At 50.4% G+C, this 67780-nt stretch overlaps 5 protein-coding genes and 1 pseudogene across 5 annotated transcripts; all 6 read right to left on the bottom strand.

Annotated features, from left to right (window-relative positions):
* Nucleotides 1–8930: 8930 nt before the first annotated feature.
* LOC138081226 (dentin sialophosphoprotein-like) lies at nt 8931–12579 on the bottom strand. The gene is made up of 4 exons (XM_068974346.1): nt 12451–12579; nt 11430–11576; nt 11090–11318; nt 8931–9127 (listed from the first exon to the last, which is right to left on the bottom strand). The coding sequence occupies exons 1-4, from the start codon at nt 12577–12579 to the stop codon at nt 8931–8933; spliced, it is 702 nt and encodes a 233-aa protein (XP_068830447.1).
* A 24870-nt stretch (nt 12580–37449) lies between these two features.
* LOC138081593 (5S ribosomal RNA) lies at nt 37450–37568 on the bottom strand (annotated as a pseudogene).
* A 14922-nt stretch (nt 37569–52490) lies between these two features.
* Nucleotides 52491–53666, bottom strand: LOC138081224 (dentin sialophosphoprotein-like). Its single transcript, XM_068974344.1, has 3 exons — nt 53435–53666; nt 52799–53238; nt 52491–52577 (listed from the first exon to the last, which is right to left on the bottom strand). Exons 1-3 carry the CDS (start codon nt 53664–53666, stop codon nt 52491–52493), a joined length of 759 nt encoding a protein of 252 aa, XP_068830445.1.
* A 570-nt stretch (nt 53667–54236) lies between these two features.
* On the bottom strand, nt 54237–55061 carry LOC138081223 (dentin sialophosphoprotein-like). Its single transcript, XM_068974343.1, has 2 exons — nt 54843–55061; nt 54237–54806 (listed from the first exon to the last, which is right to left on the bottom strand). The coding sequence occupies exons 1-2, from the start codon at nt 55059–55061 to the stop codon at nt 54237–54239; spliced, it is 789 nt and encodes a 262-aa protein (XP_068830444.1).
* A 5993-nt stretch (nt 55062–61054) lies between these two features.
* On the bottom strand, nt 61055–63210 carry LOC138081222 (dentin sialophosphoprotein-like). The gene is made up of 3 exons (XM_068974342.1): nt 62887–63210; nt 61352–61475; nt 61055–61269 (listed from the first exon to the last, which is right to left on the bottom strand). The coding sequence occupies exons 1-3, from the start codon at nt 63208–63210 to the stop codon at nt 61055–61057; spliced, it is 663 nt and encodes a 220-aa protein (XP_068830443.1).
* Nucleotides 63211–65037: 1827 nt separating this feature from the next.
* On the bottom strand, nt 65038–67641 carry LOC138081219 (dentin sialophosphoprotein-like). Its single transcript, XM_068974340.1, has 3 exons — nt 67040–67641; nt 65634–65830; nt 65038–65423 (listed from the first exon to the last, which is right to left on the bottom strand). The coding sequence occupies exons 1-3, from the start codon at nt 67639–67641 to the stop codon at nt 65038–65040; spliced, it is 1185 nt and encodes a 394-aa protein (XP_068830441.1).
* Nucleotides 67642–67780: the final 139 nt, after the last annotated feature.

Below are 67780 nucleotides of genomic sequence, written 5' to 3'. Positions count from 1 at the left end.
TTGAACCCATGGTTGTACTTCAGGGCTTATTGTCGCTGAGGCCTCTGGCAAGTAGAGTCTGTATTCATCTTTTAATGCCAGAGACAGGACCTGAAGAGGATGCCTGGTCCCATCTAAAACCGACACTTGTCCGTGGTCGAAATGAATTTGGGCATTCACTTTAGACAGTAAATCCCTTCCCAACAAGGGCGCTGGACACTCAGGTATCACCAGAAAAGAATGGGTTACCCGGTGGGCCCCCAAGTTCACATGCCGTTTTGTAGTCCATCCATATCATTTAGTCCCGGTTGCTCCCTGCACCCAGCTACTTTTCTTAGACATGGGTCCATCTTTTTGGTTTAAGACTGAGTATTGGGCTCCCAAGTCCACCATGAAGCCAACTGGTTTCCCCTCCACATTTATAGTTACCCAGGACTCAGGGAAGGGCTTCGAGCCCTGACCCCTCTAGTCGCTATTCTCACCCATGTAGAGGATATGACTGTCGGGAGAGGGAGTCTCGTTCTTGGGGTTCTTGGGCCCCTCTTTTAGATTTTTCTTGGGGCATTTATCTTTACAATGTCTAAACTCTTTACAAAACGCACCTTGGTTTCTCTCAAGCTTACGCCTTGTCGTTTTTTCTTCAGTTTTTGAGTCCAACTTTTTTCTTTCTGGAACCTGTTTTTGTTTTCAACCCCAGCAAAAAATATCTGGGCCAGCTCTTTTTGATTTTTATGGTTTTCTTCAGCTTTAAATTCTCTTTCTTCTCTTCTAATGCAGTCCTCTCTCTCTTCTGGGGTCTCTCTATGATTAAAAACTCTCTCGGCTGCCCTCACTAGATCTTGCAAGGATTTTTCACTTAACCTCTCTATTTTTTGTAACTTTCTTCTAATATCAGGGGCTGCTTGATTTACAAATGCTAACATAACTGACACTCGTGACTCATCTGCCTGTGGGTCCATAGAGGTATACTGTCTAAAAGCTTCCATTATCCTTTCAAGGAAGGCTATTGGGCTCTCATTTGGCTCCTGCCTCACTGAATTTATTTTGGCCAAATTAGTTGGCTTCCTGGCGGCCGCTCTAAGGCTGGCCATAAGAGTCTGGCAGTACACTCGGAGACACTCCCTACCTTCAGCGCGTTGGAAGTCCCAGTTGGGTCGCACCAAGGGGAACCCCTCCTCAATGAGGTTAGGCTGTATTGTGGGCCTCTCATCCATACCTGGCACATTTTTTCGAGCTTCTGACAGGATCCACTCGCGCTCCTCTGTAGTGAAAAGCACCTGTAACAGTTGCTGACAATCATCCCAAGTGGGATTGTGAGTAAAAAGGATAGACTCTAAAAGATCAATAAGACCCTGCGGTTTTTCAGAGAAGGAGGGAGTCTGGGTTTTCCAATTGTACAAATCACTAGTGTAGAAGGGCCAATACTGATATGCCCGCTCTCCACACTCTCTGGCTGGCCCCGCCTGGACCGGAAACGCGTGAACGGTGAAGGAGGGGACCTCTGGGTCTTCTTTTTCCACTATGCTGGCCATTTCCCTTGTTCTTCCCAGAGTCCCTGGGCGGGGCCCCCTTTTCTGGGAGGAGCTGAAGGCTCGGTTCTCCTCCTGGCTTCTCACGATGAAACCTGTGGAACCTGTGGAAGCATGGGTGGATGTGGATCTGCATACGGAGGTGGCAACAATTCAGTCTCCAGATCTACCAGATTAGGATACAGAGAAGATTCCTGGAAGACCGGCTTTGGTCGATTTTTGTCCTTTCTTCCTTCTTTTTCTTCGGAAGCCTTCATGACTAGCATCTGTGGGCTTGGTGAGGTTGGAGTTGGGGAAGAGGGACGGGGAGGTTTAGGAGGTCTAGGAGGGAGAACAAAGGGTTTAAGCCATTCTGGCGGGTTTCTCACTAGATCCTGCCAGACCAGAATGTAGGGAGTCTGATCTGGGTGCCCAGCAGGACTAGGAGTAAGCACCCTCTCTTTAACTGCCTGGATAATTTGGGGATTGAAGGTTTCCTTTTGTGGCCATCCGACGTCAAAGGTGGGCCACTCGGCGGAACAGAAAGTCACCAGTTTGCTCTTCTTCACCAGTAACGAAAGATTCTGAGCTCTAGACTTGAAATCAGAGAAGTGGTCAGTCATCAGAGACAGCGGAGTAGAAGTAGTCTGCCCCATGAGTACAGAGAACACGAACAACAACGAGACTCACACAGACAGTGCCAGCACACAGAGACACAGAAACAACACAACAAACAGATTCCAACTCTCAGTATTACTTTCAGTCCTCTTTATAGCACTAGAAACCCCTTCTCTACTTGCAAGTGTCTTACCGTCAGGACGTCCTCAGTGCCAGCTGCCCTCCCAGTACACTACTGGGGACTCGGCCTCACGCTGGACTTGCCTCTGCACTTTATACCCAGATGCCTCCCCAGTATGATACTGGGCCCCGGACTTAATCTGGGCTTCTGCAACGTTAGCACCGGTGCTCAGAGCTCTTATCTCCTAACGAGGTTACTCCCTTCTACCAGGGGAGTTGTCCTCCCCGGTGGGATGGAAATCCCAGACGAGCCCCCAAATGTTATGCACCGAGCCCGTATCTCCGAACTGACAGAGAGAGCAAGTCCACCACAGTAATGCAAAGGCAAGAAGGGAGTTTATTTCTAGCGCGCTAGGGCCCAAGTCTCATCCAGCACAGTGGAATCTGACTAGAGCCCCAAACAAAGGAGTATGGTGGCTTATATACAGGCAGTTCTTTGTCTCAGTTACAGGAGTAGCTGGCGTTACATGATTGGCCAGGCAGGATGAGCGCATGTCCTGTCTCTTTTTGGTAAACATGACTCAGGTCCTAGAGCCCGTCGTTTGGTCCCTAACACCCAGGAGCCCCACAGGGTTCTGCTCAGTTTTATTTACATCTGCAAACACCATGAATTAGAGCTTTCCTTTCTGGAGGATTAGTTGTTTCTCTCAGTATACCTCTTAATTGGGCTTCTTGTTCTTTTAGAAGAATTAACAAACAAATAGATGGAACTGGAGACGTTAGGGCTTTGTTCTTTCAGAGATCTTCTGGGTCCCCATCATCTCCAAAAGCAGGAGGCAGGACTCAGTGATGATTTTAAGCTTCTTGTCAAAACCACGTAGTAAGGTGAATTGGGAGAGGCTGGCTCAGCTCAGGAAGACTGTACTTCCAATGAATATTCAGGGCTGATTTCCTTTAGGATTAATTGGTTTGATCTCCACGAAGTCCAAGGGACTCTCCAAGAGTCTCCTTCAACACCACAGTTGAAAAGCATCAATTCTTTGACACTCAGTTTTCTTTATGGTCAACTCTTACGTGAACCTATACATGACTACTGGAAAAACCATAGCTTTGACTAGATGGACCTGGTTGGCAAAGTAATGTCTCTGCTTTTTAATATGCTGTCTAGGTTGGTCATAGCTTTCCTTCCAAGGAGCAGGTGTCTTTTAATTTCATGGCTGCAGTCACCATCTGCAGTGATTTTGAAGCCCAGGAAAATAAAGTCTGTAACTGTTTCCATTCTTTCCCCATCTATTTGTCATGAAGTGATGGATGATTTTAGGAACAGATTTTATGATCTCAATCCTTGCATCTCCTCATATCTAGAGAAGCACTAAATCCCTTCATGGTGACATCAGATCCTCATGACTAGGAAAAAACCTTTTGTAAAATGAGTGCTTAATGGTACTGAACTCCCCCTTCACCAAAACCTTATATATTGAACTCCTTCCACTACTTTTTTGGAGCAGTCTCCCAGAGTTATCTGAGATGCTGCCTCTTTGGCTGCAGTCCTAATTTTGTCCCCAATAAAACTTAACAGCTCTCAAGTTGTGCATCTTTTTTGGTCGACATCCCCAAGCTGAGGCTCTTACCAGCCTCCTGAACGAAAGTTGAGTTATTCACAGGAGGGTGTTTGTGTGTGTTTTCCAGTGATGAGATCCTACTTACAGTTCTCCACCCACAGCCTCGCTGACCTTGTTCTTGAGGCACAAATGCAAGAGATGTCACCTTCCTTCCTGGGCATGTGGACACACCTTCTCCAAGCCCTTCCTGCAGGAGGTCAGACACATCTGATCTACTATCTGTGAAGCTAAAGGCTGTCTTCCATTAATATCTCTGGTTCCACTGGGAAAGCCTGAAAGGTGTTAGAGGACAGAAAGAAGAATGCTGTAATCAGTTTAGTTTTACTGGGTTCAAGTTGACAGAGTTTTGATATGTTTGAGATGGTATACAGGACTACAAAATAAAAAAGACTAAATGCAGAAGAATTGATGCTTTTCAATTGTGGTGCTGGAGAAGTTCTTGAGAATCCCTTGGACAGCAAGGAGGTCAAACCAGTCAGTCCTAAAGGACATCAACCCTTAATATTCATTGGAAAGACTGATGCCAAAGGTCCAATACTTTGGCCACCTTATGCGAAGGGCCAACTCATTGGAAAGGACCCTGATTCTGGGAAAGATTGAAGGCAAAAGGAGAAGAGGGTGGCAGAGAAGGAGATGGTTAGATAGCATCACTAACTCAATAGACATGAGTTTGAGCAAACTCCAGGAGATAGTGGAGGATAGGGAAGCCTGGTGTGCTGCCGTCCATGGGGTTGCAAAGGGTTGGACATGACTTGGTGACTGAATGACAAACCCCTCACTGCTCCCAGAAGGAAGAAATCCTGCCAATACCTTGATCTCAGATTTTCAGCCTTTAGAACTGCGAGACAATTAATTCTGTTGCTTAAATTGCCCAGTCAGTGGTAGTTTTAGCTCTAGTAAACTAATACACTGCCCTAATAAATTTACTTTTCTTTTGTGCCACATCAGAATTTGCAGAATAAGCAAAACTGTATTGGTTCACTAAAACCTCAGATTTTTTTCTTTATCATGTTAAGTGAAGGGAAACTAACATACTGCATTTCCATCCAAAATTAGAACTAGTCCCCCACAAGTTAGAAATGTTTAAAAAGTTATTTAGTAAAGATAAAACAACTTGCATGCATGCTCAGTCTTTCAGCTTGTTGGGACCCTATGGACTATAGCCTGTCAGGCTCCACTGTCCATGAGATTTTTCAGGCAAGAATTCTAGAGGGGATTGCCATTTCCTCCTCCAGGGGATCTTCCCTATCAGGGATCAAACCTGCATCTCCTGCATTGGCAGGAAAGTTCCTTATCACTGAGCCACCAGGAAAGCCTTCAGTTCAGTTCAGTCACTCAGTCATGTCCATCTCTTTGTGACCCCATGAATTGCAGCATGCCAGGCCTCCCTGTCCATCACCAACTCCCAGAGTTCACCCAAACTCACATACATCGAGTCGGTGATGCCATCCAGCCATCTCATACTCTGTCATCCCCTTCTCCTCCTGCCCCCAACCCCTCCCAGCATCAGAGTCTTTTCCAATGAGTCAACTCTTCGCATGAGGTGGCCAAACTACTAGAGTTTCAGCTTTAGCATCACTCCTTCCAAAGAACACCCAGGACTGATCTCCTTTAGAATGAACTGGTTGGATCTCCTTGCAGTCCAAGGGACTCTCAAGTCTTCTCCAACACCACAGTTCAAAAGCATCAATTCTTTGGTGCTCAGCTTTCTTCACAGTCCAACTCTCACATCCATACATGACCACTGGAAAAACCATAGCCTTGACTAGATGGATCTTTGTTGGCAAAGTAATGTCTCTGCTTTTGAATATGCTATCCAGGTTTGTCATAATTTTCCTTCCAAGGAGTAAGCGTTGTTTAATTTCATGGCTGCAGTCACCATCTGCAGTGATTTTGGAGCCCCCCAAAAAAGAAAGTCTGCCACTCCACTGTTTCCCCATCTATTTCCCATGAAGTGATGGGACCAGATGCCACGATCTTTGTTTTCTGAATGTTGAGCTTTACGCCACCTTTTTCACTCTCCTCTTTCACTTTCATCAAGAGGATCTTTAGTTCCTCTTCACTTTCTGCCATAAGGGTGGTGTCATCTGCATATCTGAGGTTACTGATATTTCTCCCAGCAATCTTGATTCCAGCTGTGTTTCTTTCAGCCCAGCGTTTCTCATGATGTACTCTGTGTATAAGTTAAATAAGCAGGGTGACAATATGCAGCCTTGAGGTACTCCTTTTCCTATTTGGAACCAGTCTGTTATTCCATGTCCAGTTCTAACTGTTGCTTCCTGACCTGCATATAGGTTTCTCAGGAGGCTGGTCAGGTGGTCTGGTATTCCCATCTCTTTCAGAATTTTCCACAGCTTATTGTGATCCACACAGTCAAAGGCTTTGGCATAGTCAATAAAGCAGAAGACATGTTAAACTCTCTATACATTGTTCCCAAGGTTCTTTTCACATTTGTTAACACGTATATTTTCATATTTCACATAGACTCACAGGCCATGTGCTTTCTTGGGTTCTGTGTTTTTAACATTATTTGATAGAAATATTTCCAGTTAGTGATGATATTCATTATTTATTTAAGTAGCTACATATTATTTTTTCAAAAGATGGTATTAGCTCAGATGGCAAAGAATCTGCCTGCAATGCAGGAGACCTTGGTTCAATCCCTGGGTTGTTTTATTAAATAAGTGAGCAACTAACACACACACACACGTATTATTTTTATGCCTTTCACATATTTTTAGCTGTTTGTTACTTTATAATTTGTCACTGTGAATATTTTTGTATAATTTATTTTTACCCCACTTGAACTGTTTCCTTGAGGTGTATACCAAGAAGAAAAAGTCTTGGATTAGACACTTTTGTAGTCTATGTTCTGTATTACTGTTATTCTCTAGACAGATTGAGCTGATCTGTGTTTTCACCAGCACTAAAAACTAACTGTGCAGGTTTTCCATAATCTTCATGTCACTTAGTTTTATGATTTTAAAATTACTTTTCCTAACTTAAAAAGCTCTTCTGAGACTGACAGTTGCTTAGTTTTTCACCTTTATCACTACCCGGGAGGGGGCCCTACTCACTTTGAAAGCATCATTTATTTTCATCTTTGAGATGTGGAGCAATAGGCAACCAGTGCTAGCTCCCTGTGGTCCCCCTGAGCGCCCAGCACCTCCCCTCCCTCGGCCGGTTTCCGGACACTTTCCCCGCCAGCCCTGGGTTAGTTCTGGGACGCGCCTGCCAGGGGTCAGTGCAAGCTAGGCGGCGGGCTCCGGCTTCCCACAATGCATCGGGCGTTGGGGTCCGGAGGTGACCGAGCTGCGGCTGCGGCCGCGGAGCCCCGAGGGTTTGCGGCCGGCCGAGGGGCGTGGCGTCCAGGGGGCGGGGCGCTATAGGGGCGGGGCCAGAGCCGCAGCTCTGGCCTCGGTCACCCGCCACTGCGCTTCTTCTGCAGGCAGTGCCTGGGCTCCGGTCGCGTGCTTTTCGGCCTCAGAGACCTGTCCACCTGGCGCTGTAGCAAGGTAGTGGGCGGCTCTTCCGGGCCATCCTATTTTTTCCTGGTGGTGGGGTGGGCTGTGAAAGCTGTTGCCAACCGGAGAAGCCCTAACGTTGTTAAAAGTTAGGGATGGAGCAAGGGTCCGAAGAATTTATTTAAATCTTGTTTCTGTTCCATTCTCCCGGTCCCCTTCAGTCTCCGCTGGGCTTTGGGAAGCCTGATTTGGGGTGCCCGTGGCAGGGTAATTTCAAGCTCTAGGTTCATCTCTCCTGCCTTATTGAGGGATGCTAACTAGCGGTTGGGGTTAGAATGCGTAACTTTTCTGGGTGTAGGCTGGTTTCTTCAGATGTGTCTCTATGTAAAAACTCCGGAAAAATTAGATGTACTTGGTGTGGGTAGGGATCCTGAGTCCTTGTTGTTTCAGGGAGTTAGAGGCGTCTGTCTCGTGCCCACCTCCGCCACCGTGTAGCCATCAGGAGGTAGCAACCCTGGGATCTAAGCGTGGGTGCCCTCAAATTCTACACCCCAGGACACTGCTTCCCAACGGTCCGTGCTGCCGCACTCCGGAGCTCCTCAGCAAAACTGACCCTCGTTTGGAGATCCGAGCTTTTCAATAAAGTGAAGTTTGGCAGATACAGAGTGCTGGAATATGCGGGCACCTGTGACAGCTTCAACTTGTTGGAGGTCTGTCGTCCTCAGCCTGTTTCTTGGTCACACTGCATGGCTCAGCCCATTCGGTCTACTTTCTGTTACCCGAGTGCTCCCCTTGGTAAAACTGCCAATCTGAAGTAATCCCAGTGTGAAACCTGCAAGTCTAAAGTGACTCCACCTTTCCCCACTACTAAAGGCTTAGAAAAGCACTTTAGTGCCCTGATCCCTGACTTCAGTGCAAAATAAACCATAGTTTTAAAGGTTTATTTTTCTTTAAAACCCTCACCCAGTAAATATCAACTGGTTGATTTTACTTGTGAAATCCAAGCAGTTTCATTTATTGGTTAGTAATAAAGATTGTAACTAGGAAAACCATCTAAATGATATATTCTTCAGATGACTGAAGTAGCTGATAATAAAAGGCAGATGGGGAATCAAGTAAGCTTGGGTCTAAAACATTTCTGCGTCTGAGAAGTTTGGAAAGATAAACTTTCCTTCTAAAAGTAGAAGGAACACAGATTCCTCTCCCTGCTTTTTTTTTTTTTTTTAAAGACTAGACAGACCTCTTAATTTGAGATAATCAAAAATAAGAAAGCTCTTTCAAACTGCTAGCACCTCACCTGTGTCCACCCAAGGAAAGAAGGTAAGTCTAGGAGTTGTAAGGATTCTAAATCTTTAAGTAGAAATTCTTAATGATCGTTAACACCATGTCTGGGTATGTTCCTCCAGAAGTGTCAGTTCTCCATCAAATATAAAATTATGAATTTCTCATGTATAATATTTTCTACTTGGAAAATATTTTTCATATCTAGCGTTAACATTTACTTAAAAGCATTGTATGCCTCTGATGTCATGGGTGCTGCTGGTGTCTCAAGTGCCACTCTTGTCCTGGGTGCCCCTGGTGTCTCAGTTGCCGCTCTTGTCCTGGGTGCCATTTGTGTCTCAGGTGCCACTCTTGCCATGGGTGCTGGTCTTGCTGTGAGTGTCACGGGTGCGGCTGGTGTTTTGGGTGCCACAGATGCCGCTGGTGTCTTGGGTGTCCCACTTGTCTTGTGTGCGGTGGGAGTCTCGGGTGCCACTCTTGTCTTGGGTGCCGCTGGTGTCTTGGGTGCCACTCTTGTCCTGGGTGCCGCTGGTGTCTTGGGTGCCTCAGGAGCTGCTGGTGCCTTGGTGCCACTCTTGCCATGTGTGCTGCTCTTGTCCTGGGTGTCGTGAGTGCTGCAGGTGTCTCGTGTGCCACTCTTGTCCTAGATGTCGCTGGTGTCTTGGGTGCCACAGGTGCCGCTGGTGTCTCCAGTGCTGCTCTTGCCATGGGTGTCAAAAGTGTCATTGGTGTCTTGGGTGTCGTGAGTGGCGCAGGTTTCTCTGATGTCAGAGGTTAAACTGATGTCACTGGTGCCTCTGGTGTCCTGGGTGCCCCTGGTGTCTCGAGTGCCACTCTTGTCCTGGGTGCCCCTGGTGTCTCAGGTGCTGCTCTTGTCCTGGGTGACACACTTGTCGCGAGTGTCACAGGTGCAGCTGGTGTCTCTTTAGCCATTCTTGTTCTGGGTGCCACTGGTGTCTCGAGTGCCGCTCTTGCCATGGGTTCCACTCTTGCCACGAGTGTCATGTGTGTGGCTGGTGTCTCAGGTGCCGCTCTTGTCCTGGGTCCCACTTGTATCCCGGGTTCCACTCTTCTCCTGGGTGCTGCTCGTGTCTCGGGTGATGCTCTTGCCATGGATGCCATTCTTGCTGCGAGTGTCACGGGTGTGGCTGGTGTCTCTGGTGGCTCAGGTGCCAGTCTTGTCATGGATGTCCCTGGTGTCTTTGGTGCCCCTGATGGCCGGGTGTCTCTGTTGTCACAGGTGCTGCTCGGGCAATGGTTGCCGCTCTCGCTACAAGTGCTACAGGTGCCACTATTCTCGGGAGCCGCTCTTGCCATCGGTGCTGATGTTACCGAGGGTGTCGTGAGTGCTGCTGGCTTCTTGGGTGCCACTCTTTTCCTGGGTGCTGGTGCTGTCTTGGGTGTCACTCTCTGACAGGTGCCACTGGTGTCCCAGGTGTCACTGTTGTCGTGGCTCTCCCTGGTTTCTTTGGTGCCACTGTTGTCCTGAGTGTATCTGGTATCACAGGTCCTGTTCTTGCCATGCTTGCCACTCTCGCCACGAGTGCCATGGGCATGGCTGGTGTCATGTGTGCAGCTGGGGTCTCAGAGGCCACTCTTTTCCAGGGTTCCCCAGTGTCTCAGGTGCTCCTCTTGTCCTGGGTTCTGTCCTTGCCATGGGTGCCATTCTTGCGTCTAGTATCATGGGTATGCCTGGTATCTCATTTGCCACTCTTTTCATGGGTGCCGCTGGTGTCGGGTGCTGCCCTTGTCGTGGGTGCCCCTGGTGTCTCGGTGGCCACTCTTGTCCTGGGAGCCGCTGGGTTCTCAGGTCCCACTTTTTCCTTGGGTGCCGCTTTGCTATGAATGTCATGGGTGCAGCTGGTGTCTCTGTTGCCACTCGTGTCCTGGGTTCTGCTCTTGGGGTGAGTATCATGGGTGCCAATAGTATCATTGGTGTTGCTCTTTCACAGGTGCCGCTGGTGTCTTGGGTGCCCCTATTGGCATGGGTTTGCAGCTCTTGCCATGAGTGTCATGGGTGCCGCTGGGGTCTCGGGTGCCGCTTTTGCCTTGCGTGCTGCTGTTGCTCAGGTGTCATGGGTCCCTCTGGGGTCTCTGGTGCCACTCAAGCCCTGGGTGCTGCTTTTGTCCTGGGTGCTGCTGGTGTCTCAGGTGATGCTTTTGCCATGAGTGTCGCGTTTGCCGCGAGTGTCACAGGGGTGGCTGGTGTCTCTGGTGCTGCTCTAGTCCTCGGTGCCACTGGTGTCTTGGGTGCCGCCCTTGTTCTGGCTGCTGCTGGTGTCTTGGGTGCTGCTCTTGTTCTGGCTGCTGCTGGTGTCTGGGGTGCCACTCTTGTTCTGGGTACCACTGTTGTCTCTGGTGCCGCTCTTGTACTAGAGGTCACTCCTTTCCTTGGTGCTGCCGGTGTCTCAGATGGTGCTCTTGTCCTTCGTTCCACTGGAGTCTCAGATGCTGCTCTTGCCGCGAGTGTCATGGGTGCAGCTGCTGTCTCAGGTACCGCTCTTGTCCTGGGTGCCACTGGTGTCTCGGGTGTCACTGTTGTCATGGGTGCCACTCTTGCTATGAGTGCTGCTTTTGCTGCGAGTGTCATGGGTACGGATGTGGTCTCGGGTGCCATTCTTGTCCTGGGTGCCGCTGGTGTCTTGGGTCCCGCTCTTGTCCTGGGTGCCACTTGTGTCTCTGGTGCCACTCTTGTCATGGGTGCTGCTGCTGTCTTGGGTGCTACTCTATCACGAGTGCCACTGGAGTCCCAGATGTCACTCTTGTCATGTCTGTCCCTGATGTCTTTGGTGCCACTGGTGTCACGGGTGTCGCTGGTGTCACAGTTGCCGCCTTACCATGGTTGCCGCTCTTGCTGTAGTGTCATGGGTGATGCTGGTGTCTCTGGTGCCACTCTTGTCCTGGGTGCCACTGGTGTCTCGGGTGCCACTCTTGTCCTGGGTGTGGCTGGTGTCTCTGGTGCCGCTCCTGTCCTGGGTGCTGCTCTAGCTGTGGGTATCATGAGTGCTGCTGGTGTCTCGGGTGTCGTTCTTGTCCGCTCATGTCTTGGAAGCTGCTCTTGCCATGCGTGCTGCTCTTGCTGCGAGTGTCATGGTTGTGGCTAGTGTCTCTGGTGCCACTCTTGTTCTGGGTGCCACTGGTGTCTTTGGTGCTGCTCTTGTCCTGTGTGCCACTCTAGCTGTGGGTGTCATGAGTGCTGCTGGTTTCTTGGTGCCACTCTTGTTCTGGGTGCCGCTGGTGTCTCAGGTGCTGCTCTTGTCTTGGGTGCCACTGGTGTCTTGGGTGCCCGTCTTTCCTGGTGCCGCTCTTGCCATGGGTGTCATAGGTGTTGCTGGTGTCTCTGGTGTCACACTTGTTCTGGGTACCATGGTGTCTCTGGTGCCACTGTTGTCCTGGGTGCCACTCTAGCCATGGGTGTCATGAGTGCTGCTGGTGTCTCTGATGCCACTCTTATTCTTGGTGCCACTGGTGTCTTTGATGGCGCACTTGTCCTAGGTGCTGCTAGTGTCTCTGGTGCTGCACTTGTTCTGGATGCCACTGGTGTCTCATGTGCCACTCTTGTCCTGGATACTGCTTGTGTCTCCAGTGTCTCTCTTGTCCTGGGTGCTGCTGGTGTCGTGAGTGCCCCTCTTGCCATGGTGCCACTCTAGCTGTGGGTGTCATGAGTGCTGCTCTTGTTCTGGGTCCTGCTGGTGGCTTGGTTGCCACTCTAGCCCTGGGTGCTGCTCTTGCCACGAGTGTCATGGGTGCCGCTGGTAGCTTGGGTGCTGCTCTTGAGCTGGGTGCTGCTGGTGTCTTGGGTGCCTCTCTTGCCTTGGGTGCTGCTCTTGCTGCGAGTGTCATGGGTGAGGCTTGTACCTTGGGTGCCACTCTTGAGCTGGGTGCTGCTGGTGTCTCAGGTGTCACTCTCTTCCTGGTTGCGGCTGGAGTCTTGGGTGAAGCTATTGTCCTGGGTGCCGCTGGTGCCTCGGGTGCCTCTCTTGCCATGTTTGCAGCTCTTGCTGTCAGTGTCACGGGTCCCGCTGGGGTCTCTTGTTCCACTCTTGTCCTGGGTGCTGCTGGTGCTCAGGTGCTGCTCTTGACATGGGTGCCGACTTGCCATGGGTGTCATGAATGCAGCAGGTGATTCGGGTGCCACTCTTGTCCTGGGTGCTGCTGGTGTTTCGGGTATCACTCTTGTCACAGGTGCCAGTGGTGTCCCGGGTGTCACTCTTGTCATGGCTGTCTCTGGAGTCTTTGGTGCCACTGATGTCCTGGGTGTGGGTTGTGTCTCGGGTCCCACTCTTGCCATGGGTGCAGCTCTTACCGTGGGTGTCATGAGTGCCACTGGTGTCTCTGGTATCACAGGTGCCACTGATGTCACGGGTGCTGCCAGTGTCATGGGTGCTGCTGGGTTCTCGTGTGCCATCTTGTCCAGGGTGCCCTGGTGTCTCGGGTGCTGCTCTTGTCCTGGGTGCCATTCTTGCCATAGGTGCCTTTCTTGCCACAAGTGTCACAGATGCGGCTAGTGTCTCAGGTGCTGTTCTTTTCCTATGTGCCACTGGTGTCAGGTGCCACTCTTGTCATGGGTGCCGCTGGGTTCTTGGGTGCCACTCTTGCCATGGGTGCTGCTTTGCCGCATGTGTCACGGGTGTGGCTGGTATCTCTTTTGCTGCTCTTGTCCTGGGTGCCGCTGGTGTCTTGGCTGTCACTTTCTCATGGGTGCCACTCATGTCCCGGGTGTCACTCTTGTCATTGCTGTCCCTGGCACCTTTGGTGCACCTGGTGTCCTGGGTATCTCTGGTGTCCCAGTTGCTGCTCTTGCCATTCTTGCCACAAGTGCCACGGGTGCCACTGTGTTTTGGGTGCCACTCTATCTATGGGTGCTCTTCTTACCGTGGCTGTCATGAGAGCTGCTGGTATCTCGGGTGCTTCTCTTTTCCTGGTTGCTGCTGCTGTCTTGGATGGACTGTGTCTTGGGAGGACAGGGAGCCCCCACAGTCTGTATACAGAGGCCGCTTTCTCTTTGCCAGAGTGAGGTGGGGCACAGGTTCTGGCTCAGTGTCCCGTGGGCAGGCAGGGCCTCACCTGCTTTTTCTCACCCTGTCTTCCTGCCTTGCAGCACCAGCGTGAGGCTCCCGGCCAGCTTGCTCAAATTAAGCCCGAAGCTGGAGTGATACCACTCAGCCATACAGCTGAGCAGGCCGGTCCCTGGAGTGTGCTTGCATACCAGGGGCCTCACCCTCCAGGATCAGAGGCCTGTGCTCTCCGCTCCCAGAGATCAGAGTCTGTCAAGTTTGCAAACCCACCCTGCACTGAGTTCCTCATGGCTCCTGTGGATGTCGCCAGCAAGGGCCACCTCTTCCAGAAAGAGCTGGTGGGCAAGTGCCGAGAGGGCCCAGCCTCCAGCCACAAGGTGAGTGGCTCTGGCCTGCCAGGCATCTTCAGGCTGCTGAGCCTGGGGTCTGCAGAGCTGGAGCCTGGGCACTGTGGAACAGCTCCGTGCTTTCCTGCATCCGTCTGGTGGACTCGAGGGCCCAGGTATGCCTGTCGCTGAGCCCCCAGCCCAGCTGTGTACACAGCTCTGGGGGAGGGTCCCATGGCCTGGCCATGTGGATGTGGTGAGGAGTCCTTCTGAAGATGCCATTCCAGCCCCAAGTTAGGAGCTCTCTTCTCAGGAGATCTTGCAGCTCTCAGGGGTGATGATGTCACTGCTCAACCTGTGGATCAGCAGGACCCAGGAGTCAGCACAGCAGAGCCCAGAGGTACCACATGCGCCCCTCTGCCCCCAGTCTCCCTGCAGGCCTCTCGTAGTAGGATGACCCATCAGGGGAGGGACAGCCCTGAGCACAGTGGAGATGCTCTGCAAGTGGGAAAGCTGTGGGGAAGCCTGTGGGTCAGAGGGCAAAAGGAGGAGGGCCTGGGGTCCTCCCCCAGGAAGGGGCAGGCCAGGGGGCTCTGCAGCAGCCTGAGCTCAGTCTCTGTCCCAACTCCCAGAACTAGGAGATGCAGAGGGAGTCAGCAGCTGGCGGGAATCCCCAGTGGAGGAAGAAACCAGAGCCCCCACTGGGCGGTCACTCACAGTCACTCACACCAGTCACTCACACCAGTCACTCTCCCAGCCATAGTCACTCACAGTCACTCTCACACCGGTCACTCTCCCAGCCAGAGTCACTCACAGTCACTCATAGTCACTCTCTGAGCCATAGTCACTCTCATACTGGTCCCCCTCATAGCCACCCCCTCTACCCTGCCTTCCACCATCCCCGCCTCTAGCCCTGTGTCCCTATAGCACCCTGCCGCAGCCTCCCACCAGTCATCCTCACCCACCTGCCCGCGCACCTACCTCCCCCCAGCGCCCCACTCCCATTCTAGCCAAAGAGCAAAGAATCTCTGAGGAACCGACCTGGGCCAGCCTCCCACTGGGAACTGTGGGGTCACAGATCCACCTGCCAAATACCTAAAGGGAAGTGAGCCCAGCTCTGCACAGGGGGGAAAGGGCTGGACTTCAGAGGGGAGACAGGACGGCCTGGAGGCCAGAGGCTGGGCCCGTGGGGAGGGAGGCCGAGGGTGGGGTCCCACGGGGAGGGAGGCCCTGGGCATTCTGTGGAGGCCCAGGATCAAAGAGCAGGACGTGCAGACCTTGGGTGGGGAAGAAGGGGTGCAGGCCTGACACCAGGCCCTGTGACCTCGGTCCAGTGTGCTGCGCAAGGGGAGCTGACCTCCCCATGTGAGGGGCCACTCTGGGTGGCCAGTGAGGTCCCCTTTGGCCCTGATGGTCTAGGGAGAGGTGCCAGGGAGAACCAGGTGGCTTAGGAGGTGGCAGGACTGTGGGAGGCCAGGTAGGGAAATGATTAATCTCCATCCCCCTCTGTCCTAGGCACCCGACCCACCCTCACCCCCTGTGGACAGGCCTGCCCCACCTCACAGGGAGGAGAGAGTGGGCACCAGCTGCCCTTTGAGGGCTGGGTGTCTGCATTTCGACCTGGTGCCAAGGAGGGGGGGCCCACTGGCCCTCCACTGCCCACCTGGGCCCTGCCTGGAGCCACGCTCCTGGGCCCCTCCTCAGCGTCCCCCACCCTTGCCTGGGAAGCTCGGTTGACAGTGACTCACAGCCCTTCCCTCTGCCAGCTGGGGCTTGTTCCTGGGAGGGGGGCAGAGGGTCCTGGCTCCGGCTGCCTCCTGGGTGAGCCCTGGCAACAGCTGTGGCTGCCCAGGGTGCTGGGGAGGCAGGGCAGCTTCCCCAGGGCACTCGAGCCCACCCCTGCAGCCACAGGAGCCCGGGGCCTTTGAGCAGAGGGCCAGCAAAAATTAGAACCTGCACCGTCATCCTCAATGAATATCTGAGCAGACACGAATGCCCAAGACCCAAACGGCAACCTCAGAATCTCCTAACCACCCAGAGTTCTCCGGACTATGCAAGGCCCACACGCATGTGCACATATACCTGGACACAGATAGACCCTGCCTGGAAACACCAACTCTCCTGCATCAGACCCATACGCAGAGTCCAAGACCTTGACTGCCAGCCCCACCTTCCCTCCCTGGGTGTGACTGGCCTCTGAGATGCTGGGCTCTTGTCCAGAGCACCGAGTGTCTCCTTTCTTGGGGCATATCCTCCCCTCTCCAGACCCCACAGACCTCTGCTGCAGAGCAGTGAGGACAGAGAGTCCAGGGGGATCCCAGCACTGGGGGGTGGGGTTGCTGCCATGGGGAGGGTGCGGTCCCTGGAGCTTGGGGCCCTTGGGTGGTAGAGGGGAGGGAAGGGTCAAGGTCCAGATGGGAGGGGCTGCCCACAGCTGCAGAGGCAGCTTGGCCTCACCACCCAAACGCCCGCCTGGGGCCAATTTCTACCAGTGAGAGCCTTTGGGTCAAGGAGTAAGGACCCAGCTCCTGCCAATCCACTACATGGGCTTCAGTCTTCTGGGGGTGGGGTGGGGGGGTCAGGAGATGCTTTTGGGGGACCCCAAGAGGAGTTCAGGGGTCACGAGTTGCATGAGGGTGCTGCCTCCTGGATACCCACCCCACGGGCTTCTCTGACTCTGACTAGATGTCCAGCAGACAAGGACGAGACACCAAGTCCCTGGACCCTTTGAAGGACCTGTTCGTGAGTGAAGACTGAAGTGCAGAGAGGGAGAGCACCAAGCATGAGGTTCCCCAGCCCTGACAGCACCCAAAAACACTGCACCCAGAGCCTGAGCCTCATTCCCGACAGGGCACCTGCCAGCTCTCCCCTGCGAAGCAGTGTGGCCACCTCCTCCTGGGAGGGGCCTCTCAGACTCTCCAGAGAAAGACAGGCAGTCAGGGGCAGGTCAGAAGCTGAGACTTGGCCGTGTACCTCTTGAACGCCTCCCCAAATTCTAGAGCGGCCTCTCTGGGCTGGAGAGCCCTCTGCAGGCAGCCTGCTCGGGCCTGCATCCGCAAGGAGTAAGGCAGGCTGGAACCCCGGGTGGCTGAGCGGTGTGGCCCCGATCCTGTGGCCCCTACAACAGTCAGGACCCTGGCTCACCTGGACAGAGTGGCCCAGTTCTTCCTGCTGACCGACATGCCACCAGACCGCCGCACATCCCATCTGCACCGCGCCTCCTCGTGCCCCTCCCGAGTTGTAAGTAGGCTCACCGGGCCTCTTATCGAGGGCCACGCCCGCGCAGCTGCACTGGCTGCCGCCTCACATTGGCCTGCGGGCGGGGACGTTGTGGATGGAGCCTCCTCGGTCCCCATCCCGGCCTCTGGCCCCGCGCCCTAGACTGGTCGCTGCACCGAGGGACATTGTGGGGACAGAGTCTTCCTGCTCCGAACCTGTCGAACCTCTGGGCCGCCCCCTCCCGCGTGTGCCTGACCGGGAGTGGAGTGCCCTGGGTCAAGCCGGCTCTCCCCGCCGAGGGGCTTGACCACACAAAACGCAGCTGGGAAGTGAGCTGGCAAACGCGCATCTTGGGTCCCGAGCAAGAGCTCTCCCCAGGAGAGCGCAGGGCGCGGAAAACTGCCGGCACGCCCCATGCAAAGCCCGCCCCTCCAGGAAGAAGAGGCGGGATCTCTTCTGCACACGCAGCGCTCAGGGCCCCGAAGAAGCCAAGGCTTCGGAGGTGTGCTTGGACTTTGGTCTGGCGGAGCAGGGGATTGAACCTGGCCGGCTTCCCCACGGGGAACAGTGAACAGGAGGGTAGAAGGGCTGGAAATGACACGGCCTGCTGGGTCTCGCTGGCCAGCCTGGCCCTCTTGAGGCGCTGATCCGGAGCTGGTAGTCTACAGTGCCTGCCAGCTCTGAGATCCCCAGTGAAGGGCTAGTCTGCTGCTGAGCATAGTGCCTGGGCACACAAGGCAGCCCCTTCCCCAAACACCCCCTCCTCCAGGGAGTCCTCCTTCTTGACTAGAGGAGCTGAACGACTTTCAAGGAATGAGAGTTGGAGACCAGGCTTTGGGTGCTGGCATGGATGGGCCATGTGACCTGGGGCCAGTCACCTGTTTCCTCTTCTGGGTAGTAGAAATGACACTTTACCCGGCTTCCTTCCAGGTTGTGGGGGTCAAATGAGTCTGCTGCTGAATGCGGGTGAACCTGGGGTGAGCAGTGAGAGCTACCCAAGGCCATGCAGAGGCCAAGGCAGGCCGGGCCCCTGGCTCCTCCAGGGGGAGAGGAAGAGGGAGTGGCAACAACCAGGCCCCTGCGTGCTTGGACTTGGGGCTCCCCCTTCCGGGGTGCCTGCTGTCCCCAGGGACCCAGAAAATGTCCTTCCCTTGGTTTGTCAGCTGAGAAAGAAAAGAAACCCTTGTCATTGGAAGCCCAGCCCTTCTAGGGACATTCTGTAAAGCCAGCAGTTGGGAGTGTCTCTAAAAGTTTAAACTCCAACAGCGGCATTATGGACACAAAACCAAAAGACACGGAAGGCTGGTGCTCAGACATCTCCAAAGGTGCAGGAAAGTGAGCTTTGTGTGTGTGTGTACAGGTCAATTCCAAATTCCCTAACTATCCCTTCCTGTGATATATCCCCTGTGATAACCCCAAGTTCATTCTCTCAGTCTGTGATTCTGTTTCTGTTTTGTGAATAAGTTTTGTTTCATTTGTTTTGAAATTTAGCATATAAGTGACATATCTCTTTCTCTGTCTGACTTATTTCACACAGAATGACAATATCTAGCTCCATCTATGTTGCTGCAAATGGGATTAGTATCTTAGTGTGAGGACTCAGGCAGAAGGCACCAACCAATACTCAGGAAGAAGAGGGCTCTCACCAGATAAGGAGCCCATGCTGGCACCTTGATCTTGGACTTTTAGTCTCCAGAACTGAAAAAAAGTCTTTGTTTCTAAGACATATTTGTAAGAACACCAAGATAACTACTGATTTTCTCTTCTAATTTATTAATTTTTATTGAGATATAATTGATATATAATATTATATAGATTTCAAGTGTACAACATAGTGGTGTACAGTTTTTAAAGATTATATTCCATTTATAGTTATTATAAAGTATTGGCTATATTCCTTGTGTTGAAAATTATATCCTTGTAGCTTATTTATTTTATACATGGAGCCTCTTCATTTAGGTCAGGGTCTTGATATATAACTAGGACTTCCATTTGTTTTCTCAGCTTCTCCTTTTTCTCTTACCCCACCCCTTGTTACTAGGGACACACAGATTAAAAGAAAGCCTCTATTCTCAACTGACTTGAACTGACTTAAGTAAAACATAGAAACAAATTATTAGAGCTTAGTGGTTGAAGTGACCACTAATCAGACTGTCCTAGATTTAAGCCCTGAATTTTCCACTTAACTATGTAGACTTTACTGTGTAAATGGCTTAATTTCTCACAGTTTGTTCCTTCCGTAAAATGAGGAGTAATATAGTATTCTGAATAAAAAGAAAGCATGAAAACAAGTAAACTATTTTGCACAATGTGTAAATATTTGATATATGCAATTGTTGTATATGCGGTCCCCATGGAGACATACACAGTAGGGGGAGCAAGAGGGAGAGTTGACTGAGTCTCCTTGTAGCTCAGGAGATAATACTTGGGGCAGGACCTGAGGGTCCCTGAGGAGTTGACTGTCTGTGAAAGGAGAAGTGTGCGGATGCTCTGCATGGAGATGCAGGTTGACCATGCATCCAGAACAGGTGGTTCTGGACTGTAGCTGGGGGACTGATGGGTAGAAAGGAGTCCAGGTGTGAAAACAAGGACATTTGTGTCATCCTGGTGATGCTTTTAAATAATTTTGAGTAGTTAAGCCATAAACGGATTGGCATTTATTACAATAAAAATTATTCTGATGGCAGAATGGAGAATGGATTGATGAAATTTAAAATCAGTGCCTGGGTAGTGAGTAACAATCCTGAACTGAAACAGGGGCTGTGGGGAAGAAAGGGATAGATGTGGGGAATTTTCAGGATTCCCAGTTCTCAGAACTTGACATTTGGTTGGATGATTTCCTTGATTTCTGACCCACATCTGTGGATGGGTGGTGATTCTCTATGAAGTGTCAGAATATGAAAGCAGGAACAGGTTTCACTCAGGATGATATATTTTTTTCACACCTAGCATTTGTGATTCTTTGGGACATGGTAGAATTGGGCAGTTACTGGAGGACAGAGGAACTGGGGTTACTAGCATAGGGGGTGGGTTATATGCTAAAAAGGTGGGCATATCCATCTCAATCCTAAAAGAAATCAACCCTGAATATTCATTGGAAGGATTGATGCTGAAGCTGAAGCTCCAATACTTTGGTCACCTGATGCGAAGAGCCAACTCTTCAGAAAAGACCCTGATGCTGGGAAGGGTTGAGGGCAGGAGGAGAAGCAGGGGGACAGAGGATGAGATGGTTGGATAGGCTCAATGGACATAGTTTGAGCAAACTCCAGGAAATAGTAAAGGACAGGGAAGCCTGGCATGCAGCAGTCCATGGGATTGAAAATTGTCAGACATGACTGAGAAACTGAACAACAACAATCCATCTCATAAGTTAAGACAAAGTGGAGAGTACAGTGAGGAGCAGGTGTAGAGGGAGTTGGGGGAATGGTTCCTTGGAGGCTTGGCTGGAGGATATTGTTTAAAATCTGAGGGGTGGAGCTGACCTCTTGATTCTGAAGTGCAGTCCATGCAGTGATTAGAAGTGAGGGGCTCAGGTGTCGGCTGAGATTGAATGCCCCTAGGATAGAGAAGTATGTACTGAGAAGCAGACACAGGGCTGGGGGGCTGAGAGTGGAAGGCTCTGCTGAGGAAGCCAGCAGGGGTCCACAATGAGGTGGGTCGGTGATGACACTGGCGGGTGATACAGGCTTCAGAGATGGAGAGGAGTTTGCACAAGGTGTGCTTGGAGCATTCTGTGTGGAACTGGATGCCTAGATTGTGCAGCCACATTACAAGAGAGGAATCAGGAAAAATCACCCTTCAGCTCAGCTGTCACTTGCTTACTTATCACATCCACCTCATTGATTATAGTCTTGGGTCCTCAGTCCTGGCTCCTCACTGCAGCCCTGTGGTTCTCAGTTCAGTGTATGACTGGCAGTGTCTGAGGACATTTGGTCACCACAGTGTGGGGAGAGGTACAGCTGGCATCTAGTGAGAGGAGACAGGAATGCTGCCAAGCACTTCTCAGGGTGCCTCCTCCAACAGAGTATTCAGTACCAGTGCCAGCAGTTGAGAGACCTGTGATGTGCATTTGACTGTATCACTTCGCTACATAAAACATCTCAGGGATTTTTCTGTCAGAGTGGAAACCAGATTCCTTGGACCTCCATGACCTGCCTCCTGTTTCAACATTCTCATGATTCTCCAGCTTGTGACCTTCCTCCTTACTGTTCCTCCATATCCCATTCTTCACATGCAAAAGTGCTTCTCCTTTCTTCTGACGGTCCCTGGGGTTGAGTGAGTGCTCCTGCTTCTGCTCCTGAACTGTTACTTCCTAGTTCATTTTGCTCTCTTTCAGAGTAAGATGTCACTCCTCAGACACCTTCCTTTGCCATCAGTGTCTGTGTTTTCTCTCTCAGAGGACCTGCTGCTGCTGCTGCTAAGTCACTTCAGTTGTGTCCGACTCTGTGCGACCCCATAGATGGCAGCCCACTAGGCTCCCCTGTCCCTGGGATTCTCCAGGCAAGAACATTGGAGTGGGTTGCCATTTCCTTCTCCACTCAGAGGACCTAACCTGTGTCAATAGGCTGCTCACTTTGCATGCCCCCAATGCACACTCAATCTTCCATGGATGTGCCCTCCTGATGTTGCAGTACTGTGTCCCTATGTTTATGATGAATGCAGGAATCCTGTCTCCAAGAGGGGTTAGAGCAGACTCTAGTCCTAGACTGTGGATTCTGGTCCATCTCCTCCACTAACTGAAGAGGTTGGGACTGTTACCCAGGCTCACAGGTTAAGATTTCTCATGTAGGGTAATAGTATCTATCTCTGATGGTTATGGGCATGGACTCATGAAGGTGAGTCCATCATGCCCACTTGCTGTTGGGTTCATGGCCACATCATAGTGACCACATGTGTCCTTGGGAAAGTATCACATGCAGATATTGGCACATCACTTACTTATTTGTAGTGTCAACCTAATAAAGGAAGTAAACTGAGGCAAGCTTAAATGACCAGAAATTGAATTTATGGGGAATAGCAGAAGACTCCCACATTGAAGGTCTGGAAGGGTGGCAGTGAGGAGATACCCCTCATCTAAGGAGCAGTGGCTGTGTCTTGCTGGAGCAGCCATGAAGAGATACCCCACGCCCAAGGTAAGAGAAACCCAAGTAAGATGGTAGGTGTTGCAAGAGGGAATCAGAGGGCAGACACACTGAGACCATACTCCCAGAAAACTAGTCAATCTAATCACACTAGGACCACAGCCTTGTCTAACTCAATGAAACTAAGCCATGCCCACGGGGGAACCCAAGACGGGTAGGTAATGGTGGAGAGGTCTGACAGAATGTGGTCCACTGGAGAAGGGAATGGCAAGCCACTTCAGTATTCTTGCCTTGAGTACCCCATGAACAGTATGAAAAGGCAAAATGATAGGATACTGAAAGAGGAACTCCCCAGGTCAGTACGTGCCCAATATGCTACTGGAGATTAGTGGATAAATAACTCTAGAAAGAATGAAGGGATGAAGCCAAAGCAAAAACAATACCCATTTGTGGATGTGACTGCTGATAGAAGCAAGGTCCGATGCTGTAAACAGCAATATTGCTTAGGATTCTGGAATGTTAGGTCCATGAATCAAGGCAAATTGGAAATGGTCAAACAGGAGATGGCAAGGGTGAACGTTGACATTCTAGGAATCAGCGAACTAAAATGGACTGGAATGGGTGAATTTAACTCAGATGACCATTATATCTACTACTGCAGGCAGGAATCCCTCAGAAGAAATGGAGTAGCCATCATGGTCAACAAAAGAGTCCGAAATGCAGTACTTGGATGCAATCTCAAAAACGACAGAATGATCTCTGTTCGTCTCCAAGGCATACCATTCAGTATCACGGTAATCCAAGTCTATGCTCCAACCAGTAACACTGAAGAAGCTGAAGTTGAATGGTTCTATGAAGACCTACAAGACCTTTTAGAACACACACCCAAAAAAGATGTTCTTTTCATTATAGGGGACTGGAATGCAAAAGTAGGAAGTCAAGAAACACCTGCAGTAACAGGCAAATTTGGCCTAGGGATGCGGAATGAAGCAGGGCAAAGACTAATAGAATTTTGCCAAGAAAATGCACTGGTCATAGCAAACACCCTCTTCCACAACACAGGAGAAGACTCTACACATGGACATCGCTAGATGGTCAACACCAAAATCAGATTGATTATATTCTTTGCAGCCAAAGATGGAGAAACTCTATACAGTCAACAAAAACAAGACCAGGAGCTGACTGTGCCTTAGATCATGAACTCTTATTACCAAATTCAGGCTTAAGTTGAAGAAAGTAGGGAAAACCGCTAGACCATTCAGGTATGACCTAAATCAAATCCCTTATGATTATACAGTGGAAGTGAGTAATAGATTTAAGGGCCTAGATCTGATAGATAGAGTGCCTGATGAACTATGGAATGAGGTTCGTGACATTGTACAGGAGACAGGGATCAAGACCATCCCCATGGAAAAGAAATGCAAAAAAGCAAAATAGCTGTCTGGGGAGGCCCTACTAATAGCCATGAAAAGAAGAGAAGCGAAAAGCAAAGGAGAAAAGGAAAGATATATGCAGGGTTCCAAAAAATAGCAAGAAGAGATAAGAAAGTCTTCTTCAGCAATCAATGCAAAGAAATAGAGGAAAAGAATAGAATGGGAAAGACTAGAGATCTCTTCAAGAAAATTAGAGATACCAAGGGAACATTTCATGCAAAGATGGGGTTGATAAAGGACAGAAATGGTCTGGACCTAACAGAAGCAGAAGATATTAAGAAGAGGTGGCAAAAATACACAGAAGAACTGTACAAAACAGATCTTCACGACCCGGATAATCACGATGATGTGATCACTCTTCTAGAGCCAGACATCCTGGAATGTGAAGTCAAGTGGCCCTTAGAAAGCATCACTATGAACAAAGCTAGTGGAGGTGATGGAATTCCAGTTGAGCTATTTCAAATCCTGAAAGATGATGATGTGAAAGTGCTGCACTCAATATGCCAGCAAATTTGGAAAACTCAGCAGTGGCCACAGGACTGGAAAAGGTCAGTTTTCATTCCAATCCCAAAGAAAAGCAATGCCAAAGAATGCTCAAACTACCACACAATTGCACTCATATCACACGCTAGTAAAGTAATGCTCAAAATTCTCCAAGCCAGGCTTCAGCAAATACTTCTTCAGTGAACTTCCTGATGTTCAAGCCGATTTTAGAAAAGGCAGAGGAACCAGAGATCAAATTGCCAACATCTGCTGGATCATGGAAAAAGCAAGAGAGTTCCAGGAAAACATCCATTTCTGCTTTATTGACTATGCCGAAGCCTTTGACTGTGTGGATCACAATAAGCTGTGGAAGATTCTGAGAGAGATGGGAATACCAGACCACCTGACCTGACTCTTGAGAAATCTGTATGCAGGTCAGGAAGCAACAGTGAGAACTGGACATGGAACAACAGACTGGTTCCAAATAGGAAAAGGAGTACGTCAAGGCTGTATATTGTCACCCTGCTTATTTAACTTCTATGGAGCGTACATCATGAGAAACGCTGGGATGGAAGAAACACAAGCTGGGATCAAGATTGCCGGGAGAAATATCAATAACCTCAGATATGCAGATGACACCACCCTTATGGCAGAAAGTGAAGAGGACCTAAAAAGACTCTTGATGAAAGTGAAAGAGAAGACCGAAAAAGTTGGCTTAAAGATCAACATTCAGAAAATGAAGATCATGACATCCGGTCCCCTCACTCTATGGGAAATAGATGGGGAAACAGTGGAAACAGTGTCAGACTTTATTTTTTTGGGCTCCAAAATCACTGCAGATGGTGACTGCAGCCATGAAATTAAAAGACACTTACTCCTTGGAAGAAAAGTTATGACCAACCGAAATAGCATAATCAAAAGCAGAGACATTACTTTGCTGACTAAGGTCCATCTAGTCAAGGCTATGTTTTTTCCAGTAGATATGTATGGATGTGAGAGGTGGACTGTGAAGAAAGCTGAGCACTGAAGAATTGATGCTTTTGAACTGTGGTGTTGGAGAAGACTCTTGAGTGTCCCTTGGACTGCAAGGAGATCCAACACATCCATTCTGAAGCAGATCAGCCCTGGGAGTTCTTTGGAAGGAATGATGCTAAAGCTGAAATTCCAGCACTTTGGCCACCTCATGCGAAGTGTTGACTTATTGGAGAAGACCTAATGCTGTGAGGAATTGGGGGCAGGAAGAGAAGGGGACGACAGAGGATGAGATGGCTGGATGGCATCACTGACTCGATGGACGTGAGTCTGTGAGAACTCCGGGAGTTGGTGATGGACAAGGAGCCCTGGCATGCTGTGATTCATGGGGTCGCAAAGAGTCAGACATGACTGAGCGACTGAACTGAACTGAACTAAGGAGGATGGCATGAAGAGAACTCAGGGCTTGTGTACATTGGTGCCTGCATCCTGAAGCACCTGTTACCCTGAAATCTTAGCGGGCAGTTTCCGAGGGTGTCTACAGCCTCAGAGTGGCCTCCTTTCTAAGGTTCCCACTTGGCTTCCTGGCACGAGGTGTAGCTATGACCCTGTTTCTCATTCTGTCCAGATTCTGTTGGTCTCCAGCTGGGAAAAGCTTTCTTTGCCAGATTCCTGTCCAGTTATTTTTTTCTTGGTAAGTTCACTTACTTTATTATAGTTCCTCTCCCAAACTGTTCCCGACCTGGATTGAAGATATTTAGTTTCCTGGGCTTTCTGTTGTTGAAGGCGAGGAAGCTGTTTATTGTCCGTGAGTGCCCAGCCATGCCTGTTCTCTGATTTTGCCACAAGTGTTTACATAGATTTCAAAGGGACATCATATTCCAGTGCATTGAAGATGCTTAGTTAGGGGACTCTGTGATTGGGTTGATTTTCTGACCTTGTAATTCCATGCAGACCCACATGGCCTTGGACTTCCAAAGAAAGAGACTTAAATTTTACCATAGAAGTTGAATCACATATAGTTATGAAAACAAAATGTATGAAAGAAAGTTTATGTGATGAATCTACATTGAATAGTATAAAATTCTGTTTCATGTTTTATGTATGTTTGCATCTATATATATGCCTACCACACATATTTATGATAGAAATGGTGTTGCAAGTATCAATTAAGAAGACTCCGTTTTCATGATTGAATTAAAATAGCTTAATTTTTTTTTTCAGTATAGCAAGATCAACTTTACCCCCGGTCTGCAGTTAGTCAACCCACACACTCACTGGATTATATCGAAGGGAAGTTTCCCAGAAGAGTCCCAGCTGCTTGGTCACCATTTAAACCTCCTGATGAAGAACACAGGCCTATGGATGCTTGCCGGGAGCCAGCGTGAGGAATCCCGCCCGTGGTAAAGGTCATGAGGAAGGAAGCCTGACATACTCAAAGGCATGATCTGGCTTCAGGGGTTCTCCTGGATTTTCCTGAGCATCTACCCCCCAAAACCAGAGTCTGCCTGCCTTATTGTACTGTGCTTTTCACTCTTCTGAAATTAACAGGGGCTGTCCGCCACAACGTTTTTCTGGAAAAAGTTAACTTAGAGCTCCAATTAGTCTCCTGCATATGAAAAGAATGTTTCAGCTCAAATCCCTCTGATGGCTCTCTAACTTGCCTGACAGGTTTAACTACACTTGTGAATTGTTTATGGCCCCCCCCCCAACCGTGAGAAGCACGAAGGTTAAAGCATGTTAAAGATATAGAGCCTTTTCTAAAAGCTAAAAATTATATTGGTGACAGGTTTCATTTTTGAGTCAATGACTGCTGCCAGGCCTCCATATTCTTTATCTTTTAGGCACCTGGAGGATATTAATCAATGTAATTGGGATATAGAAAAAGGAATATAGTAGTTTTGATGTTAGCAACATTAGACTTTTGAGTTAATTAATTTTCTCTGTTATAAATCACTGTACTTCTCTTTCCTTGTTATAAATTGTTGTGTCCTTGCTATGTAGGACTGTAACTTTATTTAGTGCTTTCTGAGAGTGGCACCAGACTTTGGGAAGAACAACACTATTAAGACAAATAAGTTTTCTGGTTGACAGACCCTTATTAGAAAAGGGCCGTAAAATGCTAATAGGCCTTCTGGCCAGAAGATGTAAATCACCTAAGACTTGTGTATACAGCTAGGTATGCAGAGAGAAAGCCTGGTCTCAATAAGAGTCAGAGCTGCTGTTGCTGCATAACTTTGTATTATCCATTGATCTCTGTGTACAACCAAAAGTATAAAAAGCTTTCCTGAACAATAAAGGAGGGGCCAGTCACTGGAAAGACTGGTTTCCCCCGTGTGGTCTTTTCTCCTTCTCTTTTCTGGCTGAATTCCCATCTGGGGCGTGGAGGCTCACCATGTATACTTACTTGCCCTGGCTTCTAAGACCCATGTGAGAGGGAGCCCAAGGCGGGGCACCCTCCAATATTCAAGCGGGCACTGGTGGCCTACGTAGATGGTGCAAAACTCTTGTCTCGAGGTTTTATTAGCTCTCCGCATAAACCAAGTTATTCAGCCTCTTTTCTCCACTAAATTTTCCTACTATACCATTTTTCCCCCTAATCTTATATTTCTAATTAAATAATTCTTTTCTAAGATGCCAATTCCGTCTCCCTTTCGAATTAACATGGATCCACCAGAGCTGGACCCCAGCAGATGCTGACACAGCTAGGCCCACGGAAAGAGTGTATGTTCTGAAAGTAACATCAAATATCCATGAAACACCTGCTGAGTAGTGACTCTGGGTTTCTCTTCCAAGTATTTCTTAGATTATAATATTTATATTCAGTTCAGTTCAGTTCAGTCACTCAGTCATGTCTGACTCTTTGCAGCCCCATGAATCGCAGCACGCCAGGCCTCCCTGTCCATCACCAACTCCCGGAGTTCACTCATATTCACATCCATCGAGTCAGTGATGCCATCCAGCCATCTCATCCTTTGTCGTCCCCTTCTCCTCCTGCCCACAATCCCTCCCAGCAGCAGAGTCTTTTCCAATGAGTCAGCTCTTCGCATGAGGTGGCCAAAGTACTGGAGTTTCAGCTTTACATTCATTCCCTCCAAAGAAACCCCAGGGCTGATCTCCTTCAGAATGGACTGGTTGGATCTCCTTGCAGTCCAAGGGACTCTCAGGAGTCTTCTCCAATACCACATTTCAAAGGCATCAATTCTTTGGCGCTCAGCTTTCTTCACAGTCCAACTCTCACATCCATACATGACCACAGGAAAAACCATAGCCTTGACTAGATGGACCTTAGTCGGCAAAGTAATGTCTCTGCTTTTGAATATGCTATCTGGGTTGGTCATCACTTTTCTTCCAAGGAGTAAGTGTCTTTTAATTTCATGGCCACAATAAGCATCTGCAGTGATTTTAGAGCCCTCCAAAATAAAGTCTGACACTGCTTCCATTGTTTCTCCATCTTTTTGCCATGAAGTGATGGGACCGGATGCCATGATCTTCATTTTCTGAATGTTGAGCTTTAAGCCAACTTTTTCACTCTTCTCTTTCACTTTCATCAAGAGGCTCTTTAGTTCTTTTTTTCTTTCTGCCATAAGGGTGGTGTCATCTGCATATCTGAGGTTACTAATATTTTTCCCAGCAATCTTGATTCCAGCTTGTGCTTCATGCACCCTGACATTTCACATGATGTACCCTACATATAAGTTAAATAAGCAGGGTGACAATATACAGCCCTGACATATTCCTTTCCCAATTTGGAATCAGTCTGTTGTTCCATGTCCCATTCTAACTATTGCTTCTTGAGCTGCATACAGATTTCTCAGGAGGCAGTAAGGTAGTCTGGTATTCAATTTCTTTAAGAATTTTCTACAGTTTGTTGTGATCTATGCAGTCAAAGGCTTTGGTGTAGTCAATAAAGCAGAAGTAGATGTTACTCTGGAAGTTACTTCAGTTCAGTTCAGTTGCTCAGTCGTGTCCGACTCTTTGCAACCCCATGAATTGCAGCACACCAGGCCTCCCTGTCCATCACCAACTCCCAGAGTTCACTCAGACTCACATCCATCGAGTCAGTGATGCCATCCAGCCATCTCATCCTCTGTCGTCCCCTTCTCCTCCTGCCCCCAATCCCTCCCAGCATCAGTCTTTTCCAATGAGTAAACCCTTTGCATGAGGTCACCAAAGTACTGGAGTTTCAGCTTTAGCATCATTCCTTCCAAAGAAATCCCAGGGCTGATCTCTGGTTAGGAAATAGCTAGGTGTAGCTACAGTAGAATCAATCAATTTCATATGGAGTTATTTTAACTTTTGTTCATATCTTGTGTTATACACAGGTGATTAGGGTGACGTTTTCATTGTTTTCATCGCTAGGGTGAACTTCTCAACTTTAACTGAAACATTTATATTATCCTCTAAAATTTTAGGGCAGTTTAAAAAAGTTATGAAACATTTTATGTTACTGAATTTTTTGGAAACTGGAGGAATGCTAGACGGAAAGTTAATTAGTGATAATATGAATTTTAGTTTGGTAAGAGATGATAGTTGGAATTGAGGCCGGGATGTTTGCAAACTATTTTTTTCTTGGTTATTCGATATAACTTGCAAAATGCCAGAGTAGCCATTTTTAATATAACAACTTGTCTCCTTTTAAAATGTGTATTCTTAAAGAGGATGATGGAGATAAGTAGAAAATAGTTTAATGTAGTGACTTAGTTTTCTCCAGCTGATCTGTTAATAAACCCAAAAGCCCAGTAACTGTTTTGTCCAAAATGGTCTAATGGCCCTTGTTAAAACTTTTTCTACTGTGATTCTGTGGGATTCTGCAGGGCATTCTCATTCTTGGACCATTCACCGTCCTTGCTGTAAGCAGGCAAGTGAGGATGTCAGTAACACAGTGATAACCATGCATAGACCCTACATTTTTTGAAAAATAGATATTAATTGCAAATACCGATAATGTGATTATTAATAGTGATAAACTATTTCCAGTGTACTTGACTATGATCTGTGTGTAGTGCCTTCATAGGTAAAATTGCTGTTTGCAGCATGTTGTCCCTTTCAGCTTTGTTTTAAAGTAAAAGAACTCACTGATTATTTTTCTTTCTTTCTGAAGAAAGACTTACGGTTCTATCTTAAGAAATTGACAACTTTGTTTTTCTTTGAATTTTCTTTTGTCTTTTGGCTGTTCTTTACACTGGTTACGAATCCCCATATGTGCATGCTAAGTCATTTCAGTCGTGTCTGACTCTGTGAACTTATGGACCATATCCCCCAGTCTCCTTGTCCAAGGGATTCTCCAGGCAAGAATACTGGAGTGGGTTTCCATTTCCATCTTCCCAACCCAAGAATTAAACTGTGGTCTCCTTGTCTCCTGCATTCCCTGAGAACCCCACTAATCCGCATGGCAGGCTAATTCAGATTCGTGGTGCTGCCTTTGCTGCCTTTCTCGAGGACTGCACTTCTGTTTTTTCACAATCCATTTTGTGAAACTGGCTTTCTCCACCTTCATCTACTGGTGAAGAAACAGACATTCCTCTATGTGAATCTAGGTGCAGAAGCTACAGTGAGGCCTCAGAGTTTGTGTGTTCTTGGGGATCTTCGGTTCCTACAGTGTTTGTGTTGCCTCCACAGAGAAGTCTGAGGTGCTGAGGCTGACCATCTGAAGTCTGTAGAGTGAAATCTAGAAGGACAGGCTGGAAAGGAAGTTAGAGAGTAATGTGCTTGCTCCAGGCGTTTGTAGCAGAAACGTTAATAAGAAGAGATCGTTTTCAGTTATCTTTTCTCCTTATCTTCTCTCTCTTCATTTCCCTTTACTTATTTGATGCAACCCACCCCCACCACGGTGGTTTTTCTGGAGCCTCCTGGCATTTTATTCATATCTCTATCATGTGAATTACTTAGGTTTAGATCTGATCTGTATCTACTATCTGTCTTCTGTGTAGACTCCTAACATTTCAAGATCTTTGAATACAGTATATAATTGAATATTGAGTGAATAAATGAAGATCTTTTGTTGAAAAAGATATAAATATTAACAAAATATCTTCTTAGCACATGAATGCAAGTATTATATTTGATGGAATTCTGTGTGTGCTGAAAGAGCCCGAGGACCGTTTTAAGGGCTCATCACCAAGCTTCAAAGGTTACTTGATAGATTTACGAAAAGAGAGACTTAATTTTAGTTTTGAATTCGTAGAGAACAGGGTCAAGGTGTGAAGAGTGACTTGATCATTCTTGGTGCATCTTTGGAAAATCAAGGCCGTTATCTTCCTTTAAAAAAAAAATAAAAGTATATATGTTTATTTGGCTGTTCCTGGTCTTAGTTGCAGCACAAAAGATCTTCATTGCTACATGTGAGATTTTTAGTTCCCCAATCAGGGATCAAACCTGGGCCCCCTGCATTGGGAACATGGAGTCTTAGCCACCGGACCACCAGGAAAGTCCCTTTCTTTCTTTGTTTCAATATGGTTTCCAAAAAAATTAATTTTATTTATTCATTTCTGGCTGGGCTGGGTCTTTATAGCTTTGTGCAGACTTTCTCTAGTTGTGGTGCTGGAGCTTCTCATTGCAGTGGTTTTTTTATTGTGGAGCATGGGCTCTAGATACTCTGGCTTCAATCATTGCAACTGTTGGACTTACTTGTCCCTTGGAATGTGAGATCTTTGTGAACCGGGGGTCAAACTCCTGTTCCCAGCATTAGCAAGTCTATTCTTAATCACTGAACCACCAGGGAAGTCCAAGTCCATTATCTTTCTTTAAAAATGTGAATGGTCAAGACATTGAACAGAGGACTGATTTTAGAAAAGCAATTTGGGTACAGAGAATCCTGGAGGAAAATATAGAAGGATAGCTGGTGGACACATGACAAACTTTTTGGATAGGTATCCTAAGACCTGTGTTTACTCGCTGGCTGAAAGAATGGTAATCCACCTTGGTTCCAAAAAATATATATAAGCAGCTTATGAATACGTGAAGTATACAAAAAGATGATAGAGTGAAATAGGTTAAATTGAAAGGAATTGAGTATAGCACTGAGGTGAATCAGCATGCTGAAATGAATTTCAGAAGAACTTGCAATTTTTAAAGGTGGTTGACATTTATCCCTCAGGTTTAAGGTAGAAAGGGAAGTGGGAACACAGCTGGATCATGCCCTGTGGTTGTGAGATGAAAAGCAATAGTCTCAGAAAGACAACTCTTCTGTCCTCTAGTATCCAAAAGAAGTGTTTCTACGGCTTCTAAATAAAGGAGCTTCTGTGGGATGAAATATAGTGTGAAGTACATTCTCAACTGATTTCCAGGTTTGTCCTGATGCTTGAATCCATGTTCACTTGAGGAAAAGCAGAGATTCTGTAAGGGGCCAGGGGATGTTATCTCTCACCCTGCCACCTGACTCAGGAATAAAATGCTCTCAAGCAGATCAACCACGTCTCCTGGAGATGATTTTCCATGTTCAGTTTTTGTTAAATCAGCTCGCATTCAGTTCAGTTCAGTTCAGTCACTCAGTTGTGTCCGACTCTTAGTGACCCCATGAACCGCAGCACACCAGGCCTCCTTGTCCATCACCAACTCCCAAAGTCCACCCAAACCCATGTCCATTGAGTAGGTGATGCCATCCAACCATCTTATCCTCTGTCGTCCCCTTCTCCTCCTGCCCTTAATCTTTTCCAGCATCAGCATCTTTTCCAATGAGTCAGCACTTTGAATCGGGTGGCCAAAGTATTGGAGTTTCAGCTTCAGTATCAGTCCTTCCAGTGAACGCCCAGGACTGATCTCCTTTAGGATGGACTGGTTGGATCTCGTTGCAGTCCAAGGGACTCTCAAGAGTCTTCTCTAACACCACAGTTCAAAAGCATCAATGCTTCAGCACTCAGGTTTCTTTATAGTCCAACTCTCACATTCATACATGACCGCTGGAAAAACCATAGCCTTGACTAGATGGACCTTTGTTGACAAAGTAATGTCTCTGCTTTTTAATATGCTGTCTAGGTGGATCATAACACTCCTTCCAAGGAGAAAGCATCTTTTAATTTCATGGCTGCAGTCACCATCTGCAGTGATTCAAGAGCCCAGAAAAATATAGTCAGCCACTGTTTCCCCATGTATTTGCCGTGAAGTGATGGGACTGGATGCCATGGTCGTAGTATTCTGAATGTGTATTTGTAAGCCAACTTTTTCACTTTCCTCTTTCACTTTCATCAATAGGCTCTTTAGTTCTTCACTTTCTGCTGTAAGGGTGGTGTCACGTGTGTATCTCAAGTTATTGATATTTCTCCTGGAAATCTTGATTTCACCTTGATTCCGCACACAAGCATGGCTGAGAGGAGCCACACCCACGCCCAAGGTCAGGGGCAGTGGCCGAGAGGAGCTACCCCAGGTCCAAGGTAAGGAGTAGCAGCTGTGCTTTGCTGGAGCAGCCATGAAGCGATACCCCACATCCAAGATAAGAGAAACCCAAGTAAGATTGTAGGTGTTGAGAGAGGGTATCAGAGGGCAGACAGGCTGAAACCAGAATCACAGACAACTAGCCAATCTGATCACATGGACCACAGCCTTGTCTAACTCAATGAAACTAAGCCATGCCTTGTGGGGCCACCCAAGACGGACGGGTCATGGTAGAGAGGTCTGACAGAGTGTGGTCCACTGGAAAAGGGAATGGCAAACCACTTCAGTATTCTTGCCTTGAGAACCCCATGAACAGCTCTTGTTTCCTCTCAGATATGCAGGCTAATGCTTCTGTGTGAACATCCTTTGTTGGCAAAGAGGGACAGATCCAGACTACTAAATAATCAAATAAGCAGAATACAGGGTTGACCCCTTTTAGGGAAATTACATTTTTAACCCCATCTTCATTTGTGTAAGGACATGGCATACCAGACTAAAGACATCTACCATTGGTTAGGCTGCTAATCATAAGTCATGGTATTTTCTTTCAATCAGATTGATTAGATTTGAATCAAATTGATCATTAAAGAAGCTGTAATTTAGTAATTTTATATAAGCAGATTTTTCATTAAAATGTAAAAGTTTTGAGAGACTACTGAGTTCATTTTTAGAAGGTGAATTTTCTGTATTTAAAAGGGTATTTGATTTATGTTCCATTCCTAGCAGAGTGGCATATCCTACCTTTTTTCTTCCTGTCCTCTCTACAAGTGTAAATCTCATCCAGGTGTGTTTTGTTTTGTAAGTCACTGGCTTATTTGTGATGATAAAGAGATCATTTTTAAAGCCTATTTGGAATTGTGGAGCACCCAAATATTTTTGTGAGTTTTTTTTTTAATGGAACATTTAAATTTTTGTCAGGAATGTTCTTTCTCCCACTTTAATTCAGACAATAATGTTTTTTTTAAAACCAGTTTCTTAGACTTCTAGTTGGATGGCTTCACTGACTCAAAGGACATGAGTTTGAGTAAGTCCCAGGAGTTAATGATGGGCAGGGAAGCCTGGCATGCTGCCGTCCATGGGGTGGAAAAGAGCAGACCTGACTGAGTGGCTGAACTGAACTAAACTGAGTTTCTTAATCCTTAGGAAGGGTGGGTGGAGGAGTTGGCAGTTTGAGATGTGCTCTTGAGCTCTCTCCCTGGGTCACTCCTAAAATACCTGTCCTGATGATGAAGAGGGACTGTCTACGGGTGCAGGGCTGACAGAAGGCAGTTATGAAAAGCTACCCAGTTCTGAGAGGAGGGGTGGGAGGCCAGTGCCCTGGTAGTTTGCATGAGGGATCCACACTCTGAGGACACTGGAACATGGTGGGTTTCTCCCCCACCTGCCCACCAGCTCCTGAATGGCCCAGTGCTCAGAAGCCCTTCACTGGGCACAGCCCAGCCTGTGTTATCCCTCAGTGGGCAGCCCTTTGTCATCCCTCGGTGGGCAGCCCTTTGTGTGTTTTCATGCTTCCCTTTACTCCTTTGCTTCCCCTTCCTTCTTTTTCCTTCTTATTCTTCCTGTTTCCCTTCTCAATGTTTGTTTTTCTTTCTTCTCTTGATTATTCTCATCCCCTGCCCTTACTTTGTAGTTACTCTGTGCACTTCTTTCTCCTTAAAATCTGGACCCTCTAGAACTCCTGTGCTCCAGCTTATGATCTCAAAGAGAATATTTTGATGTATAAATTTCTCCTAGGCATCATAACGCACTGATTCAAGGAAGTAGTGAAAGAGGTGAGGGTGAGAGGATGAACTCAATTTAGATCAAAGTTTAGATGTAGGTGTTCAAAACAGTGGAATAGTGATAACACTGTCTAGTTCTTTGTTTTGGTGAGGTGGTAATATCCTTTTTACCATCAGAATCCAGATGTTTGCTTTTTGGAGCAGATTGCATGACCTAGGACTATTTAAAAAACAAACAAATGGGAAACACTGCACGTGTCTCTAAGGGAAAGGCTATTTGTGACTCCCCTGGAGACCCTGTGGGCTCTGCCTGCATTGCCTGCATAGACAGACAACGAAAAGAAAATGTCTTTATTTCTACAAAGCCCCAGGGTCTTGTCTCAAGTCTGTTGTGTTTCAGAGGATTTGAAGATGACTAAAACCAGCAGAAAGCAGAAGTGTTCTAGAGCCTGGATTTGCTTTAATATTAACTGTCCTTGCTTTGATGTTAAAGATCTTTCTTCAAAAATGGCCAGCTTTTGTGTTGAGTTGAAAATAGAGATCTGTCAGTATAAGAGAAAAATCTTTTGATCAACTTAGTGAAATATAGTATTTGGGAAAACACTTGTGTGTTAAAGGTTAGTACTGTTGCCACAGTGATACCTGTTGGTGAGTGATTATGCCATGCTGTTCTCAGTGATTTTGTTCTGAAAGATGTACCCTGAGCTTAGGTGCAGCTCTAGCAATGGTGTGGCAACCTGTGCCCTGCCCAGAGCCCACTCTCCTGGGGCTCCTGCTTTGCTTCCATGGTTTCATCATTCTTTGGTCTCACCTTTCGTCCCCTCCCACAACACTCAACAAATATTTCACACATCTACTGTGTGTCAGGCACTGTTCTAGGTGCTGGGGAGTCCACAAGGAAAAGAATCTACAAAGTATCTGTCTTCATAGAGTTTGATTTAGTCAAGTAAGATAGAGAAATAAGTCGACAAACAAGTGAATTCTATAGCATTTTGTTTGAGGATCGACTTTATGGAGAGAACAACAGGGAATGGGGTGCTCCATGGAGCAGGGAGAGGAAGGGTGTGTGTGCAGAGATCCCCTAGCACCCAGATCCCCTGGAGGGAGCAGGACTGTGTGCACCAGGCATCAGGAAGGCTAGTGTGGCCAGAGTGTGCTTAGCAGGTGGGGATGGCACAGAGGGCAGAGCGGCAGGAGAGAAGCCCGAAGGAGGCTTGTGGGGCCCAGGTGGAGACCATGCTTTAATCCAAGTGAAATGAACTTTCAATGAAGGTTAACAATATGCTGTATGATTTAAACCATGAATGCATTTTACTTTTTCTGTGCATTGTCACATATGTGAACTAAAATGCTGCCAAGTTAGAAAAGTCTGAGGTATCCCCCAGAGTGACTGCTATGTGTTGTCAGGCATCTGGTCTGTGTGCCAGTCTGGAATGGGGAGAAGTGGGACAGTGGGGAGACAGACATGTCTTTGTCTCCCTACCAGGTGTGTCTGGGCCTCAGTTCCTCACCAAGAAGCAAGGATGGATAGGAGAAGTCGTTCTCAGACTCCAATCCGTGATCACTGGTAGTTCCTGGAGGCTCTCTTCTGTCTTTATTTTTGTAACTCCCATGTAAGCCTCACAGAAAGCATCCCCTAGCTTAAAAAATAGAAGGAAACATAGCATTGACTATCCCTTAGGTTTTCTAGTGTGAAGAAGCTGCAGTCCCATAGATTCTATTTCAGATGACAATCACTCAGTGCCTCTTAGCGAGGGCACATTATCTCTTGTTGAAAGTGCAAGGTCAACTGTCAACAGTCAGATAAGGTTCCCAGGACCCCATCCTTCCAGGCTAGGGAGTTGGCTTCCATCACTGTACAGACTTAAGAGAATAATATGAGCAGTGACTGTCTTAGCAGATACTTCCTGGCACAAAATAGAAACTAGCTATTGAGATAAGGAATCATGACTGATGTGTAAAGAAGAGCATAGTGCTAATCTAATTTTAAAAATACCTAATGATATGAGCATGTCATTTTGTGTTTTACATGTACTGAAAAGTGGTTCTGTCCTCATAGCATGTATGTATAGTTGGAAAGTAGCCTGGATGTTTGGGTGCTTATTGTGGTTGAAGGTACATTGTAGTTAGTTTCATTTTCTGGGAAAAGAAATGGGAAAATCAGGGGCAGGTGGGTTTTGCGGGGCCAGCCGTGCCTGGAGCCCACAGACAAAAGGAGAGGGGAGGCAAAAAGACCACAGCACCCAATATTCCCAAGCAGTCTCACATCCAAGTACTAACCAGGCCTGACCCTGCTTAGCTTCCAAGATCAGATGACATCGGGTCTGTTCAGGGTGGTATGGTTGTAGACAGAGGCAGCTGCCACCAGGCGCCCTGAAAGCCCTGTGCTGCATCTCCATTTTGCTCTGACCTGCCTGCTGGTCAGGAGAGCTGGGCACAATTCTCCCCTTACCGCAATCTGTACATGAGCCAAAGGACCCACCACCGAACTCCAGCCAGCCAGGGCCAGCAGCCCGGAGGCTGGCCGAAGCCACCCCACCCCAACACACTACCACCCCTGGCCATCACCTGGGCCTGGAAGGCTTCTGGGACCCAGAGTAGGCGCCCAGACATGCGTGCAGGGGCTGGGGGGGGGGGTTGGGTGAGGGGCCTGGAGGTCTCCACACTCTCCCAGCCTGGGCCTCTCCAGGCCCGTCCCCACTAGGCTGTTCCAACCCCCACCATCCCATTCACTGCTCAGGGCCACGTGGCCCTGGAGGTGTCTGGCTTGGCGGCCTGCAGCTGCCTGTAACCCAGGGTCCTATGAGCCTGCTGTGGGCCAAAGCCCAGCCCAGCCCAGCCGGGGCCTGGAGTGCCCATCCTGCCTGGCACCTGCCTGGTGCCTAAACGTTCCAGGAGCCACCAGAGTGGTCAACTGGAGAACATCAGCCCTGCCCCTTCACCCTACAGAGGCCCCCCTTTACCCCAAGCCCCCTCCAAGCACAGGGCCTTACTGAGAGAATAGACGAGTGGCATGCAGGCACACGGACAGTCACTTGCACACACCCACACCAAGTGAGACAGCCGACCAGCACAATTTCATCAGCCAGAGCCAGAATCATAGCACCTGTGAGAGGCCAGGGCCGAAGGAAGGGACAGGAGGCCCAGTTTCAGGAGACACAGAGCCAGAAAGAGAAGAAGGTTCAGAGACAGACTTGAAGATGGCGAGAGGGAGACCCACAGTCATGCGTGCACACACGCACACAGACACACACACACACAGGGAGGCAGACAGAGAGGGAGACACAGAGCCACTGACTGAAGGAAAATGGGAGACAGACAGGGGAGAGAGGATGGTATCAGATCTGAAACAGACATGCTGGCACAGACCGTGACACATCTCAGAGAGAGGCCATGGGGAAGTAGTAGCTTCCCCAAGGGAGGGGACATCAGCCTTGGGCCGAGCCCCAGCTGGATGTGGTGCCCTGGGCCTGGCAGTCACCCACAGGGTCCCCAAGACTTCTTCACAGCCGAGGTCTCAAAGGTCCCCTTCGGCTTGGCTACCTTAGGCAAGACCCATACCCCATCCCCAGGCCAGAGGGTGAGTGAAAGTGTGTGTGTGAGTGTGTCAGTGGGCAAGGGTGTGGTCAGGTGGATGAGATCCAGGTGGATACCCAGAATGCGGTGTGGGTGTGGAGGTCGGGGGATGGGAAGCCTGTGTGATCCTCTTGATGCCCCTTGCTCTCTCTTTCTCCGTCTCTGATACCTGGGGTTTCCGGCTCTTGACCCATTTCAGAGGCAGGGTGTGTTTGTGTGTATTTGTGTCTGTCTGTTTCTGTGGGTGTGTGCCTGTGCACGGGCCCACAAGCACGCACAGTGTGTGAGGATGGGGCTAAGGCTGGGGATGTGGCTAGTGATGGGGCAGCCTCTGGGGTTGCCTGAGGCTTGCCAAGGGAGTCTCAGACAGAGACAGGATGGTCATACGGGTTGCTGGGAGATGAATGTGGAGGGGCTCATGGACCACGCAGAGGCAACCCAGGTCTGCGGCGGGAGCCAGAGCCCATGCCACCCACCCAGGGAGGGGCTAGTGCTTCAGGGACCGAACAGTAGAGATGCCAGTACCTGCCAGGCCCGCCGGGTGACTGGCTGGCTGACCAGCTGGCTGGCCAATCTAAAGGCAGGCTTCAGCTCTGAGCATGGTGGGGTGCCAGGGGTCAGGGGCAAGTGGGTTTTGTGGCGCCAACCATGCCTGGGGCCCTGGGGCAAAAGGAGAGGGGAGGCAAAAAGACGACAGTTCCTGGTATTCCCAAGTGGTCTCATAGCCAAGTGTTAACCAGGCCCAACCCTGCTTAGCTTCTGAGATCAGATGAGATCAGGCCTGTTCAGGGTGGTATGGTTGTAGAGAGAGGCGGCTGCCACCAGGTGCCCTGAAAGCCCTGCATGGCATCTCCGTTTCGCTCTGACATGCCTGCTGGTCAGGAGAGCTGGGTGCATTTCTCCCTATCTGCACCCACAGGACATGCCAGCTGAAGCCAACCCACCTCTGCACACCACCACCCCTGTCCAGCACCTGGGCCCAGAAGGCTTCTGGGACCCAGAGCAGGCGGCTGGGCTTTCTTGCAGGAGCTTGGGGTTTGGGTGAGGGGTCCTGAGTTCTCCTGCTCTTCCAGCCTGGGCCTCTCCAGGCCTGTCCCCACTAGGTGACTCCGCCCCCTACCCATCTATTTGCTGCTCAGGGCCACTTGGCCCCCGAGGTGTCTGTCTTGGAAGCCCATAGCTGCCTGCGGCCCCTGATCCTCTGAGCTTCCTGTGGGCAGAGATGTAGCCCAACCAGGACCCTAAGCACCCATCCTGCCTGGCATCTGCCCACTGCCCAACAAACAGGGAGCCACCAGAGTGGTCAACTGGAGAGCGTCAGCCCCACCCCGTTGCCCTACCAAGGCCCCTCTTGCCCCACACCACCTGAAAAGTGCAGGGCCTTATTGAGAGAGCAGATGAGCAACATGCAGGAACACGGACAGTCACTCGCACTCACCCACCCCATGTGAGACAGCCAGCCAGCGCAAGTTCATCAGCCAGAGCCAGATTCAGCACCTGTGAGAGTCCAGGGCCAGAGGAAGGGAAGGGAGGCTCGGTTTCAAGAGACACAGAGCCAGAAAGAGACGGAAACTCAGAGACAGACTCAAAGATGGGGAGAGGGAGACAGACACTAGTGCACACACACAAACACGCACACAACACACACAAACAGGGAGGCATACACAGAGAGAGGGAGATACATTTCCTGGAGTTCTTTCCAGTTTCAAGGTGAGACCAGCCTCCTCTTGAGGTGCAATGGGAACGTCGGGATTCCTTTCCAGACGAAGCATGGGAATGTACCCTCATCTCGAGATGAGGAGGGGAAAATGGGGCTCTTCTTGAGTTGTGGCGGGAAACTCGTTGTTCCTCGAGTGCAGACAGGTATGTCAGGGAACTTCTTGAGTTGCATAAAGGGTGTCAAGTACCGTTTCGAGGCTTAAGTGGGAAGGTGGGATTTCCCTCGAGACACTGCAAGTGGACAAGGGCCTCATCTCGCGTTGAGGGGAGAGTCTCCTGGTTTTTCTAGAGTTGCAGTAGGAAACATGGGGTTCCTCTCAAGTTAAGACGGGATTCTCACAACCCACTCGTGTTGCTTCAGGAAAGTCAAGCCACCATTCAAGATGTGAGGGGCCTCTCGGAATTCCTCTCCAGTCGTTGCAGTGGCATAGGCCTTCATCTCGAGTTGAGGCCAGAACCTCAGAGTTCTTCTCCCGTTCAGACATGGATCACGGGGTTCCTTTGGAGTTTCAACATGCGAGTCAGGCCTTGTCTCGTGTTGAGACATGGAACTCTGCTTTCCTCTCGAGGTGTCAAAGGGGTGTCAGGCTTCCTGTTGAGTTGACGTAGGGATCTGGGGCTTTTACCCCAAGTGCCACAGGGCTGTCACACCTCTCTTCGTGTTTTGAGTCGATCCTCAGGGTTACAGTGATTCAGTGCAGGGGAATCAGGCTTATCTGGAGTAGATGGGGAAATCCAGGTCTTTTCGAATTGAGGCACAACTCACCGGGATGCGCTCGAATTTCAAGGTGAGATCAGCCTCCTCTAGATGTGCGACAGAAACGTCGGGATTCCTTTCTCGACGAAGGATGGGAATCGACCCTCATCTCGATTTGAGGAGGGAGAATACGGGGCTCTTCTTGACTTGGGGCATGAAACTCGGTGTTCCTCTTTAGTGGGGACGAGTATCTCGGGGATCTTCCAGAGTTGCATAAAGGATGTCAAGAACCCTTTCACATTCCAAGTGGGAACGTGGGATTTCTCTCGAGACCCTGCTCTGGAAAAGGGCCTCATCTCTCGTTGAGAGGAGAATCTTGTGGTTTTTCTTGAGTTGCGGCAGGAAGCTTAGGGTTCCTCTCTAGTTGCGATGGGGACCTCAGGGGCCTGCTCATGTTGCCACCGAGAAGTCAGATCTCTTCTCGAGGTGCGAAGGGCATGTTGGCATTCCTCTTGACTCGCTGCCCGTGAAGAGGGCCATGTCTAGAGTTCAGTTGGGAGACTCAGTGTTCCTCTCCAGTGGCGATAGGGATCTTGGGCTTCCTGTCAAGGTTCAACTAGGGAGTCAAGCCTCGTCTGGTGTTGAGGTATGCAACTCTGCTTTCCTTTCAAGTTAAAAGGTGTGTGAAGCCTCCTGTCAGTTTCAGGCTGGAATTTGGGCTTTTTCAAGAGGATCAGCAGTGGAGTCAGGCCTCCCATCATGTTGTGAGGGGATACTCGGTGTTCCATTGGTGCCGGGGCAGGGGAATCAAGACTTCTCTCGAGCTGAGGGGGAAGATGTCCTTCTTCCTTGCAGCAGGATCCGTGGGCTTCCACTCGAGATGCAATAGGTGAGACAGGCCTCCTCTTGTAGTTCAAGGGGCAGTTGGGTTTCCTCTTGAGTTGAAGCATGGAATGGGCCTTCTTCTCCTGCGGAGATGCTAAACCCAGGGCTCTTCTCGAGTTGTGGCAGGAATCTCGGGTTTCATCTCATGTTGTGACGGGGACCTCTGGGCCCCCTTGAGTTGCATGAAGGGATTCAAACCTCCTCTTGAGTTCTGAGAGGGAACTCAGGATTGCTCTCTAGGCGTTGCAGGAAAACAAGGGCCTCAACTCGCATTGATGGGGGAATCACCGGTTTTGCTTGAGTTGCTGAGGGAGGCTTGGGATTTCTCTCCAGTTACCATGGGGTAATCAGGGAGCCTCTAGTGTTACCTCAGGGAAGTCAAGTCTCCATTCGACTTGCAAGGGGAGTGTGGGATTGCCTGGAGTCACAGCAGGGGAATCAGGCCTCCATTCTCATTGAAGGGGGAATCTCAAGGTATTTCTCGAGTGGCAGCAGGAAGTTTGGGTTCCCTCGAGTTGCAACGAGGACCCAAGAGAGCCTCTCATGTTGTCTCTGGGAAGTCAGGAATCCTTTCACATTGCGTGGGGCCTCTCGGGATTCCTCTCAAGTTGGTGCAGGGGACTAGGGCCTCATCTCGAGTTGAGATGGGAAACTCAGAGTTTCTCTCCAGTTCTGACAGGGATCTCAGTGTTCCTATGGATATTCAACTGGGGAGTCCGACGACGTCTTGTGTTGAGGCATGGAACTTCGCTTTCTCCTCGAGGTATAAAAGGGGTGTCAGGCCTCCTGTCGAGCTGAGGTAGGGATCTGGGGCTATTTCTAGAGGTGCCACGGGGCTCTCAGTCTTCCCTTCATGTTGTGAGTTGATACTCGGGGTTACATTCGAGTTGTTGCAGGGGAAGCAGGCTTATCTGTAGTGGATGGCGACATCAGGGTCTTTTCGAATTGTGGCATGACCCCTGGAGTTCCTCTCGAGTTTCAAGGTGAGACCGGCCTCCTCTTGTGGTGTGACGGAAACGTCAGGATTCCTTTCCACACGAAGCAGGGGAATGGACCCCCCATCTTGAGATGAGGAGTGGAAAACGGGGCTCTTCTTGAGTTGTGGCGGGAAACTCAGTGTTCCTGTAGAATGCAGACGGGCATGGTGGGGAAATTCTTGAGTTGCATACAGGGTGTCAAGTACCCTCTCGAGGCTCAAGAGGGAAGGGGGGATTTCTCTCGAGACACTGAAGCAGAAAAAGGCCTCATCCCGCACTGAGGGGACAATCTCCTTACTTTTTTCTAGTTGCGGCAGGAAAAGCAGTGTTGCTCACGAGTTTCGACGGGGACCTCAGGGACCTGCTCGTGTTGCTTCAGGAAAGTCAAGCACCATTTGAGATGCGAGGGGCCTCTCAGGATTCCTCTCCAGTCGTTGCAGTGGCATAGGGCCTCATCTTGAGTTGAGGCCAGAACCTCAGGGTTCTTCTCCAGTTCGGACATGGATTATGGGGTTCCTATGGAGTTTCAACATGGGAGTCAGGCCTCATCATGTGTTGAGACATGGAAGTCCGCTCTCCTATCTAGGTGTGAAAGGGGTGTCAGGTCTCCTGTCAAGGTGACATAGGGATCTGGAGCTTTATCTCCAGGGGCCAAAGGGCTGTCACATCTCCCTTCGTGTTTTGAGTTGATCCTCGGGGCTACAGTCGAGTTGGTGCAGGGGAATCAGGCTTATCTGGAGTGGATGGGGAAATTGGGGCCTTTTCAAATTGAGGCCCAACTCCCGGGGATGTTCTCAACTTTCAAGGTGAGACTGGCCTCCTCTTGATGTGCAACAGGAACATCAGGATTTCTTTCCTGACGAAGGACAGGAATTGATCCTCACCTCGAGTTGAGGAGGGGGAACATGAGGCTCTTCTTGAGTTGGGGCATGAAACTCGGTATTCCTCTTGAGTGGGGACGAGTATCTTGGGGACCTTCCTGAGTTGCATAAAGGGTGTCGAGTCCCCTTTCGTGTTTCAAGAGGGAACATGGGATTTCTCTCCAGACCCTGCTCTGGAAAAGGGCCTCATCTCTTGTTGAGGGGAGAATCTCATGGTTTTTCTCGAGTTGCGGCGGGAAGTTTGGAGTTCCTCTCGAGTTGCAATGGGGACATCAGGGACCCTCTCGTGTTGCCACCGAGAAGTCAGGTCTCTTTTCAAGGTGTGAGGGGCACTTCGGGATTGCTCTCAAGTTGCTGCCGGCAAATAGGGCTGTGTCTAGAGTTCGGTGGGAGACTCGGTGTTCCTCTCCAGCAGTGACAGGGATCTCGGGCTTCCTGTCAAGGTTCAACTAGGGAGTCAGGCCTCGTCTGGTGTTGAGGCATGCAACTCTGCTTTCCTCTCGAGTTAAAAGGCATGTAAGGCCTCTTGTCGATTTCAGGCCGGAATTTGGGCTTTTTCAAGAGGATCAGCAGTGGAGTCAGGCCTCCCATCATATTGTGAGGGGATACTCGGTGTTCCATTGGTGCCGGTTCAGGGGAATCAAGACTTCTCTCGAGCTGAGGGGGAAGACAGTGTCCTTCCTTGTAGCAGGATCCGCGGGCTTCCACTCGAGATGCAATAGGTGAGACAGGACTCCTCTTGTGGTGTGAGGAGAAGTTGGGATTCCTCTCGAGTTGAAGCATGGAATGGGCCCTCTTCTCCAGTGAAGATGGGAAACCCAGGGCTCTTCTAGAGTTGTGGCAGGAAACTCGGGTTTCATCTCGAGTTGTGACGGGGACCTCTGGGCCCCCTTGAGTTGCATGGAGGGAGTCAAGCCTCCTCTCGAGTTCTGAGAGGGAACTTGGGATTGCTCTCTAGGCGCTGCAGGAAAAAAAGGGCCTCATCTCGCGTTGATGGGAGAATCACCTGATTTTGCTCCAGTTGCTGAGGGAGGCTTGGGATTCCTCTCCAGTTACCACAGGGTGCACAGGAATCCTCTCGTGTTACCTCAGGGAAGTCAAGTCTCCATTCGAGTTGCAGGGGGAGTATGGGATTGCTCTGGAGTCATGGCAGGGGAATCAGGCCTCCATTCGCATTGAATGGGGAATCACGGTTGTGGCGGTGTCATGGTTTTGACTGGTGTCTCTGGTGCCGCTCTTGTCCTGGGTGCCACTGGTGTCTTGGATGTCGCTTTGTCCTGGGTGCCAGTTATGTCTCGGCTGCCACTCTTGAGTGTAACGGGTGCAGCTCTTTCCTTGGGTCCCACTCTTGCCATTGTTGCAGCTCTTACCTTGGGTGTCATAAGTGCTGCTGGTGTCTTGGTTTTCATGAATGCTGCTGGTGTCTCTGGTATCATAGGTGCCACTGATGTCACAGTTGCTGCTGGTGTCATGGGTGCCGCTGGGTTCTTGGGAGGCATCTCGTTCAGGGTGCCCCGGTGTCTTGGGTTCTGCCCTTGTCCTGGGTGCCTTTCTTGCTGCAAGTGTCACGGGTGCAGCTGGTATCTCAGGTGCTGCTCATTTCCTGCGTGGCGCTGGTGAATGGTTCCACTCTTGTCCAGGGTGCCCTGGTGTCTCGGGTGCTCCTATAGTCCTGGATGCCATTCTTGCCATGGGTGCTGTTCTTGCCACACATGTCATGGTGCGGCTGTTGTTTCTGATACTGCTCTTGCCCTGGGTGCTGCTGTTGTCTCTGGTGCAGCTCCTGCCATGTGTGCCACTAATGCTGCGATTTTCATGAGTGTAGCTGTTGTCTCTGGTGCCACTCTTGTCCTGGGTGCCACTAGCGTCTCGGGAGCCAGTCTTGCCATGAGTGTCACAGAAGCGGCTGCTACCTCTAGTGCCACTCTTGTGTGGGGTGCTTCTGGTGTCTCGGGGCTGTTCTTGCCATGTGTGCAGCTCTTGCCATGAGTGTCAAGGGTGAGGCTGGTGTCTCTGTGCCGTACTTGTCCCCAGTTTCACTGGTATCTCGGGAGTCACTCTCTTCCTGGGTGCCACTGTTCTCGGGTGCCCCCCTTGCCATGGTTTGCAGCTCTTGCTGGTAGTGTCACAGGTCCTGCTGGTGTCTCTTGTGCCGCTCTTGTCCTGGGTGTTGCTGGTGTTCCGGTTCCACTCTTGCAATGGGTGCTGACTTATTGTGGGTGTCATGAGTGCAACTAGTGAATTGGATGCTGCTCTTCTCCTGGGTGCCACTGGTGTTTCGGGTATCACTCTTGTCACAGGTGCCAGTGTTGTCCCAGTTGTCACTCTTGTCATGGCTTTCCCTGGAGACTTTGGTGTCATTGGTGTCCCTGGTGCTGCTGGTGTCTCAGGTGCTGCTCTTGTCCCGGGTGCCACTGGTGACTTGGGTGCCCCTGTTTCCATGGGTGCCACTCTTTTCACAAGTGTCAGGAGTGCAGCTGTTATCTCTGGTCCTGCTCTTGCCAAGGGTGCACCTCTTACCATGGGTTTCATAAGTGCTGGTGGTGTCTCTGGTATCACAGGTGCCACTGATGTCACGGGTCCTGGTAGTGTCATGGGTGCTGCTGGGTTCTTGGGTGCCATCTTGTCCAGCATTCCCTGGTGTCTTGGGTGCTGCTCTTGTCCTGGGGGCCATTTTTGCCATGGGTGCTGTTCCTATGGCAAGTGTCACAGGTGGGGCTGGTGTCATGGGTTCCACTGGGGTCTCGGGGTCCACTCTTATCCAGGTTTTCCTGGTGAGTGGTGTGCTCCTCTGTCCTGGGTGCCATTCTTGCCATTGGTGCTGTTCTTGCCACAAGTTTCTCGGGTGTGGCTGGTGTCTCTGTTGCTGCTCTTTCCCTGGCTGCCGCTGGTGTCTCTGTGACCATGCTTGTCCTGCGTGCCGCTGGTGTGGCAGGTGCAACTATTGTGTTGGGTGCCGCTGGTGTCTCATGTGGCACTCTTGCCACGGAAGCCGCTCTTTCCAAGAGTGTCAGGCGAGTGGCTGGTGTCTCTGGAGCCACTCTTGTCCTGGTTGCCACTGGTGTCTCGGGTTCTGCTCTGGCCGTGGGTGCTGCTATTGCCATGGGTGTCATGAGTGCTGCTGGTAATTCGGGTTCCACTCTTTTCTGGGTGCTGCTGGTGTTTCGGGTGATGCTCTTGCCACGGGTGCCATGCTCGCCATGAGTTTCACGAGTGTGGCTTTTGTCTCTGGTACCGCTCTTGTCTTGGGTGTCACACTCTCATGGATTCCACTGGCATCCCAGGTGTCACTCTTGTCATGTCTCTTTTTGGTGTCTTTGTTTCTACTAGTCTCCCAGGTGTCTCTGTGTCACAGGTGCTCTTTCCATGGTTACCACTCTTGCCACAAGTGCCACAGGTGCCCTTGATGTTTTAGGTACAGCTATTGCCATGTGTGCTGCTCTTGCTGTGGGTGTCATGAGTGCTGCTGGTGTCTCAGGTGCCGCTCTGTTCCCGGGTGCTGCTGGTGTTGTGGGTGCCACTTTAGTGTGAGTGACACGGGTGCAGCTCGTGTCTCAGTTGCTGCTCCTGTCCTGGGTTCCACTAGTGTCTCGGGTGCTGCTGTTGCCGGGAGTGTCATGGGTGCGGCTGGTAACTCAGGTGCTGCTTTTATGCTGGGTGCTGATGTTGACTCAGGTGACACTCTTGCCATGGGCCCCACCCTTGCCACAAGTGTCACGGTTGTGGCTGGTGTCTCTGGTGCTGCTCTTGTCCTGGGTGCCACTGGTTTCTTGGCTTCCGCTTTGTCCTGGATGCCAGTGATGTCTCGGGTCTCACTCTTGCCATGGGTGCACCTTTTACCTTGGGTGTCATAAGTGCTGCTGGTGTCTTGGTTTTCATGAGTGCCGCTGGTGTCTCTGGTATCACAGGTGCCACTGATGTCACAGGTGCCGCTGGTGTCATGGGTGCCGCTGGGTTCTCGTGTGCCATCTTGTCCAAGGTGCCCCAGTGTCTTGGGTGCTGCTCTTGTCCTGGGTGCCATTCTTGCTATGGGTCCCTTTCTTGCTGCAAGTATCACGGGTGCAGCTGGTATCTCGTGTGCCGCTCATCTCCTGCATGCCTCTGGTATCAGGTGCTGCTCTTTTCCAGGTTGCCCTGATGTCTCAGGTGCTTCTATAGTCCTGGATGCCTTTCTAGCCATGGGTGCCATTCTTGCCACAAGCGCCACGGGTGCGGCTGTTGTCTCTGGTACTGCTCTTGCCCTGGGTGCTACTGGTGTCTCTGGTGCAGCTCCTGCCATGTGTGCAGCTAATTCTGCAAGTTTCACTAGTGTGGCTGTTGTCTCTGGTAACACTCTTGTCCTGGGTGCCACTGGTGTCTCGGGTGCTGCTTTTACCTGGGTGCCACTGGTGTCTCGGGGGCCACTCTTGCCATGAGTGTCACAGGAGCAGGTGCTACCTCGAGTGCCACTCTGTGCGGGGTGCTTCTGGTGTCTCGGAGGCTGTTCTTGCCATGTGTGCAGCTCTTGCCACGAGTGTCAAGGGTGAGGCTGGTGTCTCTGTGCTGTACTTGGCCCCAGTTTCGCTGGTATCTCGGGAGTCACTCTCTTCCTGGGTGCCTCTGGTGTCTCGGGTGCCCCTCTTGCTATGGGTTTGCAGCTCTTGCCACTAGTGTCATGGGTCTCGTTAGTGTCTCTTTGCTGCTCTTGTCCTGGGTGCCGCTGGTGTTCTGGTGCCACTCTTGCCACGGGTGCTGACTTGCCGTGGGTGTCATGAGTGCAACTGGTGATTCGGATGCCACTCTTCTCCTGGGTGCCACTGGTGTTTCGGGTATCACTCTTGTCACAGGTGCCAGTGGTCCCGGGTGTCACTCTTGTTATGGTTGTCTCTGGAGACTTAGGTGTCACTGGTGCCACTGGTGTTTCGGGTGCCAGTCTTCCTGGGTGCCACTGGTGACTCGGGTACCCCTCTTGCCATGGGTGCCACTCTTGTCGTGAGTGTCACGGGTGCGGCTGTTATATATTCTCCTGCTTGCCAAGGGTGCACCTCTTATTATGGTCATCATAAGTGCCGCTGGTGTCTCGGCTTTCATGAGTGCCAATGGTGTCTCTGGTATCACAGCTACCACTGATGTAACGGGTGCTGCTGGTGTCATGGGTGCGTCTGGGTTCTTGGGTGCCATCTTGTCCAGTGTGCCCCAGTGTCTCGGGTGCTGCTCTTGTCCTGGGTGCCATTCTTGCCATGGGTGTCTTTCTTACCACAAGTGTCATGGGTGCGGCTGATGTCATGGGTGTCGCTGGGGTCTCAGAGGCCACTCTTTTTTTTTTTTAAATTTTAACTTTATTTTACTTTACAATACTGTATTGGTTTTGCCATACATTAACATGAATCCACCACGGGTGTATACAAGCTCCCAATCCTGAATCCCCCTCCCACCTCCCACCCCATAGCATCTCCCTGGATCATCCCCATGCACCAGCCCAAGCATCCTGTATCCTGTATAGAACATAGACTGGCACTTCGTTTCTTACATGATAGTATACATGTTTCAATGCTATTCTCCCAAATCATCCCACCCTCTCCCTCTCGCTCAAAGTCCAAAAGTCCGTTCTATACATCTGTGTCTCTTTTGCTGTCTCGCATACAGGGTCATATTACCATCTTTCTAAGTTCCATATATATATGTCAGTATACTGTATTGGTGTTCTTCTTTCTGGCTTACTTCACTCTGTATAATCAGCTCCAGTTTCATCCATCTCATTAGAACTGATTCAAATGTATTCTTTTTAATGGCTGAGTAATACTCCATTGTGTATATGTACCACAGCTTTCTTATCCATTCATCTGCTGATGGACATCTAGGTTGTTTCCATGTTCTGGCTATTATAAACAGTGCTGCAATGAACATTGGGGTACATGTGTCTCTTTCAATTCTGGTTTCCTCGGTGTGTATGCCCAGCAGTGGGATTGCTGGGTCATAAGGCAGTTCTATTTGCAATATTTTAAGGAATCTCCACACTGTTTTCCATAGTGGCTGTACTAGTTTGCATTCCCACCAACAGTGTAAGAGGGTTCCCTTTTCTCCACATCCTCTCCAGCATTTATTGCTTGTAGACATTTGGATCGCAGCCATTCTGACTGGTGTGAAATGGTACCTCACTGTGGTCTTGATTTGCATTTCTCTGATAATGAGTGATGTGGAGCATCTTTTCATGGGTTTGTTAGCCATCCATATGTCTTCTTTGGAGAAATGCCTATTTAGTTCTTTGGCCCATTTTTTGATTGGGTCGTTTATTTTTCTGGAGTTGAGCTGTGTAAGTTGCTTGCATATTTTTGAGATTAGTTGTTTGTCAGTTGCTTCATTTGTTATTGTTTTCTCCCATTCAGAAGCCTGTCTTTTCACCTTACTTATAGTTTCCTTTGTTGTGCAGGAGCTTTTAATTTTAATTAGATCCCATTTGTTTATTTTTGCTTTTATTTCCAGTATTCTGGGAGGTGGATCATAGAGGATCCTGCTGGGATGTATGTTGGAGAGTGTATTGCCTATGTTCTCCTCTAGGAGTTTTATAGTTTCTGGTCTTACATTTAGATCTTTAATCTATTTTGAGTTTATTTTTGTGTGTGGTGTTAGAAAGTGTTCCAGTTTCATTCTTTTACAAGTGGTTGACCAGTTTTCCCAGTACCACTTTTTAAAGAGATTGTCTTTACTCCATTGTATATTCTTGCCTCCTTTGTTGAAGAAAAGGTGTCCATAGGTGTGTGGACTTATCTCTAGGCTTTCTATTTTGTTCCGTTGATCTATATTTCTGTCCTTGTGCCAGTACCATACTGTCTTAACGACTGTGGCTTTGTAGTAGAGCCTGAAGTCAGGCAAGTTGATTCTTACAGTTCCATTCTTCTTTCTCAAGATTGCTTTGGCTATTCGATGTTTTTTGTATTTCCATACAAATCTTGAAATTATTTGTTCTAGCTCTGTGAAAAATACCCCTGGTAGCTTGATAGGGATTGCATTGAATCTGTAGATTGCTTTGAGTAGTATACTCATTTTCACTATATTGATTCTTCTGATTCATGAACATGGTATATTTCTCCATCCATTAGTGTACTGTTTGATTTCTTTCATCAGTGTTTTATAGTTTTCGATATATAGGTCTTTAGTTTCTTTAGGTAGGTATATTTCTAAGTATTTTATTCTTTTCTTTGCAATGGTGAATGGAATTGTTTCCTTAATTTCTTTTTCTACTTTCTCATTATAAGTGTATAGGAATGCAAGGGATTTCTGTGTGTTGATTTTATATCCTGCAACTTTACTATATTCATTGATTAGCTCTAGTAATTTTCTGGTGGAGTCCTTAGGGTTTTCTATGTAGAGGATCATGTCATCTGCAAACAGTGAGCGTTTTACTTCTTTTCCAATTTGGATTCCTTTTATTTCTTTTTCTGCTCTGATTGCTGTGGCCAAAACTTCCAGAACTATGTTGAATAGTAGCAGTGAAAGTGGGCACCCTTGTCTTGTTCCTGACTTTAGGGGAAATGCTTTCAATTTTTCACCATTGAGGATAATGTTTGCTGTGTGTTTGTAATATATAGCTTTTAATATGTTGAGGTATGTTCCTTCTATTCCTGCTTTCTGGAGAGATTTTTTTAAAATCATAAATGGATGTTGAATTTTGTCAAAGGCCTTCTCTTCATCTATTGAGATAATCATATGGTTTTTATTTTTCAATTTGTTAATGTGGTGAATTACATTGATTGATTTGCGGATATTGAAGAATCCTTGCATCCCTGGGATAAAGCCCACTTGGTCATGGTGTATGATCTTTTCAATGTGTTGTTGGATTCTGATTGCTAGAATTTTGTTGAGGATTTTTGCATCTATGTTCATCAGTGATATTGGCCTGTAGTTTTCTTTTTTTGTGGCATCTTTGTCAGGTTTTGGTATTAGGGTGATGGTGGCCTCATAGAATGAGTTTGGAAGTTTACCTTCCTCTGCAATTTTCTGGAAGAGTTTCAGTAGGATAGGTGTTAGCTATTGTGTAAACTTTTGGTAGAATTCAGCTGTGAAGCTGTCTGGACCTGGGCTTTGTTTGCTGGAAGATTTCTGATTACAGTTTCAATTTCCGTGCTTGTGATGGGTCTGTTAAGATTTTCTATTTCTTCCTGGTTCAGTTTTGGGAAGTTGTACTTTTCTAAGAATTTGTCCATTTCTTCCACATTGTCCATTTTATTGGCATATAATCGCTGATAGTAGTCTCAGAGGCCACTCTTATCTAGGTTTTCCTGGTGACTCGAGTGCTCCTCTTGTCCCGGGTGTCATTCCTGCCATGGGTGTCATTCTTGGCACAAGAGTCTCATGTGTGGCTGCTGTCTCTGTTGCTGATGTTTGCCTGGCTGCCGCTGGTGCCTCTGCTGCCTCTCTTGTCCTGGGTGCCACTGGTGTGTTGCGTGTCACTGTTTCAAGGGTGCCACTGGTGTCCTGGATGTCACACATGTCATGGCTGTCCCTGGTTTCTTTGGTGCTACTGGTGTCCTGGGTATCTCTGGTGTCACTGGTGCTGCTCATGCCATGGTTGCTGCACTTGCCACAAATGCCAATGGTGCCACTTTGTCTCGGAGGCCGCTCTTGCCGTGGGTGCTGCTCTTGCCCTCTGTGTCAAGAGGGCTGGTGGTGTCTCAGGTGCTGCTTTTTTCCTGGGTGCTGCTGGTGTCTCAGGTGTCACTCTCATGGGTGCCACTGGTTTCCCATGTGTCACTCTCATCATGGCTCTCTCTGGTGTCTTTGGTGCCACTGGTGTCCCAGATGTATCTGGTGTCAAAGCTGCTGTTCTTTCCATGGATGCCTCTCTTGTCACGGGTGCCATGGTTACCGCTGGTGTCTTGGTGCAGCTCCTGCCATGTGTGCCACTATTGCTGCTAGTGTCACAGGTGTGGCTGTTGTTTCTGGTGCCCCTTTTGTCCTGGTTGCCACTGGTGTCTTGGGTGCCACTCTTGCCATGAGTGTCACAGGAGCAGCTGCTACCTCGAGTTCTGCTCTTGTTTGGGGTACTGCTGGTGTCTCGGAGGCCTTTATTGCCATGGGTGCAGCTCTTACTGTGAGTGTTATGGGTGCGGCTGGTGTCACTTGTTCCACACTTGTCCCTGGTGTCGCTAGTGTCTTGGGTGTCGCCCTTGTCCTGAGTACCGTTGGTGTCTTGGGTGACGCTCTTGCCTTGGGTGCAATGCTTGCCGCAAGTGTCACGGGTGCGGCTAATGGCTTTGTTGCCGCTCCTGTCCTGGGTACCACTGGTGTCTCGGCTGCTGCTTTGTCCTAGGTGCCGCTGGTGTCTTGGGTGCCACTCTTTCCATGGGTGTCGCTCTTGCCGCGAGTGTCATGCATGCAGCTGGTCTCTCTGGTGCAGCTTTTGTCCTGCGAGCCACTGGTGTCCTGGGTGCTGCTCTTGTCCTGGGTTCCACTGGTGTCTCAGTTGTTGCTCTCTTACAAGTACCGTTGATGTCTCAGGTACCACTCTTGTCCTGGGTGCCACTGGTGTCTTGGGTGCCTCTATTGTCATTGCTGCCCCTGGAGTCTTTCTTGCCACTGGTGTCCCAGGTTCCGCTTGTGTCTCTGTTGCTGCTCTTGTCCTGGGTGCCGCTGGTGTCTCTGTTTCTGCTCTTGCCCCGTATGCCAATTTTGCCATGAGTGTCCCGGGTGCAGCTGGCATCTCGGATGCCGCTCCTGTCCTGGGTGCCACTCATGTCTTGGGAACTGATTTTATCTTGGTGCCACTGGTGTCTCGGGTGCCACTCTTGCCATGTCACGTGTGCGGCAGCTACCTCAGGTGCTGCTCTTGTGTGGGGTGCTGCTGGTGTCTCCAAGGCCGTTCTTGCCATGGGTGCCACTCTTAAAGTGAGTGTCATGGGTATGGCTTGTGTCTCTGGTGCTGCTCTTGACTTAGATGCCACTGGTGTCTCAGGTGCCGGTCTTGTCCTGGGTGCCACTGTTGTGTTGGGTGCTGCTCTTGTCCTGGGTGCCACTGGTGTCTCAGTTGCCACTCTTGCCATCATGCTGCCATTGCTCAGGTGTCACAGGTGCCACTGGGTCTCGGGTGTCACGTGTGCAACTGGTGTCTTTGGTTTTGCTCTTGTTCTGGGTGCCACTCTTTCCTCGAGTGTCACAGGTGCCACTTTTTTGTTGGGTGCACTCTTGTCCCGGGTGCTGCTGGTGACTTGGGTGCCAATGGTGCCGCTGGTGTCTTGGGTGCCACTCTTGACCTGGGTGCCACTGATGTCTTGGGTGCCACTCTTGTCCTAGGTGCCCTTGGTGTCTTAAGTGGTGCTCTTTTCCTGGCTGCCATTCTTGCCATAGGCGCTGTTCTTGCCGCAAGTGTCACGGGTGCCACTCTTTTCCTGGTTGCTGCTGGTGTCTCGGGTTCCCCTCTGGCCATGGGTTCTGCTATTGCCGTGGGTGTCATGAGTGCTAGTGGTGATTCGGGATCTGCTCTTGTCCTGAGTGCTGCTGGTATCTCGGGTGATGCTCTTGCCACAGGTGCCATGCTTTCTGTGAGTGTCACGGGTGTGGCTGGTGTCTCTGGTACTGCTCTTGTCCTGGGTGCCACTGGTGGCTTGGGAGCCACTCTTGACCTGGGTACAGATGGTGTCTTGGGTGCCATTCTTATCGTGGGTGCCCCTGGTGTCTCGGGTGCCGCTTTTGTCATGGATGCCTCTTCTGCTGCAAGTGTTATGGGTACAGCTGGTGTCTCGGGTGCCACTCTTGTCCTGGGTGCTGCTGGTGTCTCGGGTACTGCTCTTGACCTGGGTACTGCTGCTGTCATGGGTGCCTCTCTTGCTGCGTGTGTTTTGGGTGTGGCTGGTGTCCTGGGTGCCACTGGTCTTGTCCTGGGTGCCACTGGTGTCTCATGTGCCACTCTTGACGTGGGTGTCATGAGTGCTGCTGATGATTCTGGTGCTGCTCTTGTCCTGGGGGCCACTGGTTTCTTGGGTGCCACTCTTGCCGTGGGTGCCCCTCTTGCCACAAGTGTCATTGGTGCAGCTGGTGTCTTGGGTGCCACTCCTTTCCTGGGTGCCACTGGTGTCCAGGGGTGCTGCTCTTGTTCTGGGTGTCACTGTGTTCTCAGGTGTCACTCTCGCCATGGGTGCTGCTCTTGCCATGAGTGTCCCAGGTGCAGCTGTGAATCTGTTGCCACTCTTGTTCTGGTTGCCACTTGTGTTGGATGTTACTCTCTCACGGGTGTCACTTTTGTCCTGGCTGTCCCTGGTGTCTTTGGTGTCCCTGGTGTCCCGGTTGTTTCTGTTGTCTCAGATGCTGCTCTTGCCATGGTTGCCACTCTTGTGATGATGGCAAAGAAGCCGCTGGTTTCTTGGGTGCAGCTCTTGCCATGGGTGCCTCTCCTGCCACAAGTGCCACAGGTGCCACTGTGTCTCACGTGCCACTCTTGCCATGGGTGCTGCTCTTGCCATGGGTGTCAAGAGGGCTACTGGTGTCTCGGGTGCCGCTCTTTTCCTGGGTGCCGCTGGTATCTCGGGTGTCACTGTCTCATGGGTGCCACTGGTGTCCTGGGTGTCACTGCTATCATGACTCCCCTGGTTTCTTTGGTGCCCCTGGTGTCCCAGGTGTATCTGATGTCACAGGTGCTTGCTGGGATCCAGCCATGGTGGATCCAGGGAATTCGAAGGGGAGACAGTGTCGGCAATTAGGAAATAATTATTTAATTAGAGATATAAACAGATTAAGAAAGAATAGTGTAGTGGAGAAAATAGAGGAGAAAAGAAGCTGAAATTCCTTGGTTTACATAGAAAGCCAATAAAGCCTCAAGACAAGGAACTTGCACCATCTGTGTAGGCCACAGGTGCCCACTTGAATAGCAGAGGGTGTCCCACCTTGGGCTCCCTCTCACGTGGGTCTTAGAAGCCCAGGCAAATAAGTAGACACAGCGAGCCTCTATGCCCCAGACGAGAATTCAGCCTGAAAAGGGAGAATAAGAAAAGAACGACATGGGGGAGCCAAGCATTGGAGCAAGACCCACAACTTTATTTTCAAAGGCAGCTTATATACCCCAAGCTGTACATAAAGAAATAATGGGATACTCAGAATTATGCAAGGACAGCAGTCCTGACCCTTATTGAGACCAGGCTTTCTTTTTGCATACCTTCCCGTAGACAAAAGGTCTCAGGTGATTTACATTATCTTCTGGCCAAGAGGGTTGTTAACATTTTTATGGCTCTCTTCCTAGATAAATGTCTATCAACCAGAAAACTCATTTTCCCTTGAAGGGCTTTTTCTTTAATCTGCATCACCCTCAAAGTACTAAATAAGGTTACATTCCTGTAGAACAAAGGTGCAGTGGGTTATAACAAAGAAAGTACTTAACTCAAAGATCTAATGTTGCTAATGCCAGGGCTACTACCTGTTTTTTTCTACATACCAACTATATCAACAAATAAAAGATATAAAAACTTGGCAGCAAGTATTGGCTCAACAATGAAACCCTTAATCAGTCCTATTCTAATGATTTTGACTCCTCAGAAGGCCCTACATTCCTAGGATGTTTTTTAAGCTTCCTGTTCCTCTCGTGGTCAGGAGGATGTAAACAATCACATTCATAGCTGTAAGAATCCGGATAAAAGCTGTCAGGCAGGCTAGAAAGCCATCAGAGGGTTTTTTGGATTGAAACACTCTTATTATGCCCAGGAGACTTATTATCCGAAAGCTCTAAATTAACTTTTTCCAGAGAAAGGTGGTGAGGGGACAGCCCCCCTGTTACTGTCAGAGGAGTTGGTGAAAGGCATAATGTAATAAAGCAGACAGACTCTATTTTTGGGGTGGATGCTCGAGAAGGTCCAGGGGGGTTCCCTCGAGGCCTGATCTCGCCTTTGCCTGTCAGGCCTCTTCCTCATGACCATTGCAATGGGCGGGATTCCCCATGCTGGCTCCCAGCAGGTGCTGCTCTTGCCATGGTTGCCACTCTTGGCACGAGTGCCATGGGTGCTGCAGGTGCCTCGGGTGCAGCTCTTGCCATGTGTGAAGCTATTTCCATGAGTGTCACGGGTGTGGCTGTTCTGTCTCATGCCGCTCTTGTCCTGGGTGCAACTGGTGTCTCAGGTGCAAACCTTGCAGTGAGTGTCATGGGTGCGGCTGCCTCCTCTAGTGCTGCTCTTGTGCGGGGTGCTGCTGGTGTCTCAGAGCGCATTCTTGTCATGAGTGCCACTCATGCCCCAAGTGTCAAGTTTCCGGCTGGTGTCTCTGGTGCCACTCTTGTTCCCGGTGTTGTTGGTGTCTCGGGTGCCGCTCTTGTCCTGTGTGCCACTGGTATCTTGGCTTCTGCTCTTGTCCTGGGTGCCATTGGTGTCTCGGGTGACGCCCTTGCTCTGGGTGCCACACTTGCTGTTATGCCCAGAGTCCGAGTCCCCAAAACTGAGAGAATAAGACGTCCACAGCAATCCAAAAACATGAAGGGGTTTTATTTCTAGCTTGAGCTAGGGCTCCTGCCACATCCAACACAGCTGAGTGGAGCAAGGAGCCTGAGCCCAGATTTACAGCAGTATTTATAGGTTTTAGAACAGAGAGTTGGCAAGGGCTGATTGGCTGCAGGAGTTTCCTAGTATTTACTAATTGGCTAATCTTTATTGGCTGCAGGGGTTTCCTGGTATTTACTAATTGGCTAATCTTTTTTGGCTGCAGAGGGATGTCTTTTACATCCTGATAAACTCAAACCAGGTTATGGGGAGTATGCTGATTAGACAAGTCCTGGCATCCGTGGGGATGACCTCACTGGGCAATGACTCAGCCTTTGCCGTGAATCCTACCTTAGTCCCTGAAGCCTATCATGGCATTTGTTAGGTCCCAACATTACTGCAAGAGTCACAGTGCAGCCAATGTCTCTGTTGCCGCTCCTGTTCTAGGTCCACTGGTAACTCTGCTGACGCTGTTCTGGGTGCCACTGGTGTCTTGGGTGCCACTCTTGCCATGGGTGCCGCTCTAGCCACGAGTGTCACGGGTGTGGCTGGTAGCTCTGGTGCTGCTCTTTTCCTGGTTGCCACTGGTGTCTCGGTTGCCACTTATGTCCTTGGTGCCACTGGTGTCTCGGGTGCTACTATTGTCCTCGGTGCTGCTGGTATCTTGGTTGCCTCTATTGCCATGGGTATACAGCTCTTGCTGCAAGTCTCACGGGTTCTGCTGATGTCATGGGTGCCGCTGGGTTCTCGGATGGCACTCTTATCCAGGTTTTCCTGGTGTCTCAGGTGCTCCTCTTGTCCTGGGTTCTGTTTGTGCCATGGATTCCATTCTTGCGTCAAGTGTCATGGGTTCAGCTGGTGTCTCATGTGCTGCTCTTTCCCTGGCTGCCTCTGGTGTCAGGTGCCACTCTTGTAATGGGTGCCACTGGTGTCTCTGTTGCCGCTCTTGTCCTGGGTGCTGCTGTCGGGGTGAGTGCCATAGGTGCCAATAGTATCATTGGTGTCGCTCTTGTCACAGGTGCCACTGGTGTCTCGGGTGCCACTCTTGCTTTGCATGCTGATGTTGATCGGGTGTCACAGGTGCCACTGGGGTCTTGGGTGTCCAGAGTGCCAGTGGTGTCTCGCATGCTGCTCTTGCCATGTGTGCCACTCTTGCTGTGAGTGTCACGGGTGTGGCTGGTGTCTCGGGTTGCCACTGTTGCCATGGGTGATGCTCTTACTGTGGGTGTCATAAGCACCCTTGGTGTTTCGGGTGTCAAGGGTGCTACTGGTCTCTGGTGTTACAGGTGACACTGATATCATGGGTGCTGCTGGTGTCATGGGTGACCCTGGTATCTCGGGTGCCACTCTTGTCCTGGATGCTCTTGGTGTCATGGGTGTTGTTCATGTCCTGCCTGCCATTCTTGCCATGGGTGCCATTTTTGCCCCAAGCTTCAAAGGTGCAGCTGGTGTCCCTGGTGTGGCTCTTGGCCTGGGTGCCACCGGTGTCTCAGATGTAGCTCTTGTCCTGAGAGCCGCTGGTGTCTAGGGTGCCGCTCTTGTCCTGGTTTCCACTGGTGTCTTGGTTGCCTCTACTGGCATGGGTTTACAGCACTTGCCGCGACTCTCACGGGTGCTGCTGGTGTCATGGATGCCACTGTTATCTCAGGTGCCACTCTTGTCCTTGGTGCCCTTGGTGTCTTGGGTGTTGTTCTTGTCCTGGCTGCCATTGTTGCCATGGGTGCTGCTTTTGCCCCAAGTGTCACGGGTGCATTGGTGTCTCTGGTGCCGCTCTTGTTTTGGGAGCCGCTGGTGTTTGGGTGCCACTTTGGCCATGGGTGCTGGCTTGCCATGGGTGTCAGGAGTGCAGCTGGTGATTCAGGTGCCACTCTTGTCTAGGGTGCTGCTGATGTTTCAGGCATCACTCTTGCCACAGGTGCCAGTGATGTCCCAGGTGTCACTCTTGTCATGGCTGTACCTGGAATCTTTGTTGCCACTGGTGTCCCAGGTGCTGGTGGTGTTTCGGGTGCCACTCTTGTCATGGGTGCCACTCTTGTCATGGGTGCCACTCTTGTCAAGGGTGCCGCTCTTGCCGTGAGTGTCACGGGTGCAGCTGGTGTCTCGGGTCCTGCTCTTGACATGGGTGCTGCCCTTACCGTGGGTGTCGTAAGTGCTGCTGATGTCTCAGGTGTCATGAGTGCCACTGGTTTCGCTGGTATCACAGGGGCCTCTGATGTCACGGGTGCTGCTGGAGTCATGTGTGCTGCTGTGGTCTCGGGAGCCATCTTGTTCAGGGTGCTCCAGTGTCTTGGGTGCTGCTCTTGTCGTGGGTGCCATTCTTGCCATGGGTGTCATTCTTGCCATGTGTGCCTTTCTTGCTGCAAGTGTCATGGGTGAGGCTGGTGTCTTGGGTGCCTCTCTTTTCTTGGGTGCTGCTGCTCTCTTGGGTGTCACTCTCTCATGAGTGCCACTGGTGTCCTCAGTGTCACTGTTGCCATTTCTCTCCCTTGTTTCTTTGGTGCCACTGGGCTCCACGTATATCTATTGTCATAGGTCCTGTTCTTGCCATGGGTGCCACTCTTGCCATGAGTGCCACATGTGTGGCTGGTGTCCTGGGTGCTGCTGGGGTCTTGGTTGCCACTTTTATGTAGAGTGCCCTGGTGTCTTGGGTGCTCCTCTTGTCCTGGGTGCCATTCTTTCCACAAGTGTCATGGGTGTGGCTGTTGTCTCTTGTACCAGTCTTTTCCTGGGTGCCACTTGTGGCTCGGGTGCTGCTCTTGCCCTGGGTGCTGCTGATGTCTTGGTTGCAGCTCCTAACATGCGTGCTGCTATTGCCATGAGTATCATGAGTGTGGCTGTAGTCTCTGTTGCCACTCTTGTCCTGGGTGCCACTGGTGTCACAGGTGCCGCTTTTACCTGGATTCCACTGGTGTTTCAGGGGGCACTCTTGCCATGAGTGACACAGGAGCAGCTGCTACCTCGAGTGCCACTCTTGTGTGGGGTGCCAGTGTTGTCTCAAAGGTCGTTCTTGCCATGGGTGAAACTCTTGCTGTGAGTGTCACAGGTGCGGCTGGAGTCTCTGGTACCACTCTTGCCCTGAGGGTAATGGGTGAGGCTGGTACCTCGGGTGCCACTCTTGAGTCAGTGCCGCTGGTGTCTCTGGTGGCCATCTTGTCCCCTGTCCCACTGGTGTCTTGGGTGGCGTTCTTGTCCTTGATGCCACTGATGTCTCGTGTGTCGCACACTCCCTGGGTGCCACTGGTGGCTCAGGTGCTGCTCTTAACCTGGGTGCCGCTGGTGTCTTGGGTGCTTCTCTTGTAGTGAGTGTCACAGGTGTGGCTGATGTCTCTGATGGCACTCTAGTCCCGGATGCCACTGGTGTCTCGGGTGCCGCTCTTGTCCTGGGAGCTGCTGGTCTCTGGTGGCACTCTTTACCTGAGTGCCGCTGGTGTCTCAGGTGCCGCTCTTGTCCAGGGTGCTGCTGGTTTTCGGGTGCCACTCTTGCCATGGGTGCTGACTTGCCATGGGTGTCATTAGTGCAGCTGGTGATTCGGGTGCCACTCTTGTCTAGGGTGCCACTGGTGTTTTGGGTATCACTTGTCACAGATATCAGTGGTGTCGCGGTTGTCACTCTTGTCATGGCTCTCCCTGAAGTCTTTGTTGCCACTGGTGTCCCAAGTGCTGCTGGTGTTTCAGGTGCCACTGGTGTCTCGGATGCAACTATTGCCATGGGTGCTGCTCTTGCCATGGGTGCCACTCTTGCCACGACTCTCACGGGTGCTGCTCATACTGTGGGTGCCATAAGAGCCGCTGATGTCTTGGATGTCATGGCTGCCACTGGTTTCACTGGTATCACAGGGGCCACTGATGTCGCTGGTGCTGCTGGAGTCATGGGTGACCCTGGGGTCTCAGGAGCCATCTTGTCCAGGGTGCCCCAGTGTCTCGGGTGCTGCTCTTGCCATGGGTGCCACTCTTGCCACGAGTCTCACGGGTGCGGCTGGTGTCTCTGGTCCTGCTCTTGGCATGGGTGCTGTTCTTACCGTGGGTGTCGTTAGTGCCGCTGATGTCTCGGGTGTCATATGTGCCACTGGTTTTCACTGGTTTTTCTGGCCACTGACGTCACAGGTGCTGCTGGTGTCATGGGTGCCACTGGGGTCTCGGGAGCCACCTTGTCCAGGGTGCCCCAGTGTGTCCCAGGTGCTGCTCTTGTCCTGTGTGTTATTTTTGCCATGGGTGCCTTTCTTGCCACAAGTGTCATGGGTGTGGCTGGTGTCTTGTGTTCTGCTCTTTTCCTGTGTGCCCTGGGTGTCAGGTGTCACTCTTATCAGGGGTGTCACTGGGTTCTCAGGTGCCACTCATGCACTGTGAGTGTCATGGGTATGGCTGGTATCTCTTTTGCCACTCTTGTGCTGGGTGCTGCTGGTGTCTTGGCTGTCACTCTCTCACGGTGCCACTAGTGTCCCTGGTGTCACTCTTGTCATGGCTGTCTCTGGTGTCTTTGGTGCCCCTGGTGTACTGGGTGTCTCTGGTGTCACAGGTGCTGTGGTTGCTATGGTTGTCACTCTTGCTACAAGTGCCACAAGTGCCAGTGTGTCTTGGGTGCCACACCTGCCATGATTGATGCTCTTTCCATTGGTGTCATGAGTGCTGCTGGTGTCTCAGGTGCCCCTCTTTTCCTTGGGTGCTGCTGGTGTCTCGGGTGCTGCTATTGTCCTGGCTGCCGCTGGTATCTCAGGTCCCGCTTTTGCCATGGGTGCCGTTTTGCTGTGAGTGTCACGGGTTCCGATGATGTCTCGGCTGCCGCTTTTGTTCTGGGTGCCTGTGGGTTCTCAGTCTCGCTTTTGCCATTGGTGCTGCTTTGCCGCGAGTGTCATGGGTGCTGCTGGCGTCTCAGGTGCCACTCTTGCCGTGCGTGCTTCTGTTGCTCAGGTTTCACAGGTGCCGATGGTGTCTCGGTTGGCGCTCTTGTTCTGGGTGCCCCTGGGTTTTTGGGTCCCTCTTTTGCCATTAGTTCCTCTTTGCTGTGAGTGTCAAGGGTGCAGCTGTGGTCTTTTGTACCGCTCTTTTCCTGGGTGCCACTTGTGGCTCAGGTGCTGCTTTTACCTGGATTCCACTGGTGTTTCAGGGGGCACTCTTGCCATGAGTGACACAGGAGCAGCTGCTACCTCGAGTGCCACTCTTGTGTGGGGTGCCACTGGTGTCTCAATGGCTGTTCTTGCCATGGGTGAAACTCTTGCCGTGAGTGTCACAGGTGTGGCTGGTGTCTCTGTTGCCACTCTTGTCCTGGGTGCCACTGGTGTCACAGATGTTGCTTTTACCTGGATTCCACTGGTGTTTCAGGGGGCACTCTTGCCATGAGTGACACAGGAGCAGCTGCTACCTCGAATGCCCCTCTTGTGTGGGGTGCCGCTTTTGTCTCAAAGGCCGTTCTTGCCATGGGTGAATCTCTTGCTGCATGTGTCATGGGTGCGGCTGGTGTCTCTGGGACCACTCTTGCCCCGGGTGTAATGGATGAGGGTGGTACCTTGGGTGCTGCTCTTGAGTGGGTGCCGCTGGTGTCTTGGGTGCCCCTCCTGTCCTCAGTGCCGCGGGTGTCTCGGGTGCCACTCTTGACCTGGGTGCCGCTGGTGTCTCTGGTGCCACTCTTGTCCTGGGTGCCCTTGGTGTCTCGGGTGCTGCTCTTTTCCTGGCTGCCATTCTTGCCATGGGTGCTGTTTTTGCTGCAAGTGTCATGGGTGCAACTTGTGTCATTGGTGCCGCTCTTGCCATGGGTGCCGCTCTTGCCACAAGTGTCACGGATGCGGCTGTTGTCTCCGGTTGCCACTCTTATGGGTTGTGCTCTTGCCATGGGTGTCAGAAGCTCTGCTGGTGTCCGGGTGTCCTGAGTGCCACTGGTGTTTCAGGGGCTGCTGATTTAATTGGTACCACTGTTGTCTCAGGTGCACTCGTGCCATGGGTGCTGCTCTAGCTGTGGGTGTCAATAGTGCTGCTGGTGTCACTGGTGCTGCTCTTGGCCTGGGTGCCGGGGGTGTCTCAAGTGTAGCTCCTGTCCTGGGAACCACTGGTGTCTCTGGTGCCGCTGTTGTCCTGGGTTCCACTCGTGCCTTGGTTGCCTCTACTGGCATGGGTTTGCAGCACTTGCCGTGACTCTCATGGGTGCTGCTAGTGTCATGGGTGCCACTGTTATCTCGGGTGCCACTCTTGTCCTGGGTGCCCTTGGTGTCTCAAGTGTTGTTCTTGTCCTGGCTGTCATTCTTGCCATGGGTGGTGCTTTTGCCCCAAGTGTCACGGGTGCATTGGTGTCTCTGGTGCTGCTCTTGCCCTGGGTGCTGCTCTTGCTTTGAGTGTCATGGGTGAGGTCGGTACATCGGCTGCCACTTTTCAGCTGGGTGCCACTGGTGTCTCTTGTGCCACTCTTGTCCTGAGTGCCACTGGTGTTTTGGGTGCTGTGCTTGTCCTTGGTGCCAGTGGTGTCTCAGGTGTCATGCTCTTCCTAGGTGCCGCAGGTGTCTTGGGTGCCGCAGGTGTCTCGGGTGCCGCTATTGTCATAGTTTTGCAGCTCTTGCCGCGAGTCTCATGGTTCCCACTGATGTCTCATGTGCCACTCTTGTCCTGGGTGCCACTGGTTTTCGGGTGCCACTCTTGCCATGGGTGTCATGAGTGCAGCTGGTGATTCGGGTGCCACTCTTGTCTAGGGTGCTGCTGGTGTTTTGGGTATCACTCTTGTCACAGGTGCCAGTGGTGTCGTGGGTGTCACTCTTGTCATGGCTGTCCCTGGAGTCTTTGTTGCCACTGGTGTCCCAGGTGGTGCTCTTGTTTTGGGTGTCACAATTGCCATGGGTGCCGCTCTTGCCACGAGTGTTACGAGTGCGGCTCGTGTCTCGGGTCCTGCTCTTGCCACGGATGCTGCCCTTACCATGGGTGTCGTAAGTGCCACTGATGTCTCGGGTGTCATGAGTGCCACTGGTGTCGTTGGTGTCACAGGGGCCACTGATGTCATGGGTGCCAAGGATATTTCGAGTGTCACTCTTGTCACAGATGCCAATGGTGTCCTGGTTGTCTCTGTTGTCTTGCTTTCCCTGGAGTCTGTTGCCATTGGTGTCCTGGGTGCCACTGATGTTTTGGGTGCCGCTCTTGTCATGGCTGCTGCTGGTGTCTCCTTTGCCACTCTTGCCTTGGGTGCTGCTCTTGCCACAAGTGTCATGGGCATGGCTGGTGTCTCGGGTCCTGCTCTTACCATGGTTGTCATAAGTGCCACTGATGTCTCAGGTGTCATGAGTGCCACTGATTTCGCTGGTATCACAGGGGCAACTGATGTTATGGGTTCTGCTGGAATCATGGGTGCTGCTGGGGTCTTGGGAGCCATCTTGTCCAGGGTGCCCCAGTGTCTCGGGTGCTGGTCTTGTCCTGGGTGCTGCTAGTGTCTCGGGTGCTACTCTTGTCGTGGGTGCCCTTGGTGTCTTGGGTGCTCCTCTTTTCCTGGCTGCCATTCTTGCCATGGGTGCTGTTCTTGCTGCAAGTGTCAGGGTTGTGGCTGGTGTCTCTGCTTGCCATTCTTCCCGTGGGTTGTGCTTTTACCGTGGGTGTCAGAAGTGCTGCTGGTGTCTCGGGTGTCCTGAATGCCACTGGTGTTTCGGGTGTTATAGGTGCCACTGATGTAATGAGTGCTGCTGATTTAATGGGTGCCACTGGTGTTTCGGGTGCCACTCTTGTCCTGGGTGCCCTTGGCGTCTTGGGTGCTGCTCCTGTCCTGGGTGCCATCCTTGCCGCAAGTGTCATGGGTACAGCTGTTGTCTCGGGTGCTGCTTTTTTCCTGGGTGCCACTGGTGTCCAGGGTGCTGCTCTTGTTCCGGGTGTCACTGTGTTCTCGGGTGCCACTCTTGCCATGTGTGCCGCTCTTGCCATGAGTGACACGGGTGCAGCTGGTGAATCTGTTGCTGCTCTTGTTCTGGGTGCTCCTTTTGTCAGGTGTTACTCGCTCATGGGTTCCATGGGTGTCCTGAGTGTCACTTTTTTTGTGGCTGTTCCTGGTGTCTTTGGTGCCCCTGGTGTCCCGGTTTTCTGTTGTCTCAGGTGGTGCTCATGACATGGTTGCCTCCCTTGCAATGATGCCAAGGAAGCCGCTGGTTTCTTGGGTGCAGCTCTTGCCATGTGTGAAGCTATTTCCACAAGTGTCATGGGTGTGGCTGGTGTGTCTCATGCCACTCTTGTCCTGGGTGCCACTGGTGTCTCAGGTGCAAACCTTGTGAGTGTCATGGGTGCGATTGCTACCTCGGGTACCACTCTTGTGCGGGGTGCTGCTGGTGTCCCAGAGTCCATTCTTGCCATGGGTGCTGGTCATGCTGCGAGTGTCAAGGGTGTGGCTGGTATCTATGGTGGCACTCTTCTCCACAGTGTCACTGGTGTCTCGGGTGCTGCTCTTGTCCTGTGTGCTGCTGGTATTTTGGCTTCTGCTCTTGTCCTGGGTCCTATTGATATCTCGGGTGACACTCTTGTTTTGGGTGCCACACTTACCACGAGTGTCACTGGTGCAGCTGATGTCTATGTTACCGCTCCTGTCCTAGGTCCACTGGTGACTTGGCTGATGCTTTGTCCTGGGTGCCACTGGTGTCTTGTGTGCCACATGTGCCATGGGTGCTGATGATGTCTCAGGTGCAGCTCCTGCCATGTGTGCCACTGTTGCCACGAGTGTCACGGATTCGACTTGTGTCTCGTGTGCCACTCTTTTCCTGGGTGCCACTGGTGCTGGGTGCCGCTCTTGTCATGGGTGCCTCTGGTGTCTCGGTTGCTGCTCTTGTCCTGTGTGTCACTGGGTTGTCAGGTCCCCTTTTGCCATGGTTGCTGCTTTGCTGTGAGTGTCAATGGTGCAGCTGGTTTCTCTGTTGCCTCTCTTCTCCTGGGGGCTACTCTTAGGGCAAGTGTCACTGGTGCCAATAGTATCATTGGTGTCGCTCTTGTCACCAGTGTCACTGGCGTCTCGGATGCTGCTCTTGCCTTGTGTGCTGATGTTGATCAGGTGTCATGGGTGCCACTATTGTCTTAGGTGTTCCGTAGGCCACTGGTGTCTCGGGCGCTGCTCTTGTGTTGGGTGCCATTGGTGTCTCGGAGACCATTATTGCCGTGGGTGCCACGCTTGCCACGAGTTTTACGGGGGTGACTGATGTCTCTGTTGCCGCTCCTGTCCTGGGTGCCACTGGGACTCGGCTGCTACTTGTTCCCGGGTGCTACTGGTGTCTTGGGTGCCTCTATTGCCATGGATTTGCAGCTCTTGCCATGAGTCTCACGGGTTCTGCCGATGTCATGGGTGCCGCTGAGTTCTCAGAGGCCACTCTTATCCAGGTTTTCCCAGTGTCTCGTGTTCTCCTCTTGTTCTGAGTTCTGTTCTTGCCATGGGTGCTGTTCTTGTGTCAAGTGTCACGGGTTCAGCTGGTGTCTCGTGTGCCGCTCTTTTCCTGGGTGCCCTTGGTGTCTCTGGTGTTGTTCTTGTCCTGGCTGCCATTCTTGCCATGGGTGCCATTTTTGACCCAAGTGTCACGGGTGCACCTGGTGTCTCTGGTGCCGCTCTTGTCCTGGATTCCACTGGTGTCTAAGGTGCCGCTCTTGACTTGTGTGTCATGAGTGCTGCTGGTTTTCCTGGTATTGCTTTTCTCCTGGGGTCCACTGGTGACTCAGCTGACACTTTGTTCTGGGTGCCATTGGTGTCTCTGGTACCGCTCTTGCCATGGTTGCCACTCTTGCCACGAGTGTCACAGGTGTGGCAGGTATCTCGGGTGCTGCTCTTGAGCTGAGTGCCGTGGGTGTTTCTGGTGCCTCTCTTTTCCTGGGTGCCACTGGTGTCTCGGGTTCCTCTCTTTTCCTGAGTGCCACTGGTGTCTCGGGTGTCGCTCTCTTCCTGGCCGCCACTGGTGTCTCGGGTGCCACTATTGTCCTGGGTGCCGCTGGTACTTGTGTGCCTCTGTTGGCATGGGTTTGCAGCTCTTGCCGCAAGTCTCACGGTGCTGCTGCTGTCATGGTTGCCACTGTTATCTCGGGTGCCACTCTTGTCCTGGGTGCCCTTGGTGTCTCGGGTGTTGTTTTTCTCCTGGCTGCCATTCTTGCCATGTGTGCCATTTTTGCCCCAAGTATCACGGGTGTAGATGGTGTCTCGTGCTGCTCTTGTCCTGGGTGCGGCTGTTGTCTCTGGTGCTGCTCTGGTCCCGGTTTCCACTGGTGTCTCAGGTGCTGCTCTTGACTTGGGTGTCATGAGTGCTGCTGTTTTTCTGGTGCTGCTTCTCTTCATGGCTACACTGGGGTCTCGGGTGCCGCTTTTGTTCTGGGTGTCACTGGTGTCCCGGGGCCCCTATTGCCATGGACTTGCAGCTCTTGCTGCAAGTGTCACGGTTCCTGCTGGTGTCTCTTGAGCCACTTTTGTCCTGGGT

The sequence above is a fragment of the Capricornis sumatraensis genome, chromosome 6 (assembly GCF_032405125.1).
Source record: "Capricornis sumatraensis isolate serow.1 chromosome 6, serow.2, whole genome shotgun sequence".
Classification (NCBI taxonomy): domain Eukaryota; kingdom Metazoa; phylum Chordata; class Mammalia; order Artiodactyla; family Bovidae; genus Capricornis; species Capricornis sumatraensis.
This window is presented reverse-complemented; position numbering and strand designations above follow the sequence as displayed.

What these genes read in the sequence shown, in the direction of transcription:
- LOC138081219 (XM_068974340.1), bottom strand. Translation starts at nt 67,641, where the DNA reads ATGAAGAGAAGCAGCACCAGAAAAACAGCAGCACTCATGACACCCAAG. An exon ending in AATGGCACCCAGAACAAAGT is followed by an intron (nt 65,831 to 67,039) that starts GTCAGCTGAGTC and finishes AGATATCAATAG; the next exon opens with GACCCAGGACAAGAGCAGAA. An exon ending in GCACAAGAGTGGTACCCGAG is followed by an intron (nt 65,424 to 65,633) that starts GTAGCAATCGCA and finishes CTGAGACAACAG; the next exon opens with AAAACCGGGACACCAGGGGC.
- LOC138081222 (XM_068974342.1), bottom strand. Translation starts at nt 63,210, where the DNA reads ATGGCAAGAGCACAACCCATAAGAGTGGCAACCGGAGACAACAGCCGC. An exon ending in ACTCAAGAGCAGCACCCAAG is followed by an intron (nt 61,476 to 62,886) that starts GTACCACCCTCA and finishes CTGTGACGTCAG; the next exon opens with TGGCCAGAAAAACCAGTGAA. An exon ending in CAGAGACACCAGCCGCACCC is followed by an intron (nt 61,270 to 61,351) that starts GTGAGACTCGTG and finishes ATGGCTCCTGAG; the next exon opens with ACCCCAGGGTCACCCATGAC.
- LOC138081224 (XM_068974344.1), bottom strand. Translation starts at nt 53,666, where the DNA reads ATGAGTGGCACCCAGGACAGGAGCGGCATCCGAGATGCCAGCTGCACC. An exon ending in TGGCACCCAGGACAAGAGTG is followed by an intron (nt 53,239 to 53,434) that starts GTACCTGAGACA and finishes AGCGGCACCTAG; the next exon opens with GACAAAGCAGCAGCCGAGAC. An exon ending in GCTGCACCAAGACACCAGCG is followed by an intron (nt 52,578 to 52,798) that starts GTAACCATGGCA and finishes CTTGACACAGAG; the next exon opens with GGCAAGAGCAGCACCCACGG.
- LOC138081223 (XM_068974343.1), bottom strand. Translation starts at nt 55,061, where the DNA reads ATGGCGAGAGTGACACCTGAGAACACAGTGACACCCAGAACAAGAGCA. An exon ending in GCAGCACTCATGACACCCAC is followed by an intron (nt 54,807 to 54,842) that starts GTCAAGAGTGGC and finishes AGTGGCACCCAG; the next exon opens with GACAAGACCAGTGGCACCCA.
- LOC138081226 (XM_068974346.1), bottom strand. Translation starts at nt 12,579, where the DNA reads ATGGCAAGAGAGGCACCCGAGGCACCAGCGGCACCCAGGACAATAGCT. An exon ending in GCTCAAGAGTGGCACCCAAG is followed by an intron (nt 11,577 to 12,450) that starts GTACAAGCCTCA and finishes ACCCACAGCTAG; the next exon opens with AGCAGCACCCAGGACAGGAG. An exon ending in CAGCAAGAGCGGCAACCATG is followed by an intron (nt 11,319 to 11,429) that starts GTAAGGCGGCAA and finishes CACTCGTGATAG; the next exon opens with AGTAGCACCCAAGACAGCAG.